Source organism: Pinus tabuliformis, chromosome 2_1, assembly GCF_031772625.1.
Source record: "Pinus tabuliformis cultivar Carrire ecotype Pingquan chromosome 2_1, CPIR1, whole genome shotgun sequence".
Taxonomy (NCBI): Eukaryota; Viridiplantae; Streptophyta; class Pinopsida; order Pinales; family Pinaceae; genus Pinus; species Pinus tabuliformis.
Window position 1 is genome coordinate 676,652,476 of NC_142299.1, and position 72,089 is coordinate 676,724,564.

General features: G+C 34.8%; 1 protein-coding gene across 1 annotated transcript; it reads left to right on the plus strand.

The window, feature by feature from the left end:
* The first annotated feature begins 22,417 nt into the window (after positions 1-22,417).
* LOC149202404 (uncharacterized) lies at positions 22,418-24,250 on the plus strand. The gene is made up of 2 exons (XM_089399970.1): positions 22,418-22,745; positions 22,872-24,250. Exons 1-2 carry the CDS (start codon positions 22,538-22,540, stop codon positions 23,243-23,245), a joined length of 582 nt encoding a protein of 193 aa, XP_089256096.1. The 5' UTR covers positions 22,418-22,537; the 3' UTR covers positions 23,246-24,250.
* The last annotated feature ends 47,839 nt before the right edge of the window (positions 24,251-72,089 follow it).

Genomic DNA, 72,089 nt, shown 5'->3' on the forward strand with positions numbered 1-72,089 from the left:
TTTAGAAACCTGATGTATTTTATTTATTCATTTATTTTCTTTATTCTTTTGAATAGTCTATTCTATAGTATATTTAAATTTATATTATACATTTTTTTTATATCATTACATTTTTATATCAAATTTAGTTAAAATAAGTCAACCAAAGGCCAATTATATTTAACATATAGTCATCATCAATAATTAAGAAGAATAACCAATGAAAGTATACCATATTGAACCAAAGGGAACTATGATGAAGATAAGCTTTCATCTATAATTTTTCAATAGTTACACTATGGATGCATTGTTGAAGTGTTGAAATTTGTAGTATTTAAAATTTTAAAGATGGTTAACTTTTTTCCTTTTAAATAAATGATACATATTTATTTTTAAATTGATGATAATAACAATGATGAAGAACATTGAAATAAAATTTGATCTATCAAACATAAAGGTAATATTTTATTTTGTTTTCTTTATAATTTTTTCTCTAAGCTCGAAAATATTTAAGATAAGTGTGTTAGGCCCCTATACTACTAGTGTAACCCCTTATTTTTATTAGTACAACCCCCTTATTATATTGTTGTACATATGTAGTCCCCATATTGTTATTATTGTGCCCCATAGAAGCCCAAGGTTGTTATTATTCTGCCCTTACATTATTATTATTATGTCAGGTCTAATTATATTATGACCCCTTAGCCTCCTATATATAGAATGGAGGTCTTGTCATTTGTATCATCCAAGAATTGTTCATTTGTGTAATTTAAATGAGGTTTCTCCCTCGAAGAGGCTTATTTCTAAGGTGTTCATCTATCTTTTCAATCTTTTTGTGAGCTGGTTTCATAACATTTGGTATCAGAGCTTTGGATTATAGGGTTTCGCTGCTCCAAACAAGTCATCATGGCATTTTCATTATAACTTTTTGTCTCCGACGTTTCAGAAGCGAAAAAACAAACCCATTTGAGAGGAAATTGTGCTGAACTTTGGGTCCAAATTTTCGATCTTGTCTTGCTAAATTTTCAAAGATATGATTTGAGGAAGTTAGGGTTTTTGCAAGCTCTAGAATTTCATTTAAAACAAGCCATCGTGAAATTTTCGCTATAACGTTTTTGCTACAATGTTTCAGAAGCTAAAAAAGTTCCATTTGAGAATAAATCAGTCTGAACCTCAGGTCCGAATTTCAGATCTTGGCTCGCTATATATTTGGATATATGATCTGACAAAGTTAGGGCTTTTGCAGACTCTCGAATTACATCCTAAATAAGTGACCTTGGGAAAATCATCATAACTTTCTCTCTGAGCATTAGATTGATATTTCGTAAGAAGTTACAGAAAGAGGAAAAATTGTGTTTTGTTTGGGTATAATTTTCAGAACCTAAGGTTGAAACAGTGACACGTGGAATCTCGTACAATTTTACTCTACTGAACTATTATATAATTAGGTCATCGTGGGAGAGTGGGAATAAATATTCCTTCGAGAATCCAATTGTGATCAAACTGGTGGCATTAGAAAGAGGACATAGAGGGCTACTGTAGAACTAGAAGATCTGAAATTATAGAGTTATAGTCATTTCAAGATCGAGCTCCTAAAATCAAGAAAAGGCGATATGAGGAAGTTTGATGGAAAGGATCCGATAAAGCAAATACTACAGATGGAGAAATATTTTGATCTACATGAGGTTCAACTATTACAAAAGGTACATATTGCATCTTCATATTTAGAATTAGATCAATTTTTATGGTATAAAGGGCTTTGTTCTCATAAACAACTTGTTATGTGGTCAATATTCATAGAGGAAATGATAGCACATTATGAGGATACAGAGAGAAACACAATCTTTAGCCAATTGGTAAATCTCAAACAAAAGTGTTCAATGGCAGAGCACATTAAGGACTTTCAAAAATCAAATATAAGGGTAAATGATTCGAGAGAAGCAAAGGATTGACGTCTTCATAGGTACTTTAAAAGATAACATTCAACATGAGGTTCGTCTTTGGGAACTTGATTCATTTGAGAAGGCATTCGGGTGGGCAAGAAAAATTAAAAGTAAAATTATGGAAACAAGGAATCCCACCACTCACGACTCTAATTATGGAAGTGTTTTTTCTCCTAGACTTCCACAACCTACAAGGTTTGCACCACAACAACTGGAAGAAAAAAGAGAAAAAGGGCTTTGTTACAATTGTGATAGTAAATGCATTAAAGGTCATAAGTGTGCTGAGAAGAAATTATTTTACATAGATTATGAAGAGGAGGAAGAAAGGGATCAAGAAACATCAAAAGAAGAAGATATACACTAGGAACCAACCCCAGAGAAAGAAGAAATGAATCTGACCATATCTTGTAAAGAATTGACAAGAACTACCACTCCTAAAACTCTCAAGATAGAAGGACATATCAAGAATAAAAAGGTTCAAGAAGTGAAAGATCACATCGAGAAATAAGAAATGAATCCAAACATATCTTGTAATGCATTGGTCACAATTACCACTCCTCAAACTATCAAGATAGAAGGACATATTAAGAAGAAAAATGTCCAAGAAGTGTAAGATCACATCGAGCATGAAGAAATGAATCCGACCATATCTTGTAAAGCATTGGAAGAAATTGCCACTCCTCAAACTCTCAAGGTAGAAGGACATATCAAGAAGGAAAAGGTTCAAGCAGTGAAAGATCACATCGAGCACCAAAAAAAGTTCTCCAACTTTTAAAGGATAATGCCACTTTGGTGCAAAATCGAATGAAACAACAAGTAGATCAACATCGTAGTGAAAGATGTTTTGATGTAGGTGATTGGGTATTTTTACTACTACATCTCAAGCAAGCTATTTATGAGAAGGAAATGTTGGCAATACTACATGCACTTAAGAAATGGAGACCTTACCAAATGGGAAGACACTTCAAGGTAAAAATGGATCATGATAGGCTTAAATACTGTTTAGAATAAATATTATCTTTAGAAGAACAGAAAAAATGGGTCACAAATATGTTGGGTTATTGCTTTGACATCATCTACAGAAAAGGGAAGCAAAATTTTGTTGCAGATGCACTCTCAAGAAAGGATGAGGATGTGGAAGCATTGTTTTGTGCTATTTCTATTATCCAACTAGATTGGATAAACGAAGCAAGGGATGAATGAAACAAGGACGAAGAAGTGTGGCCACTCATTTAAAAGTTGCATAAGATCCCAATTCAAACAATATTGCCAGAACTTGAAGAGGAAGGAAAAATAATATTGCAACCTGGAGCAGTGACAGAAACAAGAACCTGACAGCTATGAAATCGATCAAGTTATGAGTATTTCATGAAGTGGAAGAAATTACCCACTGAAGATTCCACATGGGAGGACAAGAATTTTATACAGAAGCATCAAGAACTACTCAAGCGTTGAGGACAACACTTTTTGAAGGAGAGGGGCATGTTAGGCCCCTATACTACTAGTGTAACCCCCTATTTTTATTGGTACAACCCCCTTATTTTATTGTTGTACCCATGTAGTCCCCATATTATTATTACTGTGCCCCATAGAAGCCCACTATTATTATTATTATGCCCTTACATTATTATTGTTATGTCGATACTGATTATATTACGACCCCTTAGACTCCTATATATAGAAATGATGTCTTGTCATTTGTATCATCCAAGAATTGTTCATTTGTGTAATGTAAAGGAGGTTGCGCCCTCGAAGATACATATTTATTTTTAAATTGATGATAATAACAATGATGAAGAATATTGAAATAAAATTTGATCTATCAAACATAAAGGTAATGTTTTATTTGTTTTTTCCTTATAATTTTTTCTCTAAGCTTGAAAAGATTTAAGATAAGTGTTCCTAAATCACGATATTTTTATGAATTAAAAGGTTAGAAATTTTGATATTGTAACAAATATTTTTAAATTGGTATGTATTTGGGTGCATACAAGATAATATAATTTTTTTTCTTCTTCAATCCTCTTACTTTTACAAAAATGACATTTTTATTTAATCTATGACATTTTAGGAATTTTCCAACGCTCCATTTTATTATGAAGATAATGAGAATTTGTTCTTATTTTAGCAATTTTGATTTTCTTCTTTACTCTCGTCTAAACAAAGGGACACTTTTGTTCTTCCAGATTGTCTTTGATCACCTCCTTCTAGTATTCTTAATTCTCTTTTATCCTCTAGTTAATTTTCACGTCATAATTTCTTCTTAAATTTAGGTGTGATAACATTACTATTATTATTATTATTATTATTCTAGAAATGACCTCTTCCTTATTCCCTAGTGATGAAGAAAAGACTTCGCATCTTAAGCCAACTCTACTTGAGCTACATGTAGTTTTGACTCCTGTTCGGAGCAATTCAACATCCATGTCATTTATTTTGTTCTTGTACATTAGGTACCTAGTCACGACCATGCTTTCGATGGGGAAAATACTTTCTTCCATAAACAGGATATGATCAGGAGTACTACCATTTATTTTGATATTATTGAAGTTATAAAACACTTTTAGATTTTACCTATCATTCTCTACAATTATAAAGAGATATCGCAACAAAACCATTTATAAGCATATTGCATAACGAGAGTGAAGAGGAGTTTTTCTTATCTCCTAGGTAAAGGTTTGTTAATTTACAAGTCTTTTCAAGCCCACAATAATATTTTCACCCTTCATTTATCCTTTTCCAAACTACTATTCCACTTAAGCTTGTGATGAAGATCAATTATGAAAGTGATTCCTCAATACTCTTATTGTTATACAAGAAATTAGTGTAAATGGCCCTTTCATATTCATTATCATAACTTTAATATTTTGTGTGTTAACTACCCTATCCTAACATATCCTATCTTGAATGGAAGTCTTTACTAGTATTTAGTTTATTGTTAAGATTATAAAGCCCCTCTCTCTCTATATATATATATATATATTATATCTATATATATATATATATATATATATATATTTATATATATATATATATATATATATAGATATATATATAACTTTGTAATATAAAAGAAAATAATTAAAAAAACCTTTTTAATTTCAATTTAAATACAATTTCAATTTTAAAAATTTAAAAACTGAAAGATTATTTTGAAGATTTATATTGGCAAAAAAGTAAAAATTAAAAAAAAAATCCATATAAATTAAAAAAGGGAGAGTTAAAAAGAATAAAAATAAGATTATATATATATATACACGATATTAAAAATAATTAATTTGAAATATGTAATATAGGTTAAAAATTAATATGACTTTAATTTTTAATATTGGTATAAATATAATATTGAAACTAAATGTAATATAAAATATTACATAAACAATAATATTACAATTAATATTAAAAATATAGTAATTATTTTTTTCTAAATAATTATTAATTTTGAAATATTAGATATTTATTTTATTGGCTACTTTAAAGACACCATCAATTATATTTATCTTGTCTTAATTGTTTTTGTATGATTCCAAGCCTCTCCGACCCAATAAAAAAATGAAAGGGTCTCTATGACACTCAATGTAATACATAAACCATATTAAATATGAAAATGTTAAAAAAATCATTGCATATAATGACCCTCCTACTCACCCAATTACCTTTCAACAAATTAGGCACTATAAAAGTATTTCTCTCCACATCACCCCTCCCACTATTAGCATATAAATATGTACCTCATAATTATTTTATTGTAGTCATTGGTTCACACCATCACCACTACGCTTATAAACTCCACATTCCCCTACTATGACTTTAGGCTTCTCATTCAATTGTAAACACCTCATCTTTGTTATTGATACCATATATACAACTTAATAGATTTATTTTCAACCTCTTCTATCCCCTCGCATAGATCCTTTTCATTTCCTCATCTCACTACCTTCAATACGTCCAAGCCACTATACAAAACCTTTGTTTTGACATGTCTACTATATGCTCTAATAGGACAACAAACCGCTAAACACTCACATTCACTTTAGGTAGACTAGTGTACTTTGAGCAATGTCATCTCTCTCTCTCTCTCTCTCTCTCTCACACACACACACACACACACACACACACACACACACATTAACATATATAGGTGAACAACCATACGAATACTATAAACAACATACTCCTAAAATCTAAAATTATTCTCTTCTGACAACTACACACAAGTAGGATTCCAACTCTCATGAGTATATTTGTATTCTCACTAACTAAGATTCCCTATAAGTTGGACATAGTTTTCATGAGAACTTATATGATGGTATCGTGACCCCATCTCCTTCAAATGATGAAATTTTCACAACCTTTTTTTAGTTTTAAAATCATTTACATATGAAAGCATAAAGTCATGACAAAATCAGGGTGATCACATCCACATCAAAACCATTCATTTATTTGTGTATTCTTAACCTTACCAACCCTCTAGTATCTTTAGATTTACGTTATGCAGAGGTAAAACACAATATTTAAAGGAAACATACACTAACAACATGGTTTTGTTTAGTTATTCTTGATGTCCTATGTATCTTTTTTCTTTTGGAGATTCTAACTTATCATAAGCACATTGGTACCCCAATAATTCCCTAATTATTTAGGGATTTTTTTATTAAAAACATTCATTGAATCCTAGGTTTTAATGGGTGTCTATATTTTTCTAGTATCCTAGTCAATATACAATCTAAGGAATTAATCCTTTTGTTTGAGGAAAATAGTTATAACTCATGTCACCTCAACTCGTCAAACACTAGCTTATGCTAGGGTACACCTCCCTACCATTTATTAATAGAAAGCCTGACAAGACTACACCCTTTTCATGTTTCTAGTTCATTTCCTTCTCTTGTGAGAAAGCCTTAGCAACGATGACACATATTTATAGTTAGTAACATCCAATGTACCATCTAACTAGTAGTTGATTAAAAAATTATTATTACTCTTAGATGGGGTTTCATATAATTTACAACAACAATTAAACTTCTTATTCCAATAAAAAAATACTTCAATTTCACATGCCACTAAAAGATCCCAATTAATCCTTATTAGGCCTCAATGGACATCCATATACTTTTTTCTTTGTATATCTTTATCTATATATTTATGGGTTATTGCTTAACATGGATGTTTGATGACAGCTCAGCCATTTTTATGCAACAAAGCTACAACTTTACAAAATTAGCATGTGTGGACCTGTGGGTTATGGGCCCACGTATATATCGGAAGCCTTTACAATAGTGGAATCATAACTTAACTTGACTAATCAATGCCGGTCCTTCTTTTACCTTTCCTTTTGTGAGGTTCAATCCACGCCGTCGATTCCACTCCATCAGATCAATGGCTATCGCATGATCTCCAACCTTAACCTATTTCCCACTGGAACTCAAAGAAGTTAAACTTCTTTGAATAATTCATTGAATCCGCCCAGCGTACTAACCCGTGTGCAAGACACGATTACTGTCCGATCAATCAACCAACGGACAATCATGATTATCGGAACTCAACGAGGTTTTAACCCCATTGTATAAATCCTCATCACGTCCGATTTTGAAATTAACTCCCATTCATCTTTTGACGCGATATGCATCCGATCAGATATTGAAAAGATGGTTCGATCCTTTGGAACTATAAACTCGATTTAATGATTTTCTCGGGTTTGTTTTTAGAGTTAAACTTCAGTACCTGTAGCCACACGATGACAGTTAGATCTATGGATTTGTTGATCGGACGATCCAGATCTACTCCAAGGTTTCTCCACGAATTTGTCAAGTTTCTCATGTTCCACTAATACTATCTATCGATCTAGATGATCTGACGGTTTCTGATTGAAATGGATTCCTCGTTCACTTTTGGTGGAATTATGTTATAACACAGATTTACCCTGCCATACTCGTTTAAGGTGAAGTTCATAGGAAATTCATTCTTTTCACTCACACATGCATATCTATTGATTCATAGTAAAGAACGTATATGTAAACCATACATAGACACATGAAATACAATCAACAGGCATATTTCTATTATATACATAACTCGGTTACAGGCTAAAGCTTCTCGGCCTTAGTCTCAAATTTCCCCTGCGACTACATTGTATCCTCTCTCCATATCTCTATTTCACACAACACAAACTTTCTTATATAGAAAATTACAAAGGGATGGATCATTTATGATCCATGAGTTTCTCCTACAATCGATCAAGCATATCCCCTAAATCTCTCTATATGCACACATGGTAGATAATTACATTAAATCAAGCCCTATCAATTCCATCCATTTAGCTCTGTTTTAATAGAATTGGTCTCGGTTTACACTGATTACATTTAGATTTTAATGAAGGGTGCTCAGATGCTCCTACATTAGACTCCTGAGGTGCAAAAATTTATGACCTCCTGGTCATATGCTTCCCCTTCATTCTTTACCAATTTTGTTAGAAAGTTATATATTACAGAGCAATGGAACACATAAAATATTGTAGAAATATAAACACAGAAAACATATAAAACAAGAGAGACACAGATATATGTGGTTCACCCAGTTTGGGCTACGTCCATAGAGAAACAGCCAGTCCTTCCTTTTATATTATCCAGCAAAATGAAGAGATACAACCTACAACAGATCCGTTGTAATTCCCTCTTCACTCTCAATCTCCTCTCTCTTCCTCACTCAGAATACAAATCTACATAGACGCAATACAATTCCCTCATATATAGCGAGGGGTTGACTTCTAGGGGGAAAACCCCTAAATTGAACATAACTTCTATCATCAGATCTCCGCCTAATGAACGACCCAGATTGACTACGAAATTACAACATTTTACAAGGAAATTTTACATCTATTTTTAGCTTTAGCAAATATTTTATGGGCGATGTTGCCAGCCCATTACGAACTGGGGTCCAATGTAGCGTTTTCTTTGAATACAAAAGATAATCAATCTCCACACCCAACAATCTCCCACTTGTAGACTGATTATAGCAACTCCACCGCTGCTTCATTTGCTGGACAATGACTCCACTTTGGACCTCACTATTTGTCATCTTCTTCATCATACTTGAAGACCAATTGAAACTGAGCAGATTCTCAGTGTCTCCCTGGTTACAACTTTCGTTAACATATCTGCAGGATTATAGCTAGTGTGTATCTTTTCCAGCTTCAACTGTCCATCTTCCAACGCTAACCATATGAAATGTTACTTGAGTTGTATATGTTTAGTCTTGGAATGAAATGCAGAGTTCTTTGCAAGATGTATGGCACTCTGGCTGTCACTGTATAACCTACCTGACTCCTTCTTCTTACCCAATTCATCCAGAAACCTTTGTAGCCAAATCATTTCTTTACTAGCCTCTGTAGCAACAACATACTCTGCTTTTGGTATTGAGAGTGCAACAACACTTTGTAGTTTTGAGACCCAACTGACAGTTTTTCCACCAACAGTAAACACATACCCTGTTGTGCTCCTCCTGTTATCTCTATCACCCGCCATATCTCCATCAACATATCCCTGTAGAGCAATGTTTGAACCACCAAAGAATAATGCTTGATTTGTGGTACCTCTCAAATACCTGAGAATCCACTTCATCGCCATAAAATGTTATTTTCCTGGATTGTTCATGTACCTGCTTACAACTCCCACTGCATGTGCAATATTAGGCCTTGTGCAGATCATTGCATACATTAAGCTTCGAAATAGTGATTCATATGGAACTTTAGACATATAAGCTATTTCTTCCTGAGTCTTGGGACACTCCTCCTTACTTAATTTGAAATGGCTAGCCAAAGGTATACTAACTATTTTTGCATTCTGCATATTAAACCTTTTCAACACCTTTTCTATGTACTCACTTTGAGATAATGTTAATTTGTGATTCTTCATGTCTCTAGTTATTCTCATACCAAGGATTTGTTTTACAACACCCAAATCCTTCATTGCAAATGAGTTTGAAAATTTTCTTTTGAGCACATTTATTTCATGCATGTTAGAACCTACAACAAGCATGTCATCTACATACAATAACAATATAATATAGCTGCCATCATTTTTCCTTTTGAGATAAACACAATGATCATAGTGACATCTAGTATAACCTTGTTTAGACATAAACATGTTAAATTTTAGATACCACTGCCTTGGAGCCTGTTTTAAGCCATACAAGCTCTTCTTCAACCTGGACACTAGTTTCTCCTTCCCTTTTACCTCATATCCTTGTGGCTGCTGCATATATATCTCTTCCTCCAAGTACCCGTGGAGAAAGGTTGTCTTTACATCTAACTACTCAAGATTCAAATCTTTAGTTGCTACTAGACTTAAAATAGTTATGATTGAAGTCATTTTCACAACAGGAGAAAATATCTCATCAAATTCTATACCCATTTTTTGTGCAAACCCTTTCACCACAAGTCTAGCTTGATACATTTTCCTACCTCCATCTTCTTCCTTCAACTTGAAAACCCATTTATTTTGCAATGTTGTTTTACCTGCAGGCAACCTGAATAAGTCCCAAGTCTGGTTATGTGCTAAGGATTCCATCTCTTATTTCATGGCTTTCTCCCACTTCTTCTTGGTTTCTACCTGTACTACTTCTTCATAACATTCTGGTTCACTAGAATCAATTAATAATACATAATATAATGAAGGAGAGTATCATTCAGGGGGTCTACTTATCCTGATAGATCTTCTAACACCACTTTCAGGTGTTTGAGGTGCTTTTTGTTGTTGTGGTTGTTGTTTTGGATATTGATCATTATGATTTTCAGGCACCATCACTTTTTCTGTGATCTCGTCAGGGACTATGTATTCTTTGTTTTCTTTTTCCTCTTTATTTTCTTGTAGCTGATCCTTATCCAAAAACTTTTTATTGAATATGACATCTCTGATCCTAATGATTTTGTGTTTCTCATAATCATAAAAGAGATAACCAAAATCATTAACACCATATCCAATAATGGTGCATTTCTTTGATTTTGCCTCAAGATTTGTTCTATTTTCTTTATTAATGTGGACAAAAGCTTCACAACCAAAAGTCTTTAAAAAAGAGTAGTTTACCTTTTTACCTGTCCATGCCTCCTTTGGAATACCATAATCCAAGGAACTTGAAGGTCCCCTATTGATTAGATAAAAAATAGTATCTGCAACATCTACCCAAAATTGTAAAGGCGATCATGCATACAATCTCATGCACCTTGCACACTTCATTATGGTCATGTTCATTCTTTCTTACATACCATTTTTTTGTGGTGTTCCTGGAACTGTCTTCTCTTTGCGAATTCCATTCTCTGAACAGTACCTATCAAACTCTTTTATGCAATATTCACCTCCATTTTCTGATTCGAGACACTTCAACCTTTTTCATATCTAATTTTCAACCAAAGCTTTCCATTTCTTGAAAGTATCAAATACATTAGATTTATTTCGAATACAATAAATCCAAGTTTTTCTGGTTGCATCATCAATAAAAGTAACATAATAATGAGAGCCACCAAGAGATGATGCCTGAGAAGGTCCCCATGCATCTGTATGCACAAGCTCTAATTTTTCTTTTTTCTTTTCTTTCCCAACTCTGAGGAATCTGACTCTCTTATGTTTTCCATAAACACAATTCTCACAGAATTTTAAATCAACATGCTTCAAACCTGGCAACAAATTTCTTGAGCGAAGAATCTGCATCCCCTTATCACTCATGTGCTTGAGCCTATGATGCCACAATTTCATATCTTCTCCTGTAGAGGTTAATGCATTAACAAAATTATAAATACCATTGCATAAATACAATGTACCAAAATTTTCTCCTTTTGTTATTACCAGGGATCCTTTAGTGACCTTTTTCACCTCCCAACTGCCCTGTTGAAATAAGATTTTTCTTCAGATCTGGAACATGCCTTACCTCCTCCAATAGCCATTGATTTCCATTCTGTTGTTTTATGAAAAATGTACCCATTCCATTGATTTTATAGGGTTTATCATCACCTAATCGAACTTGTCCAAAATCTCCTTGAACATAATCATGAAAATGTTTCCTATCAGGTGTGGCATAGAATGAGGCCCCTGAATCTACCACCCCGACATCAATAATAATTTTCTAAAGAAAGAATCAAAGCATCTTGCAACACATCACCTGTTACATTCACTTCATGATTATTTTCTTGTTGCGCGTCTCCTTCTTTTCCCTTCCGAGACTTGCAATCTTTATTCAGGTGTCCTTTCTTCTTGCATTTCCATCACACTATCCCTAATCTGGACTTGGATCCACCTTTTCTTGACTTACTGCAGTATCCAGGGCTCTTTCCTCTTTCCATTTTTCTTCCCCTAGTCTCTGCAGTCAAAGCATTACCTGATGTCTCACCAAATCTTTTCCGTCACATTTCCTCACTAAAGATTGCACCGAAAAAAACATCAAAATTTAAAGTACTAGATCCAAAGATAGAGTTACTAATGGCCATAACTAAACCATTCCAACTTTCTGGCAATGAGCATAGAAATAAGAGAGCCCTAACTTCATCATCAAAAGTTACCCCTACAAAACTAAACTGACTAGTAATCGTATTAAATTCATTTAAATGATCAGCAACAAATCCACCTTCTGACATTTTCATATTAAATAAATGCTTCATAATAAATACCTTATTTGAGGCCGAGGGTTTTTCATATAGTTTGGCCAATATAGACATTAAACCCTATGTTGTCATTTCCTTTGAAATATTAAATGCTACCAACGCCGCTAGGCACAACCGTATTGTTCCAAGTGCCTTTCTGTCGAGAATATCCTATTTTGTGTCTATCATACTCGTCAGCTTCTTTTCATTTCTACTCAATGGTTGGTACAGATCTCTCTAATACAAATAATCTTCCATTTGCATCTTCCACAGCTGGTAGTTTTGGCCGTTAAATTTTTCGACCCTAGACCTACCATCTTCCACCATTGCTTCCACTTGAACCAGGAACCCTTCTCTCGTGCGAGTTTATCAGCCAAATAGACCTTTGGCTCTAATACCAGCTGTTAGAAAGTTATATATTACAGAGCAATGGAACACATAAAACATTGCAGAAATATAAACACATAAAACAAGAGAGACATAGATATACATGGTTCACCCAGTTTGGGCTATGTCTATAGAGAAACAACTAGTCCTTCCTTTTATATTATCCAACAAAATAAAGAGACACAACCTATAACAAATTCGCTGTAATTCCTTCTTCGCTCTCAATCTCCTCTCTCTTCCTCAGTTAGAATGTAGATCTAGGTAGACACAATACAATTCCATCATATATAGCGAGGGGTTTCCTTCTAGGGCAAAAAACCCTAAATTAAACATAACTTCTACCGTCAAATCTCTACTTAATGAATGACCCAGATTGACTACAAAATTACAACATTTTACAAGGCAATTTTACATCTATTTTTAGCTTCGGGGGCGCCACCCTGGATCCCCCCACTAGGGGGGGCTCCAAAAGCTTGCAGCCGCCCCCCCTGGACCCCCCCTAGACACCCCCTGCAGTGAATATTTTACTAGTGCAGTTGCCACCTCATTATGAACTGGGGTCTAATGCAATGATACCTTTGAATACAGAAGATAATCAGGCTCCACACCCAACAAATTCTACCCACATCCTCTGCGGAATTGCCTTTATGATCTTTCTGTGAGATGCAATGAAACCTCTGTATTAACAAGTCCTCCTTGCTACACATGCCTCACCAAGCTTCTCTCCTCTGAGCCTAGTCTTTTGGCATCTCTCTCGTTCTCTCTTCTTTGGAACCATATGAGCACTCCATGCTCTAGGTTGCTTCAAGTTTTCTCACCTTCTTCTGTCGTTACCTGCACGACAATATAAAGACCATAAACTCTCCAACATTCAATATAACGGTACCTCCTCCTTTTGTTCGTAAACTCCTTCTCGAAGGAAATATTTTCCCTACTCTGATACCAAAAATGATGACAGCTCAGCCGATTTTATGCAGCAAAGCTACATCTTTACAAAATTAGTGTGCATGGATGTGTGGGTTATGGGCCCACGTATATATTGGAAGCCTTTACAATAGCAGAATCATAACTTAACCCGACTAATCAATATCGGTCCTTCTTTGACCTTTCCTTTTGTCGGGCTTCAATCCACACCATCGATTCCACTCCATCAGATCAACGGCTATCGCGTGATCTCCAACCTTAACCCATTTCCCGCTAAAACTCAAAGAAGTTAAACTTCTTTGAATAATTCATTGGGTCTGTCCAACGTGTTAACCTATGTGTAGATACAAGCACGATTACCGTCCGATCACTCAAACAATGGACGGTCATGATTATCAGAACTCAACGAGGTTTTAACCCCATTGTATAAAACCTCATCGCGTCCGATTTTGAAATTAACTCTCATTCATCTTCAGATGCAATATGCATCTGATCATCTCTTTAACATATAGTCTGATCTTTCGGAACCATAAACTCAGTCTAATGATTTTCTCAGGTCCGTTTTTAGAGTTAAACTTCAGCGCCTATAGCCACGTGATGACCATTAGATCTATGGATCTATTGATTGGATGATTCAAATCTACTTTGGGGTTTCTCCATGAATTTGTTAGGTTTCTCACGTTCCACCAATACTATCCGTCAATCTACATGATCCGACAGTTTCCGATTGAAACATATTCCTCGTTTGCTTTTGGTGGAATTACGTTATAACACAGATTTACCCTACCATACTCATTTAAGGCGAAGTTGATAGGAACTTCGTCCTTTACACTCACACATACATATCTATTAACTCACGTTAAAGAAACGATATGTAAACCATACACAGACACACAAAATACAAACAACACACATATTTCTATTATATACAGAACTCAGTTATAGGCTAAAGCCTCTTGGCCTTAGTCACAAATTTCCCCTGTGACTACGTTGTATCCTCTTTCTATATCCCTATTTCACACAACACAGACTTTCTTATATAGAAAATTACAAAGGGAGGGATCGTTTAAGATCCATAAGTTTCTCCCACAATTGCTTAAGAAAATCCCCTAAATATCTCTATACGCACACATGGCAGATAATTACATTAAATCAAGCCTTATCACTTCTATCCATTTAGCTATGTTTTAACATAATTGGTCCTGGTTTACAATGATTGTCCACGTTTCCCCTTTTACCACTTTGGATTCTGATTTTAATGAAGGGTGCTCGGATGCTCCTCCATCAATGTTGTTATGTAATTTATATTTTTAGCTCCCTTTATCTTTATAGATCTAAATACTTACACATTGAAATCTTTCCATGTTACATCGCCATCACATAAATATTTCTCAAGTTTCTATCATTATCTCTTCTAGACTCCATATTTTAAAAAATTCATAATAGTGCATTACCACACCTTTGGAACACTAGAAGTTAGTTCCAACACTTCTAAATAGTTCCAACACTTCTAAACAACGTTTCGTATCGTTTCATTCTTAAACCAAGAGAAAAGTGAGGATCCTTTCAAACTAAAATGGAAGGGACTAATCTAGATAACCAATGTAACCTCTTTAAAGAGGGAAAACCATTAACATATAGCTCAATAAAACATGCAATACAACAACGGTATCCTCCCTTAAGGAGGATGTATTCATTGAACTAATAATTTCCAAATTAGAAAAATAGGGTTGGTATCCAAGGCATGCCCCCCAAGGATGACACACCAATCATTCCATTTATGTAAAACTAAATATCTATCCATTAATGGGATCTTCCCTACTTCTAGTTCTTTATATATTATGCATTTCAATGTATAAGTATATAGTTGTGTATTTATAGCCTATGGGATACATGCAAGGGTTATTTAATTTTTCCTTGATCTTGTTGGACCCATTGTAGTTCTATATAAATGTCAATTAGCCATCATGGTAAAATAATCCATTTTTTGGTTTTCTTTTATCATTTTTTTAGGTTAATTGATCTTTAGGTTAGTATTATTCACCTCTTAGCTAGGGTTTGTTAGTTGAGAGGTTCAAAAGGCATAATAAAATGTTTTAAGCCATTTAACTATTAAAATGACACAACAAAACATATACTTTTATTTCATTTAGAAACTTAATATATTTTCTTTATTCCTTTGAATATTCTTTTCTATAGTATATTCAAATTAATATTATACATTTTGTTATATCATGACATTATTATATCAAATTTAGTTAATAGAAATCAACCAAAACTAGTTATATTTAACATATAGTCATCATCAAATAATTAAGAAGTATAACCAATGAAAGTCTAACATATTGAACAAAAGGAAACTATGGTGAAGATAAGCTTCCAAATATAATTTTACCATAGGTACACTATGGATGCATTGTTGCAAGCGTTGAAATTTGTAGTATTTAAAATTTTAAAGATGGTTATCTTTTTTCCTTTTAAATAAATGATACATATTTATCTTTTACATTTATGCTAATAACAATGATGAAGAACATTAAGATGGAATTTGGTCTATCAAACATAACGGTAAGATTTTACTTTGTTTTCTTTAAAATTTTATCTCTAAGATCAAAAAGATGTAAGATAAGTGTTCCTAAATCCTGATATTGTTTTGAGTTAAAAGGTTAGAAAGGTCGATATTGTAACAAATATTTTGAAATTAAGATTTATTTGGACACATACAATATAAGAGAAAGTTCATTTCTTCTTCAACCCTATTACTTTGACAAAGACTTCATGTTTCTTTGATCTATGAATTTTAGGAATTGTTCAATGCTCCATTTTATTACGGAGATAATGACAATTTGTTCTTATTTTAGCAATGTTTATTTTCTTCTTTACTCTCATCAAAACAAAGAGATGTTTTTGATCTTCTAGGTTGGCTTTGATCACTTCCTTATAGTATCTTAATTCTCTTTTATCTTGTAGTTCATTATCACGCCATAATTTCTCCTTAAATTTAGATGTGATAACATTTTTTAATTATTATTATAAAGGTGACCTCTTCCTTTATTCCCTAGTTATGTAGCAAATACTTTGCATCTGAGGCCAACTCTAGTTGCGCTACATGTAGTTTTGACTTGTGTTTGAAGCGGTTTGACATCCATGATGTTTATTTTGTTCTTGTATATTAGGTATCTTGTCATAGCCATGATCTCAATGGGTAAAATACTTGCTTCTATAAAGAGGATATGATAGGGTGTATTGTCATTGATTTTGAGATCATTGAAATTATAAAACACCTTTAGATTTTATCTATCTTTCTCTATAATTCTAAATATATATTGCAACCACAAATTTTATAAGCCTATTGAATAATGAGAGTGAAGAGGATTTTTTAGTATGTTGTAGCTAAAAATTTGTTATTTTACAATTCTTTTCAAACCCACAATGAAATTTATACTACTATTCTAGTTAAGCTTGCGATAAAAATCAATTATGAAAGTGATTCCTCAATATTCATAATATCATACAAGAAATTAATGTAAATGACCTTTTTATATTAATTATCATAACTTTCATTTTTTTTTTGTGTTAACAACCATATCCTAACATATCCTATGTTGAATAGAAATCTTTACTAGTATTTAGTTTATTGTTAGGATCATAAAGTCTCTTAACTTAAAAAAAAAATATAACTAACCTAAAAAAATAATGATAATTTCATAATATAAATCAAAACAATTTAAAATATATTTTTAATTTCAATTTTAATTCATGGTAATAACTTCATAATATAAAATAAAACCATCAAAAATACATTATTAATTTAATTTAATTTCAACACAATTTCAATTTTAAGAATTCAAAAAAAACATTGTAATATAAAATATGTATAATATTTTGACGATTTATATCAAAGAAAAAAATAAAACCTTCTTCCATATAAATTAAGAAAAGAAAGTTTAAACTTTTATATATATATATATATATATATATATATATATATATATATATAATTTTAAAATCGTTAATATATATATATATGCGCTATTAAAAAATTATAATAATAAAAAATTAATCCTAATTTAATAAATTTATAATTAATTTAAGGTAATTTAATATATATAATTTTACAAAATAAAATTATATAGAAAATTAAAGCATACATATTCATAATTTTAATTTTAAATATATAATATATATTAAAAATTAATATAAATAGAAATTTTAATAATTGTATAAATATAATATCGAAACTCAAAATAATATAAAATCTTATATAAACAATATTGTTACAATTAATATTAAAAATATAATAATTATTTTTTTCTAAATAGTTATTTATTTTAAAATATTATATATTGTATAGTATTTTTTTAAATAATTATTTATTTTAAAACATTATATATTGTATAAAGTTTTTATATAATTTAAATGGGATTATAATTTTTAGTTATTTAAAATATTTTTTTTTACACATGAGTAAATTTTGTATTTTAACATTTAATTAAAATAAATTTTATTTTTTTTAAGTGTTCTAATAATATTTGAATAGAAGTTTTTGTAAGTGAAGTTATTTAGAAATCTGTTTTAGCGATTCATCACATAAATTATTTAAATTATATATATATTCATGATTTATTTTCAAATATATTTTTCACTTAGAGAGGATTTGAAACGGGAGGTTGGTTCCAATGTTCTTACTCACTTGAGTATCACTAATTAGAATATTTCATTTGAATAATGTAATTTATCCTCGCAACAATTAGATGGACCACATTAACTATTTCTGAATGCATCAACCATTTAAATGATTTATATGCTATATCCCAAAAACAAATGTATATGTCTTAATAAAATTGATCCAAATTATACCCCTAAAAGAGCCCAAACTTACAAAAGGTTATATTGCCACTTACGTTATAAACAAGGTTATTTCAAAAGCACTTTGACATCTATGATGATTATTTTGTTCTTGTATATTTTATACATTATGTACCTTGTCATAGTCATGTTCTCAATGGGGAAAATACTTCTTCTATAAAGAGGATATGATAGGGTGTATTGCCATTGATTTTGAGATCATTGAAGTTATAAAACACCTTTAGATTTTATCTATCTTTCTCTATAATTCTAAATATATATTGCCACCACAAATTTTATAAACATGTTGAATAATGAGAGGGAAAAGGAGTTTTTCATATGTTATAGCTAAAGGTTTGTTAATTTACAATTCATTTCAAACCCACAATAATATTTTCACCCTCCATTTATCTTTTTCCCAATTCTATTATTGCACTTAAGCTTGCCATGAACATCAATTATGAAAGCGATTCTTCAATACTCATGGTGTCATACAAGAAATTAATGTAAATGACCTTTTCATATTCATCATCATAATTTTCATTTTTTTGTGTGTTAATAACCATATCCTAACATATCCCGTCTTCAATAGAAATATTTACTAAAATTTAGTTTTTTGTTAAGATCATAAAGTCTCTTAACTATAAGAATTATATAACTATCCTAAAAAAAATGATAATTTCATAATATAAAATAAAACAATTTAAAATACATTTTTAATTTAATTTAAAAAAAAATCAATTTTAAAAATTCAAAAAAAAAATTGTAATATGGAATATTGATTATATTTTGAAGATTTATATCAAAGTAAAAATTAAAAACTTCTTCCATATAAATTAAGAAAAGAGAGCTATATATATCTATATATATAATTTTACAAAATAAAATTATATACAAAATTAAAATATAATTTAATTATATAATATATATATATATATATATATATATATAATTAATAATGGTATAAATATAATATAAAAACTCAAAATAATATAAAATATTATATAAACAACACTATTACAATTAATATTAAAAATACTAATTTTTTTTCTAAATAATTATTTATTATAGAATATTATATATTGTATAAAATTTTATATATACTAATTTTTTTTTAAATAATTATTTATTTTAAAATATTATATATTGTATAAAAATTTTATATAGTTTAAATGGGATTATAATTTTTAGGTATTTAAAATATTTTTTAATATGTGAGTAAATTTTGTATTTTAATATAAAAATTAAGTGTTTTAAAATATTATATATTGTATAAAATTTTTATATAATTTAAATGGGATTATAATTTTTAGTTATTTAAAATATTTTTTTATATGTGAGTAAATTTTGTATTTTAATGTAAAAATTAAGTGTTTTAATAATAATTGAATAGAAGTTTTTGCAAGTAAAGTTATTTAGAAATCTATTTTATAGATTCATCACATAAATTATTTAAATTGTAATATATATATATATATATATATATAAATAATTTATTTTCGAATATATATTTTCACTTAGAGAGGATTTGAAACCGGAGGTTGGTTCCAATGTCTTTACTCAGTTGAGTTTCACCAATTAGAATGTTTCATCTGAACAAATGTAATTTATCCTTGCAACAATTAGATGCACCACATCAACTATTTCTAAATGCATCAACCATTTAAATGATTTAAATGCTATATCCCAAAAACAAATCTACATGTCCTAATAAAATTGATCCAAATTATACCCCTAAAAGAGCCCAAACTTACAAAAGGTTATACTGCCACTTATGTTATAAACAAGATTATTTCAAAAGCACTTTGACATCTATGATGATTATGGGAAGAGGAGTTGTTCGTATGCTATAACGAAAGGTTTGTTAATTTACAATTCTTTCCAAACCCACAATAAGATTTTCACCCTCCATTTATCCTTTTCCCAATGCTATTATTGCACTTAAGCTTGCCATGAAGATCAATTGTGAAAGTGATTCCTCAATACTCATGGTGTCATACAAGAAATTAATGTCAATAACTTTTTCATATTCATCATCATAATTTTCATTTTTTTTTGTGTTAATAATCATATCCTAACATATCCTATCTTCAATAGAAATCTTTACTAATATTTAGTTTATTGTTAAGATCATAAAATCTCTTAACAATAAGAATGATATAACTAACTTAAAAAAAATTAATAATATAAAATAAAACAATTTAAAATACATTTTTAATTTCAATTTTAATTCGTGATGTTATATAACTTCATAGCATTAAAAATATATTTTTTATTTAATTTAAAAAAAAAATCAATTTTAAAAATTCAAAAAAAATTGTAATATAAAATATTGATTATATTTTGAAGATTCATATCAAAGTAGAAATTAAAAACTTCTTCCATATAAATTAAGAAAAGAGAGTTTTATATATATAGATAGATATAGATAGATAGATAGATGTAGATATAGATATTATTTTTATTTTTATTAGTTAATAAAATATATTTATTTTTCATATTATTTATTAGATATTATAATAAAAAAATTAATCTTAATTTCATATATATATAGATATAGATATATAATTTTACAAAATAAAATTATATACAAGATTAAAATATATTTTAACAAAATATCTATATCTATATATATATATATATATATATATATATATATATATATATAATTAATTTATACAAATTAATAATTGTATAAATATAATATCGAAACTCAAAATAATATAAAATATTATATAGACAACACTGTTACAATTAATATTAAAAATATAATAATTTTTTTAAATAATTATTTATTTTAAAATATTATATATTGTATAAATTTTTTATATAATTTAAATGGAATTATAATTTTTAGTTATTTAGAATAATTTTTTATATGTGTAAATTTTGTATTTTAACATTTAATTAAAACAATTTTTTTTTTTTAGGATTTTAATAATATTGAATATTTAAATGTTTTAATAATATTTAAAGAAAAGTTTTTGTGAGTAAAGCTATTTAAAAATCTATTTTAAAGATTCATTATACAAATTTTTTAAATTGTGATTAATATGGTTTATTTTATTTTTTATATATATTTTTATTATTCAAGTACATTTTTTTAATAAAAAAACTCTAAACAAGAAATTGTTTCCAACCTCCTCACTCACTTGAATATCACCAATTAGAATACCTCTTCTGAATCAATATAATTTATCGTGGCAACAATTAGATGGACCACCAGTTCTAAATACATCAACCATTTAAATAATTTATATGATATATCCCAAAAACAATATCTATGTCTAAATAAAATTGATCCAAACTATACCGCTAAAAGAGCCCAAACTTACAAAAGGTTATAAGTGGTTATACTGCCACTTATGTTATAATCAAGGTTATTTCAAAATTTAAAATTTAATGTGACGATAAGTTTGGCGACTTAATTCTCCGAGATATTCTCAAAGCTAATTGGCTAGTCAAATAAAGTTGCAACTGTTCCTGAACTTCATGGCATGCGCCATCGGATGAGTTAGGTACAGAAGTTGACCTACGATTCCAAATGTATGTCAATTACACACGAAAGATGGCGTGGTGGACTACGTGTTCGCGTCACCATTCATGCCCGACCGCGCGTGATACATAAATTTGCCATTCCTCCACGTCACGTTCGTTCTGATAAACTAGCTTGTGGTTGAAATACAACACAGCGACTTTTCTTGTTTCTTAACCATGCAGGAAACGTAGGACAGTTTCCATCCAGCAAGAGGTAAGCCTCGCAACCAAATTCCTACCAACAACAACCCCAGTCCTTATTATAGAAACTTTCGCAGCCCATTCTTCCAAGATGGTAATCACAATGGCCTCAAAACACTTATCTGCAATCCTCCTGCTAGGGTTTTTCTTAGTAAAATCGACAATGGCCAGATCCGAGTCCATAGAGTTCGCAGGTTATGGTGAAGAGAAACTGTCAAATGTTGTGGTAGTGGGAAACGTCTTCTGCGATACTTGTTTAAAGCATCAATTCTCGCAGGAAAGTAGCCATGTCATAACTGGTATGTTTATTAGTCTTTTTTAAGGTAAGATTCTAGCAATAGGTTTCTTAAATTTTGTAGTCGAAAATTTCTATGTATATCGATTGGGCTTTGTTATAAAATCATCTATTAGATTTGTGTTTACAGGTGCTCGGGTAGCCCTAGAGTGCAGCTTAAACCGCAAGACAATAGCATCTGTTACAGTCGCAGAGAGTGATGAATATGGCGATTTCACTGTGGAGGTGCCCTCGCTTTTTCATCCAGAAGAGAGGATTAATAGATGCAGCGTTAGGCTGCTTAGCAGTCCTGAAGGCTCATGCTATACACCATCAAAAACTGTACCCTCCAAACTTGTTCTCCTGTCAAATTCAAACGGAGTTCGAACCTACAACGCTGGGTTAAGCTATCACCCACAAAATATCCCTGGCCTCTGTTACAAGGAGATTGTACAAGAATCCTTGGAGAGGGAAAGTAGGCCACAAAAGCCTCTGTCGTACCCCTACTCTCTGGAACGATCATAGGGATTCCAAATATACCTAATTTGCTGCCTCCTGTAAATATTGGAACGATGCTTTCATCATCAATCCTACTTTCTGGAACGATCATAGGGATTCCAAATATACCTAATTTGCTGCCTCCTGTAAATATTGGAACGATGCTTTCATCATCAATTCAAGCTTTTAGAAAGCTTTTAGAATTTTAGTGTTTGGAATAGATTTGCAATTCCTGTCTCTAAAATTTTGGTGTTTAGAATTGATTTACAAGAATCTCACCAGTATTCTATGTCTAATTATTTTCTTTAAAGTTTCATCATGTGTAATCTAGATTTCTAAATCCTCTGAGGCTTCACCAATCAACCCGTAGTGTAGGAAGATATAAGCAATAAGAAAGCAAGTCCCATCACCAACTCTGGCCTGAGTTTTGGTGTTTGGAATGGATTTGCAAGAATCCCATCAGTGTTCAAATCTCTGGAGGGGTAACCCATACCCCGTAGTGTAGGAAGATACAAGCAATAAGAAAGCAAGTCCCATCACCAACTCCCCCCTAGAGTTTTGGTGTTTGGAATGGATTTGCAAGAATCCCACGGGTGTTCAACTCCGGCCTTGCGTTTTGGTGTTTGGAATAGATTTCCAAGAATCCCACCTGCGTTCAAATTTCTGAAGGTGTCACCTATAGGGCAGTAGTGTAGGAAGATGCAAGTAGTAAGAAAGCAAGTCCCATCACCAACTCCTGCCTCTAGAATTTTTGTGTTTGGAATTGATTTACAAAAATTCCACAAATATAAGATATCTAGATTTTTAATATATTCTAACATCAAGAAAACTAATTTAAGTCATCAATTTTCAAACCATAACCTCTGTATATACCTACACCACTCTAAAATGTTTATGTACATGGTCTGCATGCAGAGAGTCTGGTTGAAATGTTTCTTGCTTTGAAGACTATTGCCATGGCTACTACTGTGTTGTGAAAGTTTCAGTTCTGTGGCGGTGATTGAAATTCAGTATTATGCCGAATTTAAAGTACTTCAATAATAAATTTTGGTGCGATTTGAATGTTATCCCGAGGGATGATGATATATAAAAATGTATTTATGTAACAATTTGTTTGGTATGTAAATAAAGTTAGTGATTGAAATTAAGTTGAATGTTAAAACTTATGTTCAAAAGTTTAGGTTAAGGGTTTCTTGCTTTGCAGTTCTTCTCACGCACTATGCTGTGTGGCGATAGTCTCAGATAGTCTCAGTTTTTGTTTGTTTTCCAGTTTCTCTGTGACTGTGACTTCTGGGAGTAGTATGTCCCGATTCAGGGTCTCTAAGTTATTCAAATTTATTGGAGAAATAGCATTACGTTTGAACCACATTAACGCAACATAGTTAGATTTATTAGATTTATACTCATAATATTTCAAACCTTGTGTCAATGTATCAATTATCTTATAATAATTATATAAAATTTAAGTAGGCAATTATTGATACGCTACACGCTTTTCACCATTTTGTGGCTATTGTCGTTATAGTCCACCATTAATTCGTCTGATCGAGTAATTTAAATGATAGATTTCGTGCAACTTGAATGTTCTCTCATATTGGACGTTACTAAAAATTATCGATGTAATATCTATTTTATTTTTAAGTAAAAAAACAACTTTTTTTTATATTAAAAAAGGAAATTACATTTATATAGTTTTGTCACAGATTTTCGAAAAAAAAAACAAAATAGCAAATTACATAAATTGATTAAGATATGCAACTGAAATAATTATTTTTTTATCCCTTGAACTTATTTAGATTACTGATTAAGTTAATATTTGACAATCAGATAAACATAGACACCATCAAATACCTCTAGATTGTCATGTCCATGTGCTTACCAAATATTTAAATAATCAGCAATCTAGATTAAAAAAAAAAAAGCTTTTTTATCTCTTTGCAAGCATAGTGCTTATGATCCATACCGAGAGTGTTCTCGCGCTTATAAATCATTTGTGTAACATGAATGTCATCATTATGATGTTTGTATCTATGTAATATTCATTTTATTTTGCTTGTTAAATTAAAATTATTTCAATTTTTAAGAGAAAGTTATCCGTCATTATAATATTCACAATATATCTATGTAATTTTGGTTTTATTTTGTTTATTATCAATAGCTATGGCTATCTCGAGTATTAAGATAAATTTATTATAAATTGTAAATAAATTTATTATAAATTGTAATTTTTTTATTATTATTGGAGACTTAACCCATCAAGATATATGATTCATTTAACCATAATAAAGATAACTGTTTCGTTACTTTGCGATGATACTAAGAATTTTAAAATTAAATAAAAATTTAAAAAATAAATAAATGTATAATAATTTTTTTTAATTATATATAAAGTTATTGGTTAATAAAATATTTAACCAATATTTATATTTATTAAAATTAATATTGATTTATCTTTTAAGTTTTGTTATTATTTCATAAATTATTATAGATATTTTATTAGACATTTCAACACAATAGATGTGATAAAGTTATATTTAAAAATCTGAAATAAATATTATTTTATTTCTCTTTAGACTTCTCAGTTTATAGATTGTTGTTAATTTTGTATGCATGCAAATTAAAATTATGCAAATACATTAAGTAAGAACTCAAAAAATATTATTTGACATAACATATTACTTGGGAAACCTTTCACGAGAAAGCCTAGCTGGAACTTGAGGATTCTTTGCTCTTTTTCTCTAAATAGAAAATGGTTGAGTACAAAGACGTATAGCTCATGGGGTACTACAGTGCACAAATTTTGTACTATTTTTGTTCATCTATGGAACCAATTCACTCAAAAGAATGCAACCTCTTTTCCTTCTAGTTGCTAAGTTGTAACACAATCTTCACTCGAAAGAATGACACCTCTATTCCTCATTTTTTAGTTATAACACAATCTCATAGACTACTCGTAGTTGGGTTTGACTACCTCAACTCTTAACTAGTTACAATATGTACTCTTCTAAAGTCTTTTCCATCATAATCATGTAGCTAGCCATTTTTCCACAAATAACGGGGGCTAACATGGCATCCTCTCGAATTATGGTGGTGAAAATAGGAAGGTCAACATATGAGTGGCATAACCTTTGCATGCATCCTCTGATTCACATGATACTTGCACTGTCGAAAGTTCTTTGTATGTAGAATACGAAAAAAAAAAGATGATGCAATGAAATGGAAAAAAAAATTCCCCCAAAAAATGTCATTTGACGCAACAAAATGATCTCGGAATGCTTCAGACCCCAATTTTCCAAACTGGGTTCTTTAAGTAACAATGGTCTTGTGATTTGATTCCTCCAATTTTTCTACCTTGAAATCATCGAGATGAATGAAAAATAATATGATGATCCAATATGAATCACATCTCCACATTTTGGGAGGCTTTTATTTCTCAAAAGCTTCTAGCAAATGAGGTGAGAAAATTTTTCCTCCAACTTCTCTCAGGTGTACCATTTAGATTTTCCTGGAACTTTCCCTTTCAACCCAATCTACTAAACATGGTGCTGCTCTTGTCTCATATTACCAGACCTCGTTGGCAAAAATGTATCTTTTTTCAACTTTGTCTGAGCATCTAGTGCTAAATCCTCTACAAAATGTAGGACTTGTTCCTCTTCCTAATATAGCATGGAAGGATAATAGAGTTTCATATTGTCTACATTCACAACTGAGTAAATGCACATGTATGGTCGTAGACTGAGTCGATAGACATTATAACCCACCTTTTATAGTATATTGAAGCGGCCATATAGTATAACCTTAATTTTCTTACCAGGACCCTGTATCCTTTCCTTATTCAATTGTGGTCATACTTTGTCTCCCACCTTGAATAATTTCTTTGTTTTGTGTTCATCATGCCTGACATTATATTTTTATTGTTATTTATGCAGCATTTCTTGTACTTCAACATGGATCTTCCAGATCTTCTCTACAAATTTTCAACCCTCAAATAATCCTCTGCAAGATCCTCCCTCACTCCTCTTTATTTCCCATATGCAATATCCAAAGATGAAAATAACAAATATCTAATTTGATGCCTCTTATAAATATTCTAAAAAATCCTTCTATGCCCAATTTCAGCATCCTACCTTTGTTGTCAATAGCATTTCATCTTATGCAGTCTCAATTTCCTAAATATCCTTGTATCTAGATTTCTAGAATATTCTAAAATCAAGAAAAAGAGTTCAAACAAACAATTTTGAAACAATAATCTCTGTATATACCTACACCACTCTAAAATGTTTATGTACATGGTAAGCATGTAGAAAGTCTGGTTAAAATGCTTCTTGCTTTGAAGACTATTTCCATGGCTACTACTGTGTTGTGAAAGTTTCAGTTTTGTGCAATTTGAGTTTTCATTTATGCTTATGTACATGGTAAATATGTAGAGAGTGAGGTTGAAGTGTTTCTTGCTTTGAATATTATTGCCATGGATGCTACTGTGTTCTGAAAGTTTTAGTTCTGTGGGATTTGAGTTTTCATTTATTCGGATGTCACATTGATGTCATAATATTTAATTTGGTCCATTTGTAGATAAGAACAATGATGGAAACCAGACCATCGAGAAGACGGCTCTGCGGAGGGAATCAGAACAAGGGTTACGAATGGCGTTTTCAGGCCGCTCCAGAAACTCACGCTTCCTGGGCTCGAAGGGCCTGCTTCCAGCCTCTGCAGATCGCGATGAAAGCCTGACGCCCGCGTCCAAATGGCAGACCAAAGAATCCAGGCAGCAACCGATAGATCCGCGGCACGAAGGAGAACTGTTTTGCCCGAAAGCGGTTGTGCTATTATGGGCCGAACAAAATGAAGCAGCCCAGGTTTCTTCCATCCGGATACCGGCTTCGGCTCTGTGGCTCGGTGAGATCAGGATGGCCAGAGCTAACGCATTCCTCAGCGCCGCCGACTCAGTGCATACCACCGAAGGGGCAGCGAACGCAAGGAGTACCTACCCGAAATCGAGGTTTAGATCAACAGAATCGATTACATCGCCATGGATCTGGCTTCCTTCTACGGCGGATCGGTCCTCGGCGGCAGATCCTTCATTCTCCAGGTCACGGACGAGCCCCCTTTACCTGCACCAGGGGTTCTCACACAGTCTGCCGTTTGCTTCCCATACAACAGGGCATGGCATGGACGCTGCAAACCATCATCGCCCAGATCCGCTAACAAAAACACAGAATCAACTCGATATTGAGCTATTAACCGTGCATAAGGGCAAGGAAGCAGCGATCTGGCCGGTAATGACCGCGGGTGCACCAGATCCATTATGGCTGCCACTGGAACCACTACGGATGCATCCGGAAAAAGAAAGAAAGCCCATTAACGCGGAAGGCAGGCATACAAACCCCAGAACCACCATCGATCCGCCAGATCCGGAGAACAAACAGACAAATCAGGGCTTGGTTAAGGCAGATCCGACAGATCGGAAACAAATATTTATCAGATCGGTAGAAGGCAAACACTACTGTGTACAATTCAAGGAAGGGATGGATGTTCTGGAATTAAAAAAGCAGATCCAGATAAAACTGGGCACTCCGACAACACACCAAAATCTTATATTTTCAGGACTCTGCATGCAGGATCAACACACTCTCCAGCACTATGGAGTTGTTAAAGATTCAACCATCATCCTCAACCTGAGACTTCGAGGCGGATGCAAGGGAACTAGCTCAAAAAATACAGGCTCTTTCCGTGATGCAGTCAAAGGAAAGGAACCACTGCAACACAGACCAGCACCCACAACAGAGATTCCAGGGCCCTACATCGTGGAACAGAGGCCAGAATCACCCATGCTTACTGTATCATTGCCGGAGGTAACAGATCTGTACACAGATTTAATTCACAATGTTGTTATATGCAGATTTAATGGTTATTGGCCCAAAGCTGATGCACTGCATCAATGGGTTTATACTTCATGGACATCCAAATGTGAAATATATCTATGCCCTAAGGGTTTCTTCATAGTCAGATTCAACACAGAACTGGAACGAGACAACATCATTAATCAGGGGCCTTGGTTTTGGGGCAATGCTGGTCTCTTTATCACCCCCTGGTTCCCGGACTTTGATGCTAATACCATGGTAGTATCGACAATGCCAGTTTGGGTAAGGCTACATAACCTCCCACTGCATTTCTGGCATCGGAAAGCATTAACAACCATTGGGAATTCCTTAGGAAAACATCTTAAAATAGATGAGGATAGAGCCAACCGAGGAATCTTCACATATGCCAGAATATGTGTAGAGGTGGATCTAAGTCAAGGACTTCCAGATCACATCACTTTAAATTTTAATAATTCACTATGGACACAACAACTTGATTACGAGAACACGGCATTCAGATGCCGCAGCTGCTTGCAGACAGGGCACCTTCAATATGCATGTCCATTGTCTAGTAAGGAGCCTAAAGGAAACAAGAAACAGCAGAAAAAACCAAAAGGTTGGCAGCACACCGAACCACTGGAGGAGGAAGCACTGAACACGGATCCCACAGATTTACAAGGAAGACAGGAAAAAGCGATGGAGGAAAACAACGAAGAACCCAAATTGGAGCCAAATAACTTGGAACGGCAGCAAGAACTACAGCTGGAAATAAGCGGAGCCAAAAGAGCACACAACCCCGAAGGATCTGACTCGGATAAAGAACAATCAGTGTATACAGAGGAAAACCATCTTGCCTTAATTGTCCCCACTCCTAACGCTGGAGTCTGGCGCAAAGTAGAGAAGAAAAAAGGAAGGAAAATATAGGCCTGTAGAAACAACATTATCTATCATTCCTGTTGTATTCCTGTCTTTACAGGAACAATTTTTGCCCTTATGTGTTTTATTTCTGTTTGTTGCCTGTCATTACAGGAACAGCCATATGCATATGCTTCAAGCATCTACAAAATGTAATTTTATCAATATGAATAAAATTACGACTTTTTCCTTACGGGAAAAAAAAAAGAACAATGATGGAAATTCAATATTATGTCAAATGTTAAATACTTTAATAATAAATTTTCGTCCCATTTTAATGTTATCTGAATGGATGATGATAAAAATGTAAAGTTAGTGATTGAAATTAAGTTGAATGTTATGTACAAAAGTTTAGGTTAAAGGTTTCTTGCTTTGTAGTTGTGGTCATAAACTATTGTTGGAAACCTTTCGACACTACTGAGGAGGGACGGCTTGAATCAATAGTTTGAATTCTTAATTTTTTTTACCAATTTAAACTTTAACTGAATCACACATATATTTGCCAGCAACACAATAGATGAACTCATGAACATAATCTATATAAGAAGCTAAAACAAGATAACCATGAGAGCAACAATAAACATCACATAAAAACACATCCACATAAGAGACACAAGATATCTAGTGGAAAACCATTCACTAGGAAAAAACCACCCTTTCTACGGTTGTGCTACTCTGAATGTTCTATTAAGAAAAATGTGTCTTTTACATAGATGACTCACTCCCATCAGTTAGGAGATTCGACCTCATATACAATCATTTGACTCCGATCAACGTGGAGACTTGATTCTACTAATCAGCTCGAAAGACTATGTTCTCCATGGATCTATGGACCACCATCCGCTAAAAGCCACCAAGATCAGTTGATCATCATCCAACTCCGATTAAACTATACAACTACCATTGGATTGAGAGATTGTTCCTTTAGCTAAAACTTTGCAACCATTGCTTTGCATCCATGAAGTCAATTCTCCTCTCTTCTATATGGAACTCATTTCATCTGTTTTCAAATTGGACGCAAGGCTTCTTGCTCAACTTGATTGAGCTCTGCAATGCAACCTCTAGTGGTGAGAGAATATCATAAAATAAAAAATCACCACAATCATATGGTCTCACACAAGAAAATAGTGGTCATAATCCATATAACAAAACAACTGAATAATATCACCACAGCTGAAATAAAACTCATAACAAACCCTCACACCAAAATATGAATGTTGCATAATACAATTAACAACATAAGACTTTGTGGATACGTGCCAAATGCATAAACATATCCTAGTAAAACAAATGTGAGAGTCACTAATATGGAGCTCCATCAATACCAAACTCTACTCCAACTCTTTGCATCAGTGATTTGAAATCTGGAGATATTAATCAATACTATGTTTTAGGAAATAGATTTTTTCATACTGTTGTCATTAGAGCTCATACACTGAAGCAATCAGGCTCATTATGCCTCTGAAGCATACTCACACAATGCAACATTCTCTAACTCACTATCACTCACCATCAACCTATAGATGATGCTAGACCTGCCAACATTCAGGGGGTCTCCTTGATATGAAGTCTCAATTAGATCTCACACTGTCTAGAGTAGGAGTATCATCCGGAATATGGCATGGTTTTCGAAGCAGTTGGCTTTAATGATGTACCTTGGCTACAATAACACATAGAGTGGTGTATTCAAGTGTGTGACTCTATGAAAGGACAAGTGTGATGTATGAAAAGTTCTAACACAAGAAGGGGGAAATGAGTGGGCCTCTTAGAATCTTGTAATAGTACGTAGTTTAAAAGGAACACACGAGCATAAAGACATCACAAGTTAGCCTACAAAATAGTTCCCAAGTTAAACATGACGGAAATATACAACAACACACCTTCAACAAGATTCATACAAATGAAAACGAAATAGTTCATAAGTGTTAGCTAAGTGAAACAACATATATTGCAAACATAAGAAGAATAGTCCTACTATATTCACAACATATGCATGAAAATGTGTCGGCTGTGAGCTTTTATCAAGTGAAAGTTCTAAGCATACATATTCCATTGATGAACCATTAGCCCCAATAGTGAAACATGAAGTCTACACCTACTCCTCCAAAGAACGATACTCCCTCTATGCTACAGAAAAGCCAAGGCTCTCAACAAAAATCCCAAGATTTTGATCCTAAACTAAAAGCCTAGCCAAAAGCTTGGCTCTCAAAATCCATTTACATGAGTTATGAGGGCATATTTGTAACAAAAGGGGTCATTTTTCTTTCTGATGACATATTTGTAACACGTAGGACCTCCCCTCATTTGAAACGCAACGCTCCTAAAGGATTCGACCACAGGAAAGATGAAGAGGGTAGCCAGAAAGAATATCGACTCAGAAGTGGACCAGATCTGGCTGCCTACATACCAATTTCCATTGTTTACCACTGGCAAGTAGAACCTGCGACAACAGAGGAAGGGAAACCCTCTATGACGAGCACAAAAGTGCAAGTGAAAGTATGGGGCACCTGGATGGGATTGCTATACTTAGATCTGTCACCTCAGGGCACATGGGCAACAGATCGAGCCCCTCCTCAGACAGATCCACCCACTACTGAGGAGGATCTGATACAAATCTTCATCAAAACACTGGAGGGCAAGACTATTTATTGGAGGATCTGGAAGGGGAGGAGGATTTAGGAGCTAAGGTTAAAAATCCAAAACCACCTCGGTATACTAGCATACCGGCAAAACCTGATCTACTCAGGCTACAGCTTACAGGACCAACACACACTCCAGGACTATGGCATTACCACAGACTCGACCATCATGATTAACCTGCGTCTGAGGGGTGGATGCGCTGGAACTAGCTCAAAAAGCACTGGATCCTTTAAGGACGTAGTCAAAGGCAAGGATAAAGCACAAGCCAATACAACAACTCTACATAATACCAAGACCTTACATCGTAGAAAAAAAATTTGAGAATCCTGCTCTTACCATTGCAATGCCTGAGGTAAACAACCTACACACAGATCTATATTCCAAATCAGTTATATGCAGATTTAATGGGTTTGGGCCTAAATATGATATGCTGCAGCAATGAATACATGATGCTTGGTCACCAGACTGTGAAACATGCTTATGCTCCAAAGGATCCTTTATAGTCTGATTCAGAATAGTACAGGAAAGGGAAAATATCCTTAACAAGGGACCATGGTTCTGGGGCAATGCAAGACTTTTTATGACCCCTTGGTTTACATATTTCGACACCAACACAATGGTGGTATCAAATATCCCAGTTTGGGTCAGGTTGCACAACCTCCCACTACATTTCTGGCACCATAATGTTTTAATCGCCATAGGAAATACACTAGGAAAATTTCTTAAAATCGACGAGGACAGAATTACAAGAGGAATTTTTACTTTTGCCAAGATATGTATTGAGGTAGATCTCAGTGAAGGATTACCAGCAAGCATAACATTGAACTTTAATAATACACAGTGGACACAATAGCTAGACTACAAAAATACATCCTTTCGATGCTCTGGGTGTTTACAAACAGGACACGAAAGCCAAAAAAATACCCAGATGGAACAAGAAACAACAGAAACAGCCAAAAGGATGGCAATACATAGCCCCCTTGGAGGAAGAAAAAAAACAAGCAGAAACAACAAAATACAAAGCAGAAATGAGGAGCAAAAGACACAGAACAACACACCTAACGAGGAGAAAGACCCCAGCAACCCATTGCAGCACCAAGAAACTCAACCAATAGGAATAGAAATAATCAGCATCAAGCGAGCTCATGGATAAGAAGGATCCGAATCTGACAAAGACTCTCCCAACCATACAAGTGAAAATCAACTTTCCATTGTAACCACTCACAGCACTAGAGGTTGGCGAAAAGTGAAAAAAATGAAGGGAGAAAAGAGTAATATCAAGTTTTTTTTCTTTTTTTTTACTTTCTCTTTTTATTTCTCCAGGGTAGCGCTGCTACTCCGTGTCCCTCATGCACACGAGTCCTGCTACTCTGTGTGCTTCATGCACACTAGTCCTTGAGGACAACTCTGGGATGCTTCATTGCATATACTACAATGTAACTCCCCGTTTTAATTAATAGAAAGTTGCTGCGTTTTTCTTTGGAAAAAAAAAAGCATGTAGAGAGTCTGGTTGAAGTGTTTCATGCTTTGAAGACTATTGCCATGGCTAGCACTGTGTTGTGTTGTGAAAGTTCCAGTTCCGTGGGATTTGAGTTTTCATTTATTCGGTTGTCACATTGATGTTATAATATTTAATTTGGTTGTCACATTGATGTTATAATATTTAAGTTTGTCACATTGATGTTATAAAGTTCAGCATTATGCTGAATTGTTAAATACTTCAATAATAAATTTCCGTGTCATTTTAATGTTATCTGGATGGACGATGATAAAAACGTAAAGTTAGTGTTTGAAATTAAGATGAATGTTAAATGTTTTTTACAAAAGTTTAGGTTAAAGGTTTCTTGCTTTGCAGTTATGGTCATAAACTATGCTGTGTGGCCATAGTTTCAGTTTTTGTTTGCTTGCTAGTTTCTCCGTGCGTTTCTGGGAGTAGTATGTCTCGATTCATGGCATCCAAGTTATCAGAATTTATTCGAGAATAGCATTATGTTTGAACCATATTAACGCAATATAGTTAGATTTATTAGATTTATACTCCTAATATTTCAAACCTTGTGTCAACAATAGTGTCAATTACTGTATAATAATTATATAAAATTTAAACACGTATTCAATTATTGATACGCTACACGCTTTCAAACATTTTGTGGATATTGTCGTTATAGTCCACCATTAATTTGTGTGATCGAGTAATGTAAATGATAAGATTGTATGCAAGTTGAATGTTCTATGATGTTGGATGTTACTAAAAAAAATCTATCGATATAATATTTATTTATTGGTAAACAAAATGAATGTGATTGTGTTGGGAGGTGTTTAAATTAAATATCGTTAAAATGTGGTAATTAGGTTTATTTTCACATTTTGACTTCGTGAAATTAAATAAAATAAAAAATTAAAATGAAAGAAAATAGATTAATAATTAATTTAATGTTAGCAAATTTTGGATGGTAGATTTCAAATATAATATTTTTTATTTTAAAATATAATATAATATAATATTTTTATTTTTTATTTTTCACTCAAGCTTAGTATGGAAAAGATATTATCTATAGAAAAGATGTTGTCTAGTCATGTTCTATATATTAAGTAAACATTTTTAGCCGGTCAAATTAATAAAAATAAAATAATAATAATAAATCAATTTACAATTTATGGTTTTTTGGCTCCTAGTTTTGACAATTCATAGTTTTGTCCATACTATATATATATATATATATATATATATATTCTACTAGCCTAGAAATTCATGGAAGAACTCACTCTATTATAAGACCGTTGTATATACCATATTTTCACCCCATGTCTTCCAATTCTTCTAATATAACCCCTCAAAAACTGCACCAAAATATCGTTGACTACTCATATCTTCCCATCTATCTGTGGATAGAATGTTGTAGACCTCTTCAACTTGGTGTCCATCTTCTCCCACGATGTAGTCCAAAATTCACTGAAATCTTGTCCCTGTCTAAAATGATGGTCCTTGGTATTCCAAATTGCACCCACATTTGTCCAAAGAACAAGTTTGGTGCTTCTTTCCCACTTATGATCTTTTTACAGGGCATCCAAACGCACATCCCACTGAAACTATGAACTAACATGAACACGTAGTGATGTCTCTTCTCGTTTGTTAGTAAACCCCCCACAATGCACATGGAAAGTCTTTCCCAAGGACGAGTGGGTATAGGTAAGAGATGATATATACCTTTTTTCCTATTACTATTCTTACTGGTAAAATAAAGCATGCATCCTCTTATGAACCTAGTTAATTGTTCTTCCATTTGGACCAATACACATACCTCTGCAATTTGGCCACGTCTTCCCTATACCAAAGTTCCCTACAACCTTGGAGGTGTTAGCCTCTCTAATCAGTTGTAATTTCTCACCTAGCGAAACACATAGCTTATCTAACATGTAAAGTAACCCATCCTAGATATGGTAGGCAATGATGTTGTTTCAATCATGCACATGATTCTAACTCTGCATCTACTGAAACACCTCCATGATGTCCTCATCCTCTGAATATTCCTCTATATATGAATCACGGGTGAGTGGCTCCATGTGCATTAGAGTTCCCAAAGTTGTGATTTTTTATCTATGTGGCTTTGAAAGCATCTCAATCAACTTTTTTGTGGTGCCCTTATTGTACTTAATTACTAAATGAAACTATTCTAGAAAACCCATCCACTTGCAATACCTTGTTCGTTGTATCTTACTCTCGGCTTGAAGGTACTATAGTGGATGATGATGTGTGGATCACTATCTCCTTTCCCATTAGATAGTGCTTCCACTTCTCCACACTTCGACTAGAGAATGGAGCTCCTTGTCGTAGGTAGGGTAGTTAAGAATTTCCCCATAAAATACTTAAAAATGGTAGAATATAGGTCTTCCTCCCTACATCAAGCCCCCTCCCATAGCATACTCACTCACCAATATCTCCACTCACTAGTATAAAATGAGAAATTAGTGACTAGGTCACTAAAATGTTAACCACCAAAGCTTTTGCGAGTGAAATACTACAAAAAATGAGCAATTTTAAGTGACTCAACTAAAAAAGACTAATATAAATGACTAATTTAGTTTCGAGTTAAAATATACAACTAGTTAATAAGTAATAAAACTAAAAATGAGTAAAGTGAATGACTAATTTAATTTAGGAACAAAAGTACAACTACCTAATAAGTACTACAATAATATGAATCAATCATTTATGTTAGTCATTTTAATTGTGTCATTTCAACAATTTAAACTTACAAGTGATAAGGGATCCAAAGGCTATTATAGATTGGCTAAAACGTTATAGTTCCTTAACCACTTATTCACTAGATCAGTGGATGGTTAGAGTTATAGAGACAATTATAATCTTTATGGTTATATCATTTGGTCACATTCATAGGGAATTAAATTCAAAGGCAAACAGATTATCCACAATGGGAATGGGCTTACAACTGGGTCAACTACATTATCAAGAATATTTGTAAGGAGAAGTGTTGGTTAATTATTGGAGGACACATTCCTTTTGTTGAAGACATAAATTTTCATGAATATCTACATTTTTTATCATCACGATCATATCCATTGAGTTTAGTATACAAGTTGTTTATCGAGTTTCAATGTACATTATGAATATAGTAGTACTAGTTGCTTATGAACATAGCTAATGAAAGCTTAGAATGCAAGGAAGGGACCTGTAGACTATGAAAACATTGGAACAAATTCGAGGAAAAAATGGTTACAAAAACAATGTTATAATTTTGAGTTTTGAGCATCATGTTCGATGCAAGTCAGATAAAATTTCTAGCTGATAGTGTGTAGGAAAGAACTAGTAAGGTAAGGTTGTTTACTAGACATCTTTATTTTCCATTTTTGGACAATTACTTTAATTTTCCATTTTAAACCTATAATGCTTGTTCTATATGTCTTGATTTTTGTGAATTTGTGGGGGGATTCAAACCTGCATTGTTTTTTATGTGGAATGCGTCATTTTCTTGTTAAATACATTCTAGGATGGTTGAATTTCTTAGAGTATGGGTGGATTTTTATATGTATTGAATGTATAAGAAGGAAAACCATGAGGAAGTATCATGTGACAAGTGACATAAGATAAGTTTTGATATACTCAGTGTCATAGTGATGACAGACCCAAAGTTGAGGATTCGCCATGCATTTTCCATGGTAAATATGGGGAAATAAACTAGTGATATCATTCACAATAATACTCTTAGCATCTCCTCCAACAAAAATAATGAGTTGGCTAAGTTTTCGAAAGAGGACTTCAAGACACTCCTGAGCATGAGGGTAAAACTAAGTTCAATTACCAGGCAGGCTCTAATTTAGGTTATTTACAACTAGTCTTTGAATATCTCGTAGTGGATGCAACACCCTATAAAATTTTGGTCTACACTTGAATTTTGGAGCCTATTATGGATCCTATGATTGATCATTCCCTAGTCACTTATTAGTAAGCTGATGATTTCGAGCTCCCTTTTTTTATCTTAAGAGCCATTCACACTTTTATATTTATATAGCACGTGTCATCTTCGGGCATGGGAATTATCGCTTGTCATGCAAAGGGAAGTTTGTTTTTATTCAAGGGGAAATGTTTATGAAAATGGGTTGTTCTCATCATATATACATGTTTCACACTCATTTCCAAATTTTCATGCACTATTGCACAAGTGTTGCTTTTATCCTCACAAAATCTATCATCGGAGTTGTGCTTGTCATAAGCTACCACAAAGGTTATTGCATTAAGCGAAGTATGTTTTCATATGTTCTAGATGGTCTGTGTTGTATCACTAAGTGTTCAAGTGTGTGATATTAGTCAAGTTAGATCATTGTTCACGTCGGTTCCACTCATCCCACACTTACCCAAATTCTAGAGTATTCCTAGCAACCTAGCCTCATCTAGTTTCCTGATCTACGCACTTCACATCTGCAACCCTCAAGGTTTTTCCTTTCCTGATAGAATTTCATAATGCGTAGAAAGTCTAGCCTCCATTGGCATCCAAAACTATGCAGTGGATTCCTCCAATGTCCTTCCCTCAACCAAAACCCACTATCTCCAGAAACTGCACAGTTTTTTCCCTCAAGAATCTCAACTTCCCAGTCCACCTTGCTTCCTAAAACTATGCAGATTTGTCCTCCCAGGGCCTTATCTTGCAGCAAACACTACCTGCTTAAAATGCGTGATATTTATCTTAGTGGCCACTGTGAAATTATTTCCCTCAGAGAGGACTATGCAGAAATTTTCCTGAATCTAGGATGAGCTACACACTGCTTAGTCTCAGTTTTTAAGCTTGACCCTTGGATGCTTGAACTACAAACTTGTGTAGTCATTGGGCCTTCTCCCCTGGCCTGTCACTTTAATCCAAACTTAAGCAGGAACGAAATAGCTTATAGATACAATCATAAACACAGAGATGTAGCAGAAAAACACTTCATTTCATTAATAGAAAAATACTGAACTATGCTTACAAATAGAATGAAAATAAGATAGCTCGGGTGATGGTAGCTTATCTATGAGAAGAGATGTGGTAGCGACATGCATCTACACTGAGTTACAATGAGGCACAAGGGCCATTTTATTATTCAACAATAAGAGAAAACCCTGAACAACCAAAACCCAAACTTGAGGAGATGTAACACTAGGAGTTTATGGGTCCTGCTGGGGTTAGTTGGGCAACCAACTTCCAGAGGTTGTAGCTTGGTCATATTATCTCCATTTGACACGTATGATACCTCGTTGGAAAGATATCTCTAAGGAGTATATCTACCGATGTGATTTCCATAAAATTACTAAAGGAATTTTGCCCAAAAACCATCGTTTAGGGCCTCAAAATGGCTCTGGAAGTTGAGGACCCGAAAAACTGCTAAAAATAGTAAATTTTGCTACAATTAAGGAAACTAAAAAACTGATAGAAAAAATGGTGAGGGTCCAAGTGGAATAGGCAGTTGGCAACCAATATCCACTTGGATCAGTCCTCCCCCTTTAAGAAGCAATGGCCCCCATTGTGTTGAGTTCCTCCATGAGATGAGGAAACTTTGCTGAATTTGGTCCCTGGTGAGACATTTGCCTTAGTGAAGGAGTTGGCCTGGTTTAACAACTCAACATAGATCTATCCTATGTTTTCAAGTGTTCTTGATTTGTGTGTCCATGATCTAATCAATTGTGGTCTGTTCCATGTAGTCTGAGTTGAGCTTTGTTGCTGTGAGTTGTTTTGCAATGTGAGATGTGTCCAACAATGGTGGAAAGTACGGTCAAAGGTGACAAACACTGGGTGCAGACCAAGGAATGGTGGGATGATGAGCTCAAAGGAATTATCACCGATGGCCTTGGTGATGGTGTATGGCCCATATCGGAGCAGGCAAAGCTTGCGATGGGGTCCAACAAGGAACTCTTTCTGCAAATGAAGTCAAACTTTGTCACCCATTTGGAACTTGTGCGACACTCAATGTTGATCATGGCACTACTTATACTTAGCATTGGATCTGTCCAATATATCATGAACTTGTTGGCAGATGTATTGAATGCGCTCAATGAAGTTGTTAGCCCTATCAGCCTCGGATTTCACGTGAGCTAAATCTACTTGAGTGGCTGCAAATGGTATGGCCACATCAATGGGGTATAATGGCTTAAATCCCAGCCCTACTTGAAAGGGTCTGTCACCTGTTAATTTGTGGAGAGCTCTATTATATTATGTTGGACATAGGGGATAATTTCATCCCATGTGCATGGATGCTTCGAGTTGTACATGTGTAGAGTTTGTACGATCATCTTGCTGACAACCTCTGTTTGGCCATTAGTTTGGGGATGGAAAGTCGTGGACTTAGTGAGTTTTGTATCCAGCATCGACTAGAGACTTGACCAAAATTCCCTCAAGAATTTGTTGTCCCTATTTGAGATAATGGACTATGGGATCCCAAAGTGTACCCACACTCCCTCAAACCAGAGCTTAGCAGTGGCCTTTGTTGTAATACTCTTCTTACATGTTGCCATGATGGTCATCTTAGAGAATCATCGATGACCATGAAAACGTAATCATTGCCATGCTTATTAGAAGGAAGGCCTGACATATAATCCATGGAGATAGATTCCCAAGGATGACTAGGAGTAGGTAGAGGAGTATACAGGACTTGCTTCTTTATGGTTGGTTTGGAAATGGCATAGGTGGTGCAATATCTAATGTACTTGCTAACATCTAACAAATTTTCAGCCAATAAAAATACTTTTGAAATACCGCCACTGTTTTGTCTACTCTGAAATTTCTAGCGACCCAATTTTAGTGCGCCTCCTAAATCATCATGGCACACTCACTTGAAGGAAAACATATGTGTGCCAAGTGGCATAATAATGCATCCTGAAGATGAAAATTTGGAAATTTCTTCTGTTGCAGGACTGTCTGGTATATGCTGCCAAATTCTGGATTGCTCTTGTAAAGATGCAACCACCCCGATGTCTCGTGCCCACATGAGTCGAGCACAATGATTAGTGCCATGACCGGTGGTTGGCTGAGGCAATCAACGACATTATTGGTACTTCCCTTCTTATACTTAATGTTAAAATGGAATTGTTGAAAATAGGTGGACCATTTCTGATTGTGATTGTTCTACAACTTCCCTTGTGTCTGTATGAATTGTAGAGGCCAATGGTCTATGTGGATTACCATTTCCTTCCTCTGAATGCAATTCTTCCATTGACGAAAGGCCTGCATAATGGAATACACTTGTCTATCATAAGTGGGGTACTTTCAGACTGTGTCTTAAAGTGTCTCACCATGGTGAGCCACTAGATTCCCATTTTGAGTAAAAAAATGCACCAATAGCATAGTCAGAGGCATTTGTATCAATCTCAAATGTTTGTTGCGAGTCTGGTAATGTGAGCACTAGTGCAGAACAGAGGTGATTCTTCAACTAAGAGAATGCTCGTTATCGGGTTTCCGAAGAAAAGAACTTTTCTTTCACTCCTCCCTTGGTGACTTGACTTAAAGGCTAAGTGATATGAGAGAACCCCAACACGAACCTACACTAGTAATTGGCAAGACGCAAAATGTTGCAGAGCTCTATTAGAATGGTTGGGGCTGACCACTCCCGGATGACTTGTATCTTGGATGGGTCCACATGTACACCCTTCTCATCAATGATGTACCCCAAATATTGTACCTGGGTTAGGCCAAAGGTGCATATCTCCAAGTTAGCACACAACCTGTGTTGTCGAAGGGTTTGAAGGACCTCTCGAATATGATGGAGGTTCTCTTCCCAACTCTAGCTGAAGATCAAGATGTCATCTAAATACACCACCACGAATGCATTGGTGAGGGGCCACAAGATTTCTTCCATCAGTCTCATGAAGGTTGCAGGGGTGTTCGTCAATCCGAACGACATGACCAACCATTCGAAAATGCCCTCCTTGGATTTGAATGCGGTCTTCCACACATCAGAGGGATCGATAGGCACCTGGTGATAACATGACTTCAAGTCAATTTGGTGTAATATTTGACCCCATTGAGATGATCTAGAAGGTTTTCAATCCACATGATTGGGTACCTATTCTCGACAATGATCTTTTTCACCACCCGATAGTCAATACAAATCCTTAGGTCCCATCCTTCTTCTATACCAATACAATCGGGCTCCCATAGGGTGATGATCTTGGCCTGATGTTCCCTTTCTACAATAGTTACTGAATCTGCCTCTTGATCTCATTGTTCTCTAGAATAGAGCCTCAATAGATTAGTTCGTTGGGTAGCGATGCCCCCGAGGTCAAATCGATGGAGTGCTTAACCTAACAGTGTAGAGGTACCCCTGTGGGTGAAGCGAAAATGTCCTTGTACTCCTCCACGACCTTGTCCATCTATTGCTATTGTGCAGAGGAGCTCTGCCTGGAAGCCATGGCCACAACCTTCTTCTTGCCTTGGGCCAATCACAAGGAAAACAAATTTCCTAATCCAGCAAATGATCTTACTACATTTATTTGTAATGATCAATGAGATGGAGGTAGGCGGGGCTACCTCTGGTATCCTCTACAAATTATTAGCCAAATTAAAAATCTCAGAGTGAGGTCTAGATTCATATACAACATGTCTCTTCTACAAGTATGATTGTCCTAAAAATACATCAAAAACTTCAAGAGGAGCAATGTCACTCAGTACCTCATCCGTGAAGGGCTTGATTGTGTAGGGAAGGTGACACTACTAGCTGACGCGAAGATCTCATCCTTGGTGAAGCCACCTGATGGTGTATGGTTGTGGATGTGTTGTAGTATTTAGGCCCATCTGCTTCATGAATTCTTCTAAAATTAGGTTCTTTTATCTCCCGCTGTTGATAATGAACTACAGCGGAGAACCCTTCACCCACATCTGTGAGTGGAAGATGTGTCCCCCCTCCTCGGGATCTTAAGGATCAATTTTCTAGATCTTTGTGGTGGCCATGGTGGCATTGGGCTCCGTATCAATGATCTGCTTTCCTTTGTTAGTCCCCTTATCAAGTTCTGATTTAGAGTCAAAACATGCATCATATTTGGAAGCCTTCAGCTCAGTCACAAGTGACTGCTTGGCCTGACACTCACTTGTATTTTGAGTGGAGTTCTTATGGAACACACACCATTTTTCCATGTCCTTCTTCATCTTCATGGTGTTTTTCTTTTCTTGTGGCTTTGGTAGGTTGTCTTGGGTAGCCTCGCCTCGCCTTGGTCCCTTTTTTGTGGTTTGGGGGTTCCTTTTCCTTGCATTGGATTCATAGATCCAAAGTCCCACTTCTTTTATTTAAACTTCTGCTCAATCTTTACAGCATACCGATACATCATGCCGAGCGAGGAAATGTCCCGGAACTCCATCCAATCCTAGATGTACTTGTGTATACAGCTGTGGTACTTGAGCACCAAATTCCACTCAATATCCTTCATACACAACTTTGTGCAAAGGGTATGGAAAGTATTGTGAACTCTGGCACATCTTGGTCCTGTCGTAGCATGGTCCACTTTATGTATTTATCTTCATAGCTCCTGATAGGGTAATACTGTTCCTTGATGGCATCTCAGAAAGAATTCCAAGTGGGTGCAGCTGAAAACAGTGAGGGTTCACTCTCATCCTTTTGTTCACAGTAGGTTTCCCATGAGTCCTTGATGATTGGGGTAGCTTTGAAAAGTGAAAACGTAATCTTTTATCGATTGGAAAAGTCATGAACTGAAAAATACCCTTCCAATAGATTTAACCATTTATCTATGATGTTTTCATCTATCAAGCCTTCCAAAATGGTAATATCAAAGTTAACTTGTACCTTAAAAGGAGTGGCACCTCCAGAGTGGCTATTGGATGAGGATGCATTGCCTATGGGTAGTCTTCAAAGGACCTTGGCAAATTTATCCATCATCGCATTCCTCTATCACTCGAGGGCTTCCTCAAGAAACATTTTGAAAGGATCTCCTACCCTGTCATCCTTCTCTTCTTCTACCATGGGAGGTCATCATGTTTTATAAGGTTGATCCTACAATGGATCAACTATATTGAGCCCTAACTCCTTATACCCTGACCTCGTGGGGAACATGCAAATAAAATTAGAGAAAGAGTAGACCACTCTGATACCATTGATCCGAACTTAAATAGGAACACAATGTTGGGTCCCTATAATACTAGTGATTACCCCATTACTATTGTAGTTATACCCTTTATTTACATTGTTGTGCCCCTATTACCCCCATGTTGTTTTTTTTGTGCCCCATAGAATCCCTCTATTGTTATTTTTGTGGCTTTATATTATTATTGTTAGGTCGGCTAGATTATATTGTGACTCCTTAGACTCCTATATATAGAAAGGAGGTTTTTTCATTTGTATCATCGAATAATTGTTCATTTATGCAATGTAAAGGAGGTTGCCCCCTCGAAGAGGCTTAATTCTAAGGCATTCATCTATCTTTTCTATCTTTTCTTGAGATGGTTTCATAACATTTGGTATCAGAGCTTTGGATTCTAGGGTTTCGCTGCTCCAAACAGGTCATCGTGGCATTTCGCTATAACTTTTGTTCTGTGATGTTTCAGAAGTTGAAAAAAAATCCATTTGAGAAGAAATCGCGCTGAACCTTGGGTTCGAATTTCAAAGATTTTCGTGTGATATTTGAGGAGATATGATCTGAGGAAGTTGGTCTTTTTGCAGACTCCTGAATTACATTCAAAACAGGTGACCTGTGGAAAATCGTCATAACTTTCTGTCTGGGGATAGGATTGAAATTTCATAAGAAGGTACAGAAAGAGGAAAGACTGTAGTTTCTTGTATGCGTGTTTCAGATCCAAAGGTTGAAACAGTGACTCGTGGCACGTCGTACAAGTTCGCTCTACTGAACTAGTCTAAAAGCAAGTCACTGTGGAAGATTTCACATAACTCTTCCTTGGAGAATCCAATTTGGGTCAGACTTGTGGCATTGGAAAGAGGACGCAGAAGGCTACTACAGGTTGCAATTTCAAAACTGGATGATCCGAAATTACAGAGATACATCAGATTCAATATCAGGCTTCTGTAAAGTGAAAAATGTGTGTAGTTTTTTTTTTTTTTTTTGTGTAAGCTTGGTTTAACAGAATTCAAAGGGCATAGTAAAGCATTATTATCGGTAACTAATGCCCCAAGGAAAGAAAATGCAAACACCTAGTAAGGAACCTGAAAGCTCTAGCATGACTCATGAAGAAGAGGAAGAAATGCTACATGATATATCAAAATTACAAGAACAAGTGCAACAAATGTCACGCTCACAAAAGCTAACAGAAGCTAAGATAAATGGCGTGGAATCTAAGATAAATGGCACGGAATATAAGATAAAGGGCATGGAATCTAAGATGGATGATTCGAAGACAGATTTGAAGAGAGACATGGCAGATTTGAAGACAGATTTGAAGACAGACATGGCAGATATGAAGATAGATTTGACAAATTTTCTACAAGAAATACTTACTAATGGTGAAAAGGTTGTAAAGGAAACTCATGATGTGAACAAAAGTAATGTTAATCATGATTCCATAGACTCTAATGTTGGATCGAAGACCCACCATATTCCAAAAATCGATATGAGGAAGTTTGATGGCAAGGATCCCGCCACATGGATATTACAGATGGAGCAGTTCTTTGATCTCAAAAATGTGCAAAACACACAAAAGGTACGTATGGAAACTGTATATTTGGAACCAAATCAGTTTGTATGGTATCAATGGCTTTGCTCTCGTAAACAATTTATCACTTGGGAAATTTTTACAGAAGAATTGATAGCACATTATGAAGATACAAAAAGCAACACTTTTTTTAGCCAATTGATAAGTCTCAAACAAAAGGGTTCAGTAATGGAGCACATTGAGGAGTTCCAAAAATTGAACATAAGGGTAAAAGATATTCCAGAGGAGCATAGGATTGATGTGTTCATAGGGTCTTTAAAGGATAATATCCAACATGATGTTCGCCTTTGGGAACCTGATTCATTAGAGAAGGCATTCAGGTTAGCAAGAAAAATGGAAAGCAAAATTATGGCAACCAGGAAGCATACCACTCACAACTATAAAGACGGAAGTGTTGTTGCCCCTAGTCTTCCACAACCTATAAGGTTGACACCACAACAATTGGAAGAAAAAAGAGCAAAAGGGCTTTGTTACAGATGTGATAGCAAATACACTAAAGGTCATAAGTGTGCTGAGAAGAAATTATTCTACATAGATTGTGAAGAGGAAGAAGAAAAGGAGCAAGAAAGGTCAAAAGAAGAAGATATACTCCAGGAACAAAGCCTAGATGAAGAAAAAATAAATCCAACCATATCTTGTAATGCATTGGCTGGAATTACCACTCCTCAAACCATCAAGATAGAAGGACAAATCAAGAAGAAAAAGGTAATAGTGTTGATTGATTCAGGAAGCACCCACAATTTTATTCATTGTAGGGTAGCAAAAGAATTGAATTGCTTCCTATATCCAGCACCAGAGTGTCAAGTGATGATTGCAAATGGAGGAACAATAAATTGCTCTGGAAGGTGCCATAATATCAAGCTATCCATGGGAGAATATGTATTGACTAGCCCAATGCTTTCCATTCCAATGGGAGGTGCTGATGTTGTACTAGGAGTCCAATGGCTACAATCCTTGGGTACAATAGCTTTTAATTTTCAAGAACTTTTCATCAAATTTTCTACGGAAGGAAAGGAAGTTGAATTAAGGGGTATTGCAGGGAAACCAGGAAAGATAATCAGCTCTAATGGTATGACAAAGCTTCTAAAAAAGGAGCAAAGAGGTGTAATTGCACAATTATGTTCGCTAGATGTTTCCACATCGGAATCATCTATTTCTCCAGATCTCCAAAAAGTCCTGGACAATCATTCCAAGGTATTTGAGACTCCCAAAGGTCTCCCACCTATGCGTGATCATGATCATGCTATTCATCTGATTCCAGGAAGTGTTCCTCCAAACATCAGGCCGTACAGATATCCCTATGTCCAAAAAAGTGAAATTGAACGTATGGTTGCAGAAATGCTAGAGGCTGGTATAATTCAACCAAGTCAAAGTTCTTTCTCTGCTCCAGTAGTATTGGTGCACAAGAAGGATGGATCATGGCGCATGTGTCCGGATTATAGGGAGCTCAACAAGCTCACTATTAAAGATAAGTTCCCCATTCCTGTTATTGATGAATTACTGGATGAATTGCATGGATCAATTTACTTCACCAAGTTGGATCTTCATTCGGGATATCATCAAATCAGAATGAAGATTGAAGACATTCCGAAAACAACATTTAGAACTCATGAGGGTCATTATGAATTTTTGGTCATGCCTTTTGGCCTTACCAATGCACCTTCAACATTTCAAGGTTTGATGAATTCAATTTTCAAACCATTCCTTAGAAAATTTGTGTTAGTATTTTTTGATGATATACTAATCTACAACAAGTCTTGGAAGGATCATGTTGAACATGTTGACAGGGTGCTACAACTATTGGAGGAGAAACAATTATATGCAAAAAGATCCAAATGTTTCTTTGGAGTCCAGGAGGTGGAATATTTGGGTCATATTGTATCTCATGAAGGAGTTAAGGTAGACCCTAGCAAAATTAAAGCCATTAAGGAATGGAAAATCCCCACATCCATAAAGCATCTGCGAGGATTTCTTGGTTGACAGGGTATTATCGCAAGTTTGTTAAGAATTATGGGAGAATAGCAGCACCTCTAACAACATTATTGAAGAAAGATGCATTTTCATGGACTCTGGAAGCAACAAAGGCCTTTGAACATCTTAAAGAGGCAATGTGCCAAGCACTGGTCTTAGCTACACCGGACTTCACAAAAACCTTTATTGTGGAATGTGATGCTTCAGGAAATGGAATTGGTGCTGTTCTAATGCAAGATGAAAGACCCATTGCTTTTGAAAGTCGTCCAATCAAGGGAAAGTTTTTAAGCAAAGCTATTTATGAGAAGGAAATGTTGGCAATACTCCATGCACTTAAGAAATGGCGACCCTACCTAATGGGAAGACACTTCAAGGTAAAAACGGATCATGATAGCCTTAAATACTTTTTAGAACAAAGATTATCCTCTGAAGAGCAACAAAAGTGGGTCACAAAGATGTTGGGTTATGACTTTGAAATCATCTACAAAAAAGGGAAGCAAAATGTGGTGGCAGATGCACTCTCAAGAAAGGATGAGGATGTGGAAGCATTGTTGTGCGTCATTTCTATTATCCAACCAGATTGGATAAATGAAGCAAGGGAGGAATGGAAGAATGATGAAGAAGTGTGGGCACTTATTCGAAAGCTACAACAAGATTCCAGTACATCTGATACATTTAGCTGGCAAAATGATTCATTATGGTACAAAGATCGCTTATACCTCTGTAAGAATTCCCAGCTAAAACAAAAGATTCTTATGGAATTGCACACTTCTCCCTTAGGAGGGCACTCAGGATTTTTAAAAACTTACCACAGGGTTAAGAAGGAATTTTTTTGGGATGGCCTTAAATCAGATATTCAAAAGTTTGTGGCAGAATGTTTGGTTTGCCAACAAAATAAAGTTGAAACAATTAAGACACCGGGTCTATTACAACCTTTATCCATTCCAAGCCAACGTTGGGAGGAGGTTTCAATGGATTTTATCACAGGTTTACCCAAGTCTGAGGGAAAGAGTGTCATCATGGTGGTAGTTGACAGAATTACCAAGTATGCACACTTTTGTGCATTATCACATCCATTTAAAGCCAGTACAGTTTCTACTGCATTTATGGAAACAATTCAAAAGCTACATGGAAACCCAAAGATTATTGTAAGTGACAGAGATCCCATTTTCACTGGAAATTTTTGGACAGAATTATTTTCTTGTCTTGGTACTCAGTTAGCTCATAGCTCATCTTATCATCCTCAATCTGATGGGAAAACTGAGATAGTAAACAAATGTTTGGAAGGATATCTTCGTTGCTTTGTATCTGATAAACAGACACAATGGGTCAAATGGTTGCCTCTGGCTGAATGGTGGTATAACACTTCCTTCCATACAACAAAAAAAATGACCCCATTTATGGCACTTTATGGGTATCAACCACCATCCATCACATCATATTTAAGAGAAAATTCTAAGGTTCAGGCAGTGGAACATCACATCGAACATCAACAACAAGTCCTCCAACTCTTAAAGGATAACCTCGTGTTGGCACAAAATAGAATGAAACAACAGGCAGATCAACATCGCAGTGAAAGAAGTTTTGATGTAGGTGATTGGGTATTCCTACGGCTACAACCATATAAGCAAATGTCCCTAAAGCAAGCTAAGAAGGATAATAAATTATCACCAAAGTATTATGGTCCGTACAAGGTGTTGCAAAAGATTGGTACTATGGCATACAAATTGGAGCTTCCTGCAGCTTCTCGATTGCACCCAGTTTTCCATGTTTCATGTTTAAAGAAGGTTATAGGCGACAAGCTCCCAGTTCAAACAATATTGCCAGAACTTGACAAGGAAGGAAAAATTATATTGGAACCGGAAGCAGTCACAGAAACAAGAACTCGACAGCTACGAAATCGATCAATTTCAGAGTATCTTATCAAGTGGAAGAACTTATCCGCTGAAGATTCCACATGGGAGGATGAGAATTTTATGCAGAAGTACCCAGAACTACTCAAGCATTGAGGACAACACTTTTTTGAAGGAGAGGGGCATGTTGGGTCCCTATAATACTAGTGATTACCCCATTACTATTGTAGTTATACCCCTTATTTATATTGTTGTGCCCCTATTACCCCCATGTTGTTATTTCTGTGCCCCATAGAATCCCTCTATTGTTATTTTTGTGGCTTTATATTATTATTGTTAGGTCGGCTGGATTATATTGTGACTCCTTAGACTCCTATATATAGAAAGGAGGTTTTGTCATTTGTATCATCGAATAATTGTTCATTTATGTAATGTAAAGGAGGTTTCCCCCTCGAAGAGGTTGAATTCTAAGGCATTCATCTATCTTTTCTATCTTTTCTTGAGTTGGTTTCATAACACACAACAACTTATAAATATAATCATAAACACGGAGATGCAATAGAAAAACACTTCATTTCATTAATAGAAAAATATTGAACTATGCTTTTATGAGGACATATCGATAAGATCTAAGGATAGATATGCAATTAATGAACACAATATGAGCTAATGATGAGGTTAGAAATTCAGAATTGTTATAAAAAGCTACCTCTTGCTCTGATTTGGAACTTTGCTAGATTGAGAATTCGAGTGTTGTTGTTGCAAAGAGATTGTAGAAGTTTTTGCTATCGTATTTCGTCTGAGCGTTCTTGGGAAGAAATTGTCCATAATTTTTGTGAGAAGGACTTATCTGGAATCATGGAAGCAGTCACAACATCATGTGGAATGCCCATAGTAGCATCATTACCCACGCACCAGAGATCTCTAGGGAATAAATCGACTAAATAATAGAGAACAAAGAATAAACAAGACAAGAAACCTGTCGAGCCTCAAAAACAACCTGAACAAGTTAGAGACAATGAAGAAGAAGTGGAGAAAGAAGAGCAGATGGAAACATATGGCGCGACATTTCCATCACCTCTCCCACCATATATTCCACCGAGAAAACCAAATGCAAAACCAGTGAAACACTCGAAGGATGTAAAGTTTGGCACCTTCACACCCCTATTTCTAAAATTAGTGTCATTCATTGGAGAAATCCTTGCGAAAATTCCACAACTGAATTTCACAAACTACAACTTCAATGACAGAAATAAATACCCACAGTTCGCACCAGACCAATATTTGAAACATGTACACTACCCAGAGAGTGATGTGACGAGGTTAGAACTGCAATAGCGGGTGAATAGATTGGTGGAGCTAGGATTGATAAACATGTTAAATATGTCACACTTCAGGAGAAGTTTAGGGAGCACGGCTTATGTGTGACAACTGCTCGTGCTTGTGCATAAGGGATGCCTATGTATGGGGAAGAGGACCCCTATAGGCCCAATTTTGATATGGAGAATCACGAAACTATTGTGTCAAGGGAAGAACCCCGCAGAAGAATTTTTTGTAAAATATTAGGACTGTGCCATAAACGAAAGCGTGAAGAATAAGTTTGGACTCACAAAAGGGAAGTGAGGATATGACATAAACTCAATCAGTGACCAAGGGGTTCACTTCGCAACACACATATTAGCTGTTAAGATCATGAGAAAGTGTTGGGCTAAAGAAGTCCATGTAGTGGTAGTTTCATTAGCTGTGCAGTGTGCCAATGGGGTTCAATACCACTGATGTGAATACCTTTGCAAATAATTTCTAGACAACTATCGTGAGGTCCAGGAGAAAGGAACCACATTCCATTATGCATGGTTGATATTGATAATTACAATGTTGGAATGGACAGAGACGGAGGATTCACAGCTCCCTCCCATAGATTCAAATGTTTGTGAAGTTGCGGGGTATGCCTAGTTGTGGTATACCACTCAACTGTCACGAGAAAGGGAGAATAGGATGGTTTTCATATTATATCATATGGACTTACATATGTTAGTGAACCAAAATCCTCGCCTTTCGTTGAGCTTATATGAGCAGTATAGCATTGTTGTGAAGTTTAAGGCCGATTTCCTCAAAGTATATATACAGGCTCGTAGGGACACAAAGAAGAAATGGCATCCCCCACCATACTTAGTAACATAAGATGATCTCTTAGCGCAGGTACAACAGTGGCCCGCAGAATCGATAACTGCACTGGAAACACAGGAAGAAGATAGTGCGGTAGAGGAAGACACAATACAACATGGAGAACCGAGCGGAAATGAAAAAGAGATGGATGAGCATGACTCGGAGGAAGAAGAGAAACATGACGAGGGTCACCATGATCCTCTTAAATAAAATGAGCATAATAAGGAGTTGAAAAATACAGAGACGGATCCCGTTAACACAGAAAAGAGGAAGGCAGGCGCCGAAGCTACCTCAAGAACCAATATATGGACAATTCCTGGAAAAAACACTAATTAAAAAAAAAATACGATGAACATAAATACAAAAAAAAAATTAAATGTATATATAGATTCTTGAACACACATATGTGGGGATCTCGAATTTGAGTTATTTGGTGATTCTCACGTCAAATACGAAGAACAAAATTTCCCACGTCAAATACGACGCACAAAATTTCCCCCGCGTCAACTTTATGTGTTAACGTGATCAAACGAGTTGCAGAAACCGTCGTTAGCTTTAGATTTGAAATTGCTAACCTGCACGTATGTTACTTTGAATTTCTATTATTACTTTCTCTAATGTTCCAATTCTTTTATATAACATAAATAAATAGCAAAACTTAGAATTCCCAGTTTCAATTACAGTTGTTTTTTTAAAAGTTTTTGGGGTAAATTTTTCTATGTGTCTTTTTCTAGGATTTATTGAAATCACATGCTTGATGGCTAATCTTGTGCAATCTAAGTTCCAGTTTCTAAAATGCTGAATCCATATATACAATCGAAAAACTAATTTAAGTAATACAAATCAAAATTTTACCACTGCCTAATGTTCCTCGTCTCCCAAAATTCCTCTGCTGCCAAGTATCCCTCCTCTCCCCAAAATGTCTCCATTGCCAAGTGCTCCTCCTCTCCCCCAAAATCTCTCCGCTGCCTCAGTTCAGCGTGTCTCCTCTCCCCAAAATGTCTCCATTGCCAGGTGCTCCTCCTCTCCCCAAAATCTCTCCGCTCACGCAGTTCAGTGTAGTTTAACGTTGGCCTCGAAGCCTTTCACACATGGTAGTTTAACGTGGATTTGTAGGAGGGATCATTTTTGCGTTTGGCAATAAAAAGCTATGATTTCCGTGTAACGGGTGCGCATTTGTCACAAGGATTTCATCCTCGAGGTGAATGTTACGAATTTATGGTGCTGACTAATTAATTATACCGTGAATCCTATGGCGTAGTATTAAAGACCATTAAAAAGCAATTTAACTACCGATTTTCTATGGTTTAAAATTTTTTAGATTAAAATAAAACTCTAAACCATGCGAATGGATATATATATATATATATATATATATATATATAAAATATGCTCGCTTTATAAAATATGCAAATTTTGGTGATTCGGTTCGCTTCGCTTCGCCGATTGGTACGCCGCAGTTCGATATGAGAATATTGAATTGAACAATATTTTCTTTTTAAAAAATGGGGAAAAGAAATATTTACACGATAGAGATTACCATGTGCCCGTTTACGGTGAAACAGTAGTAAGTATTGCCCGTTATTTGATTACCTAAAATCTTAAAAAGGTTACTTCGTTTAGTTGGTTTCATTTTCTCATTTTCAATGAAAAAATTCTAATCTTGTATTTGTGGTTTCATTTACATTCTAATCTTGTATTTGTGGAATAAATTAATCTTGTGCTTGTTGAAGAAAATTATATGGGATAATAACAAGGAATGAGTACATAACCCACGTACTTCTTAGTAGCATGGCGGTGTATGGGATGAATCCCAAAATTATAACTTTATGAGATAAATAAAAACTTGTTCACAATGACTTTTAATAAAAACGGTACAGAAAATACGCTCCGATAAACTGTAACTTAATGGTTCCCAAAATACTGAAAATAATATATAATAATTAAGAGGAGTGGTTTTTTGGGTGGAGTTTTTGGTGTTTTAATCCGGTCCAAAAATTTGAGGTTAAATTTTGATTTGTATCATTTAAAATAATTTTTGGACTGTATATATGGATTTAGCAATATTAAGAACTCTTAGGGCACTTCTATTGTGTAGGATTTACCCATCAATCTTGTGATTTCAATGAATTTAGAGAGGATTTTAGAGAAATTAAACTAGAAAAACTTCCAAAAAATTTACTAAAAACAACTTCATAAAAAATTATATTTATAAACTATTCTTTTATAAATAAATTTATATTGTTACGTTAACGTGTAAATTATATAATTTAGTATAAGGGAAATAATATATAATAATTTAAAATTTTGTGTAGTAAAAAATCATATTTATAAAATATTTTTTTATAAATAAATTTATATGGTTTCGTTAACATGTGAATTGTATAATTTAGTATGAGGGTTATTAGTGATTTTGTTCATATTCAATTTTAAGTGGGTACAAGTTTTTTAAAAGAAAAATAAAATTTATTTTAAATATAAATAAAACAAGGTTAATTATAATAGAAATAGAAATAGAATATCTATATATGTGGGGTTAGTTATTAATATTTGGTTGTTTGTTATTAATATTATAATGTTGTATAAAATACATGTGGTAAAAAAATCATTTTTATTAAAAGCTATAAATATTTGAATGTCTATGTAAAATAACATAATTTGAATGCCAACTTTTATACATGTATATATTATATAAAACAATTAAAAATATATATTTATGGTTAAAATATTTTAAATAGTCTTACTATTTTTCATTTTGGTTATTCTTTAGGTATACTTTTTGGTTTCCCCTTGCTTGTTCTATAGCAGAAGCCAAAGAAAAATAGAGATCTTAGGTCATACATTTTGTTTCCATATTTTTGGCCAAACCTCTTCCTTTTGTAGAGTTTGATGACCTACTTCTAAGTGGTATGCTTCATGGATTGGAAAAGGTTCCTTTAGACGTGTACCCCCATCATAGTTTATCTTCTTGCAATGAATAAGGAATACACCTACTTTGCAAGTTTCTCCAAAAATTGTGCCATGGTTCACCATCTGGTTTAGGGTGTCAAGTATCAAGTGGGCTCCATTAGCACCAACACGAATTGGGATCCTCTTATGTTGAGTAATCTATAATTGTGATTAAGCCTTGCCTATCATCTATTAGTGCATCCTTTCTAAATCAATTTTTTTACCTAGTTTGGGTAATTGTTGCCATGAATCCTCCCAAAACATAGTGGTGTGGCCATTTTTAATCCCCCAAAAACAATGCTTCTAGTCATACTCATACCCAAAATAATTTTTTGGGGCACTACCCCAAACCTCATGTAGGGGTGCTATTGCCCCGTATTGTGTGCAATGCCTTGTATAGGTTGACTCCTAGAAAAGATAATGTAAATTAAGCTTATGGATTGCACTTACACTATAATAAAAAGAAGACTTGTAGTTTTCTCTCTTATGGATTTCCACGTAAACATTTGTGTTCAATACCTTATGTGAATGGTTCATTGTTGTATTGTTCATTGTATTTGATTGGTTAAATAATTGAGAAAATTTTGATAATACTGATTCACCCTCTCTCTCAATATTACTTTGATTCCCAACAATATGAACATATTATAACCATTTATTTCATTAAACATACTAATATATTCATTGGAATGTATTTATTGTATTCTCACACAACTCAACCATGTGAAGGCATTCAATAAAAAATTCATAGCTTTTCATTTGGAGGAGTGCATGTGTTGCGATGAAATATATGAGTTTCAAAAAGTAATGACTCATATACTCCATACATAAAAAGTTATTGGCATTTTGTTATCCCCTTTATCTTGGATTCAATTTTGTTTGATGCAATGACAATGGATTGGGCTTGCTTGTCATTACCAAGTGTGTCTTCATTTATCAATTTTTTTGAACATGTATTTATTAAAGAATAATTTTCCAAAAATATTTGTATCCCTAATGTTGTTTACCTCCTCTATGAGTGAATTTAGTTTCCTAATGGGGATTCTGATAAGTATTTTTTTAGCTACTTAGAATTTGGAAACATTGGTTGTCCCTAAGTGGTCCTCTAGTTTTTAGTGGAACATGTACATGCAGACACATTCATCAATAGTTTTCTTGCATCTTTGACAATGCATGTTTACTAGTAGATACCCTTTTCTTGCATTGGAAAATATTAAAGATGAGAGGGAAGAAGTGTGTCAATAATCATCTCCTTTTATAGACATAATAGTTTCCTTAACCAATATAAAATATGAATGTTGGTGATATTAACTAAGGCCTTCCTTTACAATGACAACCACATTCTTTTGAATAGAGGGGTGACCACCAGAGGCAACATGTGTAGATAATAAATGAGATTTAAGGATGGAACTTTATTTTTCAAATCGAGTTCTCAAGACATGGGATTCTTTGAGGTCACGGTTGGTGGAAAGTTGGGATGTAAAGGTTGTACTATTCAATCTCCTATTAAAATAACTTGTTCCTCTAGCCTTTATAGCAATAAATGGTAAGGAATTTAAGATAGAATTTTCATGTAGGAAATCTTTATTACATAATGCCCCCCATAATGTATTACTCAACACTATATCCATGTCCTTAAATTAAATGGTTCTATTTTGGGTCTCAGTGTCATTCTTCTTGAATATGGTGGTTGATTGGCCAATATATATAATAATACCAAGGATATCAATAACAATGTTTTAGGTAGGGTTAATACATTGATACCTCATTATTCAGAGTAAATTTGAAGATTTTGTTAGCAAACAAATGCCCATCCTCTACGCAAGGTTCTCTTGTCGAGGTATTGTCTAGAGTTATTTCCCAATCGTTTTCTTGGTGGTTGTAATGTTTGTTTTGAATTTTATTGATGCATTTAGAGATTACATAAACTTTAACCATTTGTATTGAAGGATGTAATTATATTGCTTACATATTGAAACATGTAATGTGTATCTCATCATTACCTCTATAAATAAAATCAAAGCAAAACACTCGTTTTCCTTAGTATTCATGAAATTACATTGTTTGTGCTTTGAAATGATTTTAAATTTGATTGTCCATGAATGATTGCATGGATCCCAATATTTAATAGGAATTAAGTTTAGAAGTCTTGAAATATGTAGCTAGGTTTGGTCTTCATCTTGGCATATGTAATGTTGATTTTATGTATTCAATGAAAAGAGAAAATCAATTTATTATTACTGTTGTTGATGCATGGGTTTCATGCTCAAGGGAACTTTATTTTAGGTCAAGCTCCCATTGAGAGCTTCTATGATTTTTAATTGAGTCAATAAAATTTAAAAGATTCATTATCATGTATTGAAGACCCATTTGGGCATGTTACATATTGTGAGAAATTTATTTGAGTCAAATAAAGTCAAGAAACCCTCCAAGATCAAGTCAAAATGCATATATCAAGTCATCCCTCCTAATATGTTAACTCAACCTAGAAGTTGGGAGATGTCGGCCTATTTTGAAGGAGATAGAAGGATATATATAGAAAACTATTCAATCACTTTTGGGTAGAATATCACACACGAGAAATACTTGACCAGGATCTCTAAAATCAGTGAAGGAAGGAGGCTAAGCGAAGAGAAAGTATCATATTTAAAGGACTATTTTTGGGTTAAATATCTCAAAAGTGAAAGTTGAATCTAGGACATTTATTACAAAAATGAGATCAAATTATAGTCATGCTAGAGAAGTTGAATTCTGGTGCTGAAATAGACTATTAAAATTGAAGACTATGATCTAGAAGAGAAGAGATATTTTCCGATGAAGGAAATGAAGGATCAAAATTACCTTTTATGTTTCACACATGTGAGAATTGCAAGAAGCTACAGGTAGCAAAAAATTTCAAGAAGCAAATTTATCTAGTATTGCAGGGCCGAGGTCAAGAAGGAGAAGTTACAACAGTTGACTATGTTTTACTTAAAGCAGAGAAAATTTTGACTTGATCTTGGAAGGGTTATTGGACAAGGGTCTATGTCTTGGAATTTTTAAATCAAATATTCTATAAGAATAAGATTTCGTTTCCGTTTTCCTCTCAAGATTGGAGAGTTTTTGCCTTGGCTAATCGCATATATCTTATGTCCTTTTTCTCATTGTTCCTTATGTTTTGGTAACTGTTTGATGAAGAGAACACAACAATAGTCAAGCTAAAGAAGAACCTAATAAGAAAAGATTAAAAGTTACTCTCAAGCAGTTATCATAAGCTAGAGAAATCATATATACTTGTTGCCCTAGATTTGTCAACATGGTATCATAGCTAAGGTGACAATTCAAGTAAGGGAAGCTCATCAAAGGACCGAATTTCTAGAAGATTATCAAAGGAATCAAAACATCAATAATATCCTCTCATCTCCAAGGCAAGGACTACATTATCATCTTGAAGGAAAACATCTTCATCAAGAAGGAATCAATCAACAATCCAAGCATAAGCTAGAAGAGTGATAAAGGAAGAAAATAAACCTATTTGATAGAAAAGAAGAAGAAAAAAATGATTTTGGACCGTTTTGGGCCTCCTACTCTTCACATGTGCGAATAATTTAAGAACTACAATATTTTGTTAGGAAACCAAGTTGCAACACTATCGAAGAATTAAGTATTGATTCCAATAAGGACTGTTTTCAAGGACTGAGTTTACAAGGAAAAAAATAAATTCAAGCGAGGGAACAATAAGGCTAATATTTTCATCGTACTTGTGTGGTATAGGGTTTCTGTGACAAGGGCAAAAAATTGCAAAAACTTCAAATATGTCGAAGTCGCAGTTAAGGAGTTGAAACAAAGAGTAAATTGCTAAGATCTTTTGAAGTCCAAATTTAATTACAAGACGTGTCAGTTTTAACCCCGTGTAGAAAATACCTGCATACGAATTCTAAAACACAGAAAATAAACAATGGGAGAGAATAACACATAAGACACATATACACAGATATTTTCCCTAGGATCTCAAAACCGGGACTACTAGATTGCTTTTTTATTATGTTCCTTTCAATGTTAAAATACATATTTATACATGTCGAAGCATCCAATACCATGGACTGAAAATCATCGCGTCCAAAACCATGGACCGAAAACCATCGCGTCCAAAACCATGTGCAAAAACCATGCACAAAACCATAGGTAGGTTCGCCAAACCTAATATAGGGTCCCAAAAAATTTCCCGGGGCGGCCCCATACAGGGGGGCTAACGACCCCCTCAAACCCCCTATGACTCCTCCCCCCCCCCGTTGCGTTGTCGGCATAATAAAGGGGGAGATTTGGCCCCCCTCTAATCCCCCGGTGAACTAGGTGGGCTAGTCGTGGAAAGAATATAACACAACCCAAAATTCTCCCACTTGTTGTTTTCTTTCCACAGGAGAGCTTAGTCATTTATCTAGCCCTGAATCACCCATTGTTTCTCTACACCAAGATAACTTCTCAGAGCTCACATATTTTGTCAATGCATCTGTAGTATTCTTCAAAGTGTCCACCTTTACCAGTAACACCTTTTTGTCTTCTATCATATCCCTCACAAAGTGATATTGAACATCAATGTGCTTTGTCTTTGAATAATAATCAGGGTACTTTTCTAAGAAAATTGCACTTTGGCTCTCACAGTCTATCATTATAGCTCCCTGTACTAACCCCATACTTGAACATAATCTCTGCAACCAAACTATTTCCTTGCTTGCATGAGTGGTTGCCATGTATTCTGCCTTTGTAGTTGATAGTGCCACTACACACTATTTCTGACTCATCCAACTGAGTGCACCTCCAAATAGATTAAACACATACCCACTTGTAGATCTTCTCTGATCCAGATTTCCAGCCCAGTCTGCATCAACAAAGCCATGAATATCCAACACTCTGTCCAATCCTAGTCTTTCTTGGTAGCACAAACCATAATCACTAGTGCCACACAAATACCCGAAAACCTGCTTCACTACTGTCCAATGCTCCTTCCCTAGTTTTGACATAAACCTGCTCAATAATCCCACTACATGTGCAATGTGTGGTCTAGTATAGACCATTGCATACATCAGGCTACCGACTGCACTAGCATATGGAACACGGGACATGTCCTCTTCCTCTTCTTGTGTCTTGGGACATTGTTTAGTAGATAACTTTACACCTACAGGAATAGGAACCTTCATCGGTTTACTATCATGCATATTAAACCTCTACAGTATTGTCTCGACATACTTCCTTTGGTTTAACGAGAGCTTCCTCTTTGATCGATCTCTTTTAATTTCCATGCCAAAATATATTTTGCAGCACCAAGATTTTTCATGTCGAATTTGGAGGACAATTGGGTCTTCAAATCTTGGATAATTTCATTGTCATTTCCAACCAGTAACATATCATCCACATATAAAACTAGATAAATAACACGATCACCAATTAATTTAAAATACACACAATGATCTGCTTTGCTTCTAGTGAAGCCAAGTCCCCGTATAAATGTATCAAATTTCTGATACCACATCCTTGGTGACTGTTTTAACCCATACAGAGACTTTTTTAACTTGCATACCAGTTCTTTCTTAGTTCTTACCCTTCACCATAAAGCCTTTAGGTTGCTTCATGTAGATCTCTTCTTCCAGATCCCCGTGAAGAAATGTTGTCTTCACATCCATCTATTCTACCTCAAAATCAAAAGCAACAACAATAGATAAAAGTAATCTAATAGAAGCTACCTTGGCAACAAGAGAAAAAATATCACCAAAATCAATTCCTGGCACCTGGGAATAACCTTTTGCTACCAATCGAGCTTTGTATTTCTCCACCTTTCCTTCTGCATTTGTCTTCTTCTTGAACACCCATTTGCTACCAATGGGTTTCCTTCTAGCTGGAAACTCCACCAAATCCCAAGCCTCATTTTTGTGCAAATATGCCATTTCATCAACCATGGCCTCTTTCCAGAGTTTTCCATCCTCTGAATCTACTGCTTCCTTCACAGTTTTGGGATCATCATCAGTAATAGATAAAGAAAATTTTGAACAGAAAGTAGATGGACTATACCTTTCTGGCTTCCTTATTTCTTGAACTGATCTTCTCATACCCAGAGTTTGTGGCTCTTCATCTTCTGATTCCTCTTCTGTTGTAGAGTCTGATTATTCCTCCTTAAGCTCAAACTCTATCTTCTCAGGTTCCTTTGATGGGACTTCATGTTTAATAACATCTTTCACGTCTCTGTACACCACATCTCGGATGTACACAACCTTCCTTGTTACTGGGTTCCAAAGCTTATAACCCTTTAAACCATCCTTATACCCAATAAAGATGCACTTTTCAGATTTACTATCCAACTTGGTTCTTTCCTCCTTTGGAACATGTACATATGCATCACATCCAAATACCCTCAGATGTGAAAGAGAGGGTTTCTTACCAGTCCATACCTCTTGTGGAGTCTTATCCTCCAACAGTGATGAAGGTGATCTGTTGACTAGGTAATATGTTGTCTCCACTGCCTCTGCCCAGAATTCCTATCCTAACCCAACACCACTGAGCATGCTTCTTGCTCTTTCCATCAACATCTTCCTCATTATTTATGCAACTCCATTTTGCTCAAGTGTATATGGAGTAGCCTTCTCACATGATATACCACACTTCTTATAGAATTCTTCAAATTCCTTACTGCAAAACTCTCCACCGTTATCTGTCCTCAGCACCTTTATCTTCTTCTCTATCTGCTTTTCCACCAGAGCCTTAAATTCTTTAAACCTATCAAAGACTTCAGATTTCTTCTTAAGGAAATATATCCATGTATTCCTTGAGAATTCATATATAAATGATACATAGTACACAGACTTACCCAACGATGGAGCCTTCACAGGTCCAAACACATCATTGTGCACAAGCTGTAATATCTGTTTCACCCTCTTACCACCAGAGGTGAAACTCACTTGATTTTGCTTCCCATATACACAATTTTCACAGAAATCAAAATCCAGAGAGCTATTACAAATGCCTTCTACCATACCTTTACCATGAAGTATTCGAAGGCCCTTCTCTCCAATATGTCCAAGCCTTTGATGCCACAGCATGGTCTTCTCTCCAGAGACCACCAAAGTTTCTGCTCCACTTTCAGGAACCATAGAACTATTGCCATCAACAAGAGTGCTACCCTGCATCTTGTACAAAGTTCCAATCCGAACTCCCCACATCAATACTAGTGCTCCTCGAACCATCTTGCAAGTATCCTTCTCGAACACTATTTTTACACTTGCATCATCCAGCTTTCTTACGAAAATCAGATTTTTGGCCAATGCAGGAATATGCAAAACACCCGAAAGTGTTCTAACCCTTCCACCATGCAACTTCAACTTTACTTTTCCACGACTAATGATTCTAGCCTTACTATCATCCCCTAAGAAGAAATCATCACCATCATATTTTTCATACTCACATAACCACTCTTTATGGGGATTGAAATGAAAGGATGCACCTGAGTCAATCAACCATGCTTAATGATCTACATGTGTACTTGAAAAAGCCAAGTACACATCCCCACCTTCATCTGAGGTGGTTTTCGCCTCTACAAAAGGAGCATCATCAGATTCCTTTCCTTTGTCAGGAGCTTTAGATTTACAGTCCCTCTTGTAGTTCCCTTCCTTTCAACATTTCCAGCACACCACCTTTACAGGATTTCCTAGAGATTTAGATCTTCCTCTAGATTTATATCTCCCACTCGATGAATTATTTTTGTTTCTGTTCTGGGACCATCCTCATATAGACAAGGCATCACCATTCTGGCTCTCCATATTTTTCCGTCTCATCTCCTTTGTTAGCAAGGATAAGACTATTTCATCAAACTAAAAGGTAGTTGCATTGCTACCTATTGCAATAACCAGAATATTAGACGAATCTGGTGGAGAACACAACAAACTAATGCACTTATCTTCATCTAAAATTTTAATATCAACAGATAATAATTGAATTACCACAGTATTGAATGCGTTCAGATGTTCTGTCACCGAGTCTCCATCTTGCATCCTCAGGTTATACGGCTTTCTCTGTAGGAACAGTTTATTCACCAGAGACTTAGATTGGTTCAAAGTCCCTAACTCATCCCACAAAGCCTTTATCGTAGCTTCCCCTGATACATTTAACAATACTGAATCTGACACACACAATCATATTGTTCTCTTAGCCTTCTGATCCAACTTCTTCCATTCTTCATCGGATACTCTCGTTAGTTTAGTACCTAGATCTACCGTGATCCACTGATCTTTATCCACTAACAGATCCTCCATCTTGAGTTTCCATAACTCAAAACTCTGACCATTAAATTTCTTGATCTCTATCTTTCCACTGCTCGCCATCTTCTTTCACCACTAGAATCGATCCCACAGATCTCCAACTAAACAGGGTCTACCATAGGCCTGAGCAAAACCGCAAGGCAACAAAGGCGTCCCCTTGAAGCCAAAATAGCTCTGATACCAAATGTAGGTTTTAATCCCATATAGAAATTACCTGCATATGAATTCTAAAACACAGAAAATAAACAATGCGAGAGAATAACACATAAAACACATATACACAGAGATTTTCCCCTGGATCCCAAAACCGGGACTACTAGATTGATTTTTCATTATGTTCCTTTCAATGTTACAATACATATTTATACATGACAAAGGATCCAATACCATGGACTAAAAGCCATTGCATCCAAAACCATGGACCGAAAACCATTGAGTCCAAAACCATGGACCGAAAACCATTGCGTCCAAAACCATGTGTGAAAACCATGCACAAAACCATAGGTAGGTCCACCCAACCTACTATAGGGTCCAAAAAAAAATTCCCCGGGGCGCTATCCCAGACCCCGTAGAGGGGGGATAACCGTACCCCTCAAACCCCCTATGACCCCCCTGCTATGCAATCAATGCAAAAAAGGGTGGGCTCTAGCCCCCCTCTAAGCCCCCGGTTAACTAGGTGGGCTAGTGGTGGAAAGAATATAACACAAACCAACAAGAAGGAACGAGAGTCTAAACTATTGATACATGAAATTAAACCTTAATCATATACAGATGTTGAGATCATATCACCCTACAAGTCATACATATGGTGGATCTCTATCAAGGATTCAAAATCACTAAAAGTTTAAAATATAGATCTCTCTGTCTTTTTGATAGCATAGGTCTCATCTTCAAAGATATGTCCTTTTGAAATCAATTTTCTACTACACTTACAAGTTCAAATAATGTGGTGACAAAGTTCATGTGACAATCACCTATCTCATACATATCTGATCACTGTAATGAAGTTTGAAATATTTGAGGAAGCATACCTAAAGCTATATAGTCATCAAGCAAATTTCGAAACTATAAACAATGATATGCTTAGAAATATCACTTTTATGAATATATGTGAAGCTATAGGAATATATATCTAAGACTAGTTAACAAAGTCTTTATGGTGATCAAATATTTACTTGGAAGAAGCAGCAAGAATATCTCACACCCAAAATCAGATCAATGAAGATGGTATATGGAATTACAAGTCATCCTGACAAAGGTAAATAACCACAAGGTATGTATGGTATATTTTTAAGATATTTTGGGTTGAAGATATAATTCTAGGGTTTGTCAATATTATAGGTAAAATGAACCTTAGCATGACATAGAGAGGGAATATAATCTAATCTAGGGTTTGAAGTTTAGAAGCCATAGAAATCTTGGCATCATATTTTGGTATTGTATTCTTTGCTTGGGTACTTGTTAAGCTATATTGGAGGTACAAGAAGTAAAGTTGGATGGGTTGATCCATTAAGAAACATAATGAAAAGAGGGAACTATACAGACTCTTAAGACCCTCAGACTCTATTTTATGGATAGCAAGGAGAAGTAGAATGTTTTCCATGGTTAAGAAATTACAATCAATAGAGTATGATGGGATGCATCAAATTAAAAATGACATCATATGATTGGAACAATAGCTCATGTCATCATAATAAAAATCATGAAAGATAGCAGAAATAGAAGTGTATGGTAGTCACCTATAAAAGGATGTAGCTCTTGTTAACCTCATTAGAAGCATAAGTAGTACTTATGGGAAGAAGAAAGTATTCTAGTGTAGAGCTCATCATACATCATTCAAAAGGAGTATTTGCAGGATGAGGATTATCAAGATCCTCCATTGGAATCTTCATTCAAAGGTTCACCTACTAAAAGAAGCAAGTGTCTCACTCAGAATTCTAACTTGTATGGAATTCATGGAATGATGGTTTGATGTCAAAAGAAGTGAAGCAGGTTAAGGTGATTGAAGTTCTTTCAATAAAGGAAGTTGTTGAAGGAATTTTATATGACCTAAAGGAAGAATATGAGGTATGTATGTTTATATTTAATAAAATTAAGTCATTTCATATAGTTGCAGGTAACAAGGATAAATGCTCTACCTCGTGAGCATAATCAAGAGAATGATCTTATCCTTTGAAAGGATGTGTTAGCGCTCAAATCTGCCTCAGGCTGAGGAAGGAAAAACTCGAGGCCACATCAAACCACGCTCAGCCTCATAGCTAGCCCTACGAGGACAGGAGAGGGCTCTCTCCGGGTCTATCTCGGCAAAAGATTTTCAAAGGGGCTGAGATGACTTAAAATGGGAACTGATTTTAGGCTAGTAAATTGATAGAAAGGGGTTTTTTGATAAATGATTGGGTTTTCTGGGCTGTGTGGGGCAAAGACAGCAAGAGCAGAGATTAAATGAAAAACGCAGATTATCTCCTGAGGCAAGATAAGCATGAAGTTTAACAATCAAATTGGAATTGTATGGAGTGAAAGACAGTCGAGAGGCCGAAAAGGGCATATATAATGAATCCTTCTCAGACAGAAGAAGATACACAAATACTGAACGCTCCTCCAGGGCAGAGCAGTAAACTGGATTCTGGCCTTCTACTTAAAAGCATTCATCTAGAAATGATTATGCAATGAAACAGTAAACATAACAAGGAACGTATGAGACAGAGAAGAAACATATGTCAAATGTCATACCACAGGAATCTCAGGCGCCAGAGCTGTATCTTTTCATTAAAATCTCTGTCAAAACTGTACAATAGAAGCTCTGTTTTTCTCCTACACCAGCTTTCAGAACTCTCCCCCCCTCCTTACAAATGATTTTTCATACAATAAATAAGCCCAGGAGAAAACAGATCGATGAAAGTATGGAACTGTTTCAACTGAAATGATGAAAATAGTAAAAGAGCCACTCATCGGTTCTAACGAACAGCGTTACATTTTTCATTCGAGACTTTCTGTGACCAATACAAAGGCGGAAGCTGTAGTGTGAACCTTCCAAATCATAACTGAAGACAAAGATAAGCAATCTGTCCCTATTTTTCTGCTCAGATTGGTAATCTGAGTTTAATTTGGGTTTGACTTTCCTTTGCCTTTGAATAAGAACTAATCTTTAATAAAAATAGCGCAATATCTTATACATATCCATTTATTTGTGGGAAAAGCTCATGCCATTCATAATTGCCAATACTCATCCGCATGATCACCTTTGGTTGCCTAACCAGCGGTCTTATCTTTATGCAGTAACTAAAGCACGAATCCAAAGAAGTAGAATCGAAGACATCGCGTACAGGCAAGGTTGTTGCCACCATGTCACAAATGCGCCAGTTTGACCTTTCAATACATCGTTTCAGCATGGAAAACATGAGGAAAATCACCGCAACCGCATTTAGGCAGCAAACAATTAAAATCTGTGCGAGAACTCCAATGACTGACCTCAACGTAGACCACGTTTTGAAGAATCAACTTTTCTGCTCTTTTTCTCTAGATGCTTTGGACAAAGCAGTTTCAAAAGCACTGAAGGAATATTGTGTAACAAAAGGCAGCGATAGAAGTACTTCTCTTGGTGCAGAATGTCGGTTGGAAAAGTGAACAAAAATCTCATGACAAAGGCTGACAAGATCTGCATGGATCATTGCATTTGACTCCAAAGTTAAACCTTGAATAACTGCTTCAAATAAATATTTTTCCACAAAGTTTTGGAGTTCAAAATTGCTTGTCGAAACTGCAAATATGACAACAGATCCACAGAAGCTAACAACTTTTGCAACCGCTTCACTATCAGGCCATGTGAATGCATTGACACTTATCTGGAGGGCACAACTAGCAATTTCAAAGGTATTATAACTATGTGAATAAGCTGGCGAACGTGTCTGAACTCCATTGCTTGGAGATTTCAAGTAAAGCAGTAGAAACAGCATCGCTATCCATGCATTCATAAAAGTGATCTCCGATGTTTGTTGCAAGGCCTAGAACATTGTAACCACTGTCTCGAATACCCTTCAGCCAGTTGCGAATTTCATTTTCAGTCAAATCAATGCTTCCTGGCCTATTCAAATAACCTGTCACAGAAAATCCTACTACAATCGAGACACATTGACTGAGCGTGCTTTGCATTTGCTCCAATTTGCATTTGTTATTTTGAATAAAAATTCACTTTTTAACAAAAATAACTTTAACCGAAGATTTTGAACGCAAAAGCAATTGGTGTCTTCCCAATTCCAATAGCATTTCCCACTTTAAAAATACCAGGACCCTGTTCAAAAATCACTGAGCAATGATTAAAAACCTACTTGCAAGTTGATGGAGCCATTGTGGTATGAAACCGGACGCAAAAAACAAAATTTTTCGGCTCTGTCGCTATATGGGTAGCGCGTCTACCCAACACGTAGCGCGCAGCATACGCGTAGCGCACGTGTTCTCTGCAAAGGGCTGGGGAAGGTCAAGTGCGTAGCGCACCTTATATGGGTAGCGCGCTCCCTCTGCGCGTAGCGCGCACCTCCAGCTCCAAATCCACTGCTCTGAAACACTCCAAACTTAACTCTAACATTTCAACTCGGCTTTGCGTTTCAGTTTTCACGGCAATGGGTCCACAAAAGAAGCAGAGGTGGATGCCCAATCGTAAACAATTTATTACACCATTGACATTTGAAGTTGATCATACAAAGAACTAGACCTTTTATCAAGGATCTTCTGTCGAACCAGCAGCATGTGTGATACCTCTAATTTTATGCCACTTTTTGCCTTTAGACACTGCCTTTGTCTTTTAACTGATTTTCCAAGTTGAACTGATAACTCTTGTCTATCTGTTGCAGGGTTGCTGAAGCTGGTGCCATTGAGGAACTGTAGAGCTTTGGAACACTTTTGACAAATTACATATTCTGAAAAACACATTTGATGATTTCTTCTTCAAAACAGGGTTTTGAAGACGAATCAATCTCGCATTGATAACCATCTTGAGATAGAAACTCACTGAACCTTCTTCTAGCCTGTAGGAATCATTTGACAAGTTTGAAGACCAACTATAAAACCTTGACTCTGAAATGACTCTTTTCTGGACCACAGTAACATCAATGAATGACGAGAAATGAACCTTGGAGAATTTGATTCTGACAAGGGACTGACAGGACCGAGTCTAACAGGATGCATGAAGGAATGGTTCACATATTAACTAGATGAAATCAACTTAATATTTCCTCATATGAAATATGAGGTGGTTGATAAAGATAAAAGAACTATGAATGGAAGTTCGTGGGGAACAGTATGTGAAGAAAGTAAGGAGATATCGTGAAAGATGCAACTATGAAAAAGGAAATCAACATCTAATGACTAAAAGAATTGATCATGAAATATACTAGGAAAAGGTATGAAGACTCCGATGAAGTCTAGAAAGGAAGATAACCCTTGACATGTGATACCTTTTTGGAGATGTCTCAATACGAATGCATGATGTGTATGTGACAACAAGCAGATTTCATGATGAAAAGACCATCACAAAGGGAAGCATTAGGGGAATTTTGAGGTCTAAAATGGGCCTCCTAAGAAAAATGTACAACCAAAATAAACTTTATAAGAACTAACAGGATTGAAGATGATGATGTCAACCATGGGGGATGATTCACCATTTTTGGAGTAAAAAAGTACAAAATAAAATAAAATAATAAAACTACTTTTTCAACTCATATTTTCAGCTTATCTCCCGAAGTTTTTACTCAAATTTCTAGTGGGAGGACTCGTTGGATGCAAAATTTAATTCCTCATCCAAAGAGTACCCATGTTTCATACTTTTGATGGACCTTGCTACATGAAAAAACTTGATTGTAGTCATGTTTTTCATGTATTTCTCATATTTCATGTAGTAGGGTCCATCGAAAGTATGAAACATGGGTACTCCTTGGATGAGGAATCAAATTTTTCATCCAATGAGTGTTTCCGCTCGAAATTTGAGTAAACCCATACAGAGATAAGTTGAAAATATGAGTTGAAAAAATATTTTTTTATTTTTTCCCTCTAAAATTTGATCATGTAATCTAATCTTATTTTATTATTTCTACTATTATTTTATAATTTCCTTAGGAGGCCCATTTTAGACCTGAAAATTCCCCTAATTTTTTATTTAATGTTCATTATTGATTTTGAACAATATCTGGATGGGCTAATGCAGGGCTACCAAAGGAAGAGCTGTAGATTTCATCTATCACTAATATTCATGTGGTAGGATGAAAGATCCTAAAGGAAACATGTTGTGAAGAAGGTAGCAAGGTATAAAGGAAAGGTCAGATATGAAATAATGAATCACTTTCCAATGAAATAAAATATGACATGACTAACATGATTCATAAATGAAAGTGATGGACGGTCTATGCCCTACGAAGACGTACCAAAAGATGTAGGCTCCATAAAAAATAATAAATTCATGACATCAAAAGAAGGAGTCCTATAAGCAGTTGGTTGTCCCACGATCTCACCTATAGAGTTGCTAGAAATAATTGATTGGTTAAGAGGGAGCTTGGTTAAGTCCATAGTTAAGAAGGAACTTAGGTACATTCCTTTTATAGGAATGGGTACATTACTTCATTGGAATGGGTATATCCTCCCTAGTTAAGAGGGAGACATAGGAACATCATTATTTTCTTCACTTAGGAAGATAGAATGGAGGATTGGGTAAGCATATGACATCCAATACTCTTTGAGGATGTGATAGGGCATCCAATATAAGAGTAGTTGTAGAGGACCAATATTCTTTCAGGATTGAGAATCCAAGATAAAAATAGTCATGTTGGAACATACTTTATGTGAACCTGGGTGGGGTATGTTCTGAGAGAGACAATCATGATGGTGTCTATAAATCATTGGTCTCAACAACATTGTGCTCTAATATTTTGGAGAGATAGAGTTGTTAATCAAGGCCTTGTTATGTGACAATGCTGGATGATATATTACTATATAGATGAGTTACCAATCTGAGTATTCTTATGAGAATTATTCATATTGAGAATGTCCAAGTACCTTGTATCGATTTTGAATACCTCCCTAGTTAAGAGGAAGTGTTGAAATATGTAACTAGGTTTGGTCTTCATAATGAATTATGTAATGTTTATTTTATGTATTCAATGAAAAGAGAAAATAAATTTATTATTATTTTTATTGGAGCATGGGTTTCATGCTCAAGGGAAATTTATTTTAGGTCAATCTTCCATTGAGCGATTTTAGTATTTGTCATTGAGTCTATAAAATTAAAAAGAGTCCTTGTCATCTATTGAAGACCCATTTGGGCATGTTACATATTGTAAGAAATTTATTTGAGTCAAATAAAGTCAAGAAACCCTCCAAGATTAATTCAATGCATCAAGTTAGTCCTCCTAATATATTAAGTCGTCCTAGAAGTTGGGAGATGTCAAAGGAGCTAGAAGGTTATATATATAAGACTAGTCGATCACATTTGGGTATAATATCAGACACAAGAAATACTCGACCAGGATCTCTGAAATAAATGAAGAAGAAGGAAGAAGTAGACTAAGCGAAGAGAAAGTATCATATTTCAAGGACTATTTTTGGTTTAAATATCTCCACAAGTTCAAGCCAAACATAGGACATTTATTGCAGGAAGGAGAATGAGTTATAGTCCTGCTAGAGAAGTCGAATTATGGTGTTGAAATAGACTAAATTGAAGAATGAGACCTGGAAGAGAAGAGACCTTGCCCAACGAAGGAAAATAAGGATCAAATATACCTTTTCAGTGTCACACGTGAGAGAATTGCAAGAATCTATAGGAGGCCAAAGATTTCAAGAAGGAAATTTATCTAGTATTGCAAGGTCAAGGTCAAGAAGGAGAAATTGCAGCAGTTGACTATGTTTGACTTGAAGAAGAGAAACTTTTGACTTGATCTTGGAAGGTTTATTGGTCAAGGGTCTAAGTCTAGGTCTTTGAAATTTTTAATTGAAGATTCTATAAGAAGAATAATTCGTTTGGGTTTTCCTCTCAGGATTGGAGAGGTTTTGGCCTTGGATGATCACATGTATCTTGTGTCCTTTGTCTCATTTTTCTTTATGTTTTGGTAACTGTTTGATGAAGAGAACACAATAATATACAAGCTAAAGAAGAACCTAATAAGAAAAGATTAAAAAGTATTTACAAGCAGTTATCATAAGCTAGAGAAATCATCTATAATTTCTACCCTAGGTTTCTCAACAAGAGGTGTGTTATTTGTTTGTAATGGTTACATGGTATAATGACGTACATTATTGTGTTGTTGTGGGTAGAAAATAATATCTACTGTTAGAGTCAACACTTGGAGATCAATCATTGTAACATGCCTGCAAAATATATAAAGTCAAGGTAGTTAATAAGAGGTGGTTGGTAAATTTTTCAATAGTGTAAAACATACTCAATTGTATATGAGAATGCATACTTGTTGTATTGAGTAGATCTACAAGAAATATTTTTATTTTAACGAATGATCCACTTTCAATTCTATCTAGTGTGAAATACTCTGCAATGGTTGAAAAAAATATGATACATATAGTATTAGTTCCATCAGGGAGAAGAACACATATCTTTCTAATGACCTTTGTTTCAATCTAAATTTTGTGGGATAAGCATGAATTCCTCTTCACCATTTTGAATCCTTGTAATTTATTTTTCTATTAAGATCATTGTCATTATATCAAAATGATTTTTTCGAGAAAATGATATATGATTAGAAAAAACATATTTTTTACACACAATATTTCCACACCAATATATCAAGACAAGTATGTAGAATGGATATGAATGGGTACAGAGGAAGAAATTCATTATGTGTACCATTGCTATAATGAAACTTTTCTTAAAGTTAGATAAAGGAATTTTTATACACTTATAAGTGATATAATAATTATCTTAGCTTAAACTTAAAACTTGTACTTAAAGGAAACTAGAAAGGACTTTAATACCAATTAAGCTAAACAAATAAACTAGCTTGAACCGAAAGTTGCACATTTAGTTTGATAAATTGATCAATATGAACATTATGAGAAAGAAATCCAAGGCTACTCATCCC

Coding starts and splice junctions, on each gene's coding strand:
- LOC149202404 (XM_089399970.1), top strand. CDS start 22,538: ATGGTAATCACAATGGCCTCAAAACACTTATCTGCAATCCTCCTGCTA. Junction 22,746..22,871: donor AAGTAGCCATGTCATAACTG/GTATGTTTATTA, acceptor TTGTGTTTACAG/GTGCTCGGGTAGCCCTAGAG.